The 72,089-nt window shown below is 42.8% G+C and overlaps 1 protein-coding gene across 1 annotated transcript; it reads left to right on the top strand.

Annotated features, from left to right (window-relative positions):
- The first annotated feature begins 32,091 nt into the window (after positions 1 to 32,091).
- Positions 32,092 to 55,557, top strand: LOC140196996 (extracellular calcium-sensing receptor-like). Its single transcript, XM_072256928.1, has 5 exons — positions 32,092 to 32,379; positions 36,292 to 37,122; positions 43,148 to 43,375; positions 51,663 to 51,786; positions 54,644 to 55,557. The coding sequence occupies exons 1-5, from the start codon at positions 32,122 to 32,124 to the stop codon at positions 55,555 to 55,557; spliced, it is 2,355 nt and encodes a 784-aa protein (XP_072113029.1). The 5' UTR covers positions 32,092 to 32,121.
- Positions 55,558 to 72,089: the final 16,532 nt, after the last annotated feature.

Below are 72,089 nucleotides of genomic sequence, written 5' to 3' on the forward strand. Positions count from 1 at the left end.
CATGGGCATGGTTTTGGGTGCAGAAAGGGTTGTTTGGGGACAAGTAAGTGTTTAAGGACAGGAATGTGGGTGAGTTCGAGGTCAGGATGGTCTCTGATCCACATTGAAAGGCCAGCAATGTGTGGATACCTGTGGTTGGATGTTGGGCCAAGGGAACAGCATGGGCAAGGGATGGTGGCCCCCGAGGTCATTGAGTTATCAGTGTGTTCCAGAATCAGTGGTCAATGCAAGCAGGAGGAATAAGAGCCAAGGACACCCTGAGTTCATGTAATGTTGAGACTGGAGTTCAAGAGCTAGTGATCAGGCTTCCATCATCAGATATTCCAGAGTCCCAGACTTGGTGTTTGGTGACTGGCATGTCTTGGGGTTGATGGCAAATATTGAAGCCAAAAATGTTGATTGGAAGCCCAAAATTCGAGGCCTGATAGCCGGAGCCCCAATTATGCAAACTCTGTGAGACCACTGTGGAAATTGAAGGTCCCTGAGTCGAAGTCCTCTGGACACTGAAAATTTCCTGTTTTGGTGGTTGTGAGGGAGTTAAAGGTGTTTTATTCTTGCTGTTTTGTCACCTGTTGCATACTGTTTTGGTGAGTTTGTGTTGTTCTATCAAGCATGTTGGGCATTTTGTCACTGGAATGTGTGGCAACTCTTGTGGGCTGCCCCAGTACATCCTTGGGTGTGTTGGTTGTTAACACTAAAGAGGCATTTCCCTGTATGTTTCAATGAAAACTGGAGAAAGAATCTGAATTTTGAATCTTCAATCAGAAGTCTGAACAAGTTAATGATATGTAAATGCCAGCAATGTCAACAATCATTTCAAGAGGACTAGAATATAACAGCAAGGATCAAATGCTGAGGCTTTATGAGACATTGGTTAGACCATATCTGGAGTATTGTGAACAGTTTTGGGCCCCTTTTCCAAAAAAGTATGTGTTTGCTTTGGAGAGGGTCCAAAGGAGGACCACAAAAATTATTTCGAGAATGAAAGGGTTAATATAAGCGGAATGTTTGATGGCTGTGCACCTGTACACACTGAGGTTTAGAAGAATGGGGGGTGAGGTGTGGGAGACTTCATTGAAACCAATTGAATATTGAAAGTCTTAGGTAGAGTGGACATGGAATGGAATCAGAATCAAGTTTATTACCACCAGCAGTTTGGTGCACTACATAATATGGAAGAGAAAAATTAATAATAATAAATAAGATAAAAATAATAATAATAAATAAACAAGAAAATCAATTACAGTATATATACACTGAATAGATTTTTTTTTAAAAACGTACAAAAACTGTATGTTAAAAAAAAGTGAGTTAGTTTCCAAGGATTCAATATCCATTTAGGACTTGGATGGCAGAGGGGAAGCAGCTGTTCCTGAATCATTGTACCTCCTACCTGATGGTAACAGTGAGAAAAGGGCATGCCCTGGGTGCTGGAGGTTCTTAATAATGGACGCTGCCTTTCTGAGACACTGCTCCCTGAAGATGTCCTGGGTACTTTGTAGGCTAGTGTCTAAGATGGAGCTGACTAGATTTACAAACATCTGCAGCTTCTTTCGGTCCTGTGCAGTAGCCCTCTCCACCCCCCATATCAGACAGTTTTGCAGCCTGTCAGAATACTCTCCACAGTACAACTATAGAAGTGTTTCCAGTGTATTTACTGACATGACAAATCTCTTCAAACTCCTCATAAAGCATAGCCGCTGTCTTGCCTTCTTTATAACTACATCGATATGTTGTGACCAGGTTAGGTCCTCAGAGGTCTTGACACCAAGGAACTTGAAACTGTTCACTCTCTCCACTTCTGATCCCTCTGTGAGGATTGGTAGGTGTTTTTTCATCTTACCCTTCCTGAAGTCCACAATCAGCTCTTTCGTCTTACTGTCTTTGAATGCCAGGTTGTTGCTGCGACACCACTCCACTGGTTGGCATATCTCACTCCTGTACACCCTCTCATCACCACCTGAGATTCTACCAACAATGGATGTATGATCAGCAAATTTATAGATGGTATTTGAGCTGTGCCTAGCCACAGTGTCATCTGTATATAGAGAGTAGAGCAGTGGGCTAAGCACACACCCCTGATGTGCGGCAATGTTGATCGTCAGCGAGGAAGATATCACCAATCCATACAGATTGTGCTCTTCCAGTTAGGAAGTTGAGGATCCAATTGCAGAGGGAGGTACAGATGGCCAGGTTCTGCAACTTCGCAATCAGGATTCTGGGAATGATGGTATTAAATGCTGAGCTATAGTCAATGAACAGCATCCGGACATAGGTATTTGTGTTGTCCAGGTGCTCTAAAGCTGTGTGGAGAGCTATTGAGATTGTGTCTGCCATTGACCTATTGTGGCGATAGGCAAATTGCAATGGGTCCAGGTCCTTGCTGAGGCATTTCCTGTAATGGAAGAGTCTAAGAACAGAGGGTGCAGCCTCAAAATAGAAGGAAGTCACTTTAGAGATAAGGAGGAGTTTCCTTATACACTGGTTGGTGAAGCTGTGGTATTCATTACCGCAGATGGTTGTGGTGGCCGTCACTGGGTATATTTAAAGTGGAGATTGTGAAGCTTCCCTGGGGTGAAACAACCAGGAAGGTGGATAGAAAGGGAAACCTGGGAATAGGGATGAGGTTGGCTATACAGCTTCAAGCTCATGTGCCAAACAATTTCAGCCCTTTCCAAGAGGCCCTACCACTGGGGCTCATATACCTTCCCTCAGTCTGCCTGCTCAAGGAACTCAGATAGCTCTTATTGTGGAGCTATTGAGACTAGTTTTGAGTTGGCCCACAGTGTTAAGGGTGGAAAAACAGGTCTCAAAAAGAACAGTCAAGCCTCATGACTGTCCTTACAAAAGTGGAAGTCATCCATAACACAGGTGCCTCTGAGATGGGGTGGGGACCAAGAAAGCTTTTCCTCGAAATGAGCTGGTACCAACTGAAGTCCAGGGTCCTGAGGTTGGGTTAATGTCACCAGAGTGCATGATGTGTTTGCCTAATGAAGGACTCACCAACAGTAGCTGGCAGGGCTTAGGGAAACCAGCCTGATTCTAGTTCCAGTGAGCACAGATTCCTGTGAACCACCTGGTTCCAGATAAGGACCCTTCCTCTTACTTGGGTGGTCTCTGTACTAGTGTTTACCAATAGCATAGTCAGGGAGGGCAGTGATTGATTAACAAGTGCCCTCCCACTTGGCACCACTGGTGGGGGGGGGGGAGAGAACAACTAGGGAATCCTCTGAGACTCTTTGTTGGCTCAATATCAAGTTCAAGGCCCCAGCACCACTAGCTGGAATTAACCACATGTACTGGGCCCCTTCAGTTCCGGTGTGGTAACCCCAATCAATGCTGAGCTGAACTTGCAGTTGGAACAGGGTCAGACCCTGATGCCACTGCAAGGATACAGACACTGGATATCAAGGTCCAACCCAGCAAAGAACTAGTCTTCAAATTTCACAAAATAATGACCGTCCAAGGAACTTTAGACAAAACTGGTTGGGTGACAAATACCAATTAACATTCATTTCAAAGAATCACTTTGATTACAATCAGAATATGCTGTCTGTCTCAAGCTTGTATGGTGGACTGGTTAGTCACAGTTTCAGTCACTGGCTCAGGCAGTTAAAGTGTCAATTTCCTTGTGCTTATCTAGATACCGCCATTTATGGCAGCCATAAACCTCTGGGAGAAGAAAGAGCAGGTATAAATTCATCAAGAATGAAACAAGCTAATCTATATCTGATGGTGACCTTAGGCAAACTCACGCTGTTCACCACACAAGAATTCTGATGTCATCCACAAGCTCAGGATGAAAGGTCTCGCATGAAACACTGACATTCCTTTCCCTCCTGACCAGCAAAATTCCTTGAGCATTTGTGTGTGTTGCTCAAGATTTCCAGCAACTGTAGAATCTTTCGTGCCATCAGTTTTGATGTCATCCACAGACTCATCTGGATTCTGCTATAAATTGTTAAAATGTATAACAAAACAACAGGTTCACACTTCCAGATTTTGACGGAGGTTAAAACACTGCCTTGAGTATCAAAGGCAGCAGGTTGCCTGGTCTTTGGTTGAACAACAGTGCCATCTCTAGACAAGTCTGAGCATTGCACCTGACATCAGTAAATGACTCTTGTTGACAATTCCCCGGCTGAATAAGCTCGGAGTACCTTCTTAGCAACGGTCCAGTATAAGCAAGAACAGTGACACTGAAGAAGTAATTATTAATGTTTATCCTAATCAGAGCTACAAATCACAAGAACTTGTCTATCGTCCATCCCAAACCCTCACCTAAAGGAATTGGTATTTTTTCTCATGACTGCTGGAGTTCTCTCTTTTGGGGAGTCAGTCTATCTTGAGTAGGTTTGTTCATCCCTTCAGATGTGTCCACATATTCTCCAAGTCTGTCTCTCTTCTCTTCCTCCTTTCTAAGAGGTTTCTCCCATGGAGAGTCTTTTCTCCTCTCCTACACCCAGCTTCAAATCTTCAATGTGAAAGATTTATTGCCAGAAAGTCGGTCAAGATCGGAATGAAATTCCTGCAAGAACCAGGATCTTGAATTGGCAGAGGAGGCCTTTTAACTCATCAGTACTGTCACAGTGAACTCTCCATAGATCCACCATGCTCCTTCTCTATCCTGTTTCTCACCAACTCCTGCTCCTTCTCTCTCAAACTTCACCCCCTGAACAATATCTATCTCTGCTCCATTCTCCTGGGTTTATTCATTCCAGAGCCAGATTTCCAACATGGAATATCTCATTCAGGAAAATTAGTCAAGGCAAGAATGAAATGCCAGTGAGATGAAGAAAACTGGAATCCTGGAGGACATCCTTCAGCCCATTGTAGGTTGCTAGTTCCGGGCTTACATTCACTAATTCTCAACTCAATGCATGCCCCTCCATCGGCAATGTCAGTAATCAGGAAGGTCCAAGGATGAGCACAGAAGGCAGCTGTTCAGTCTATTGTGTCCAATCCAGTCTCCAGATGAACAATTAGTCAATCCTCCAGGCAAGCGGGCGTAGACTGTTCTGCCTCTGTCTTCAGGAGACCAGGGTTGTAACCCTGTTGTGATGCTGCATGTCACAGTGGCTTTCTGATGTCAGAGCTTTGACATCTCCATGTTGGTTTGCTAAGCTCATTCCATTTACCTGCATTTGGCCCCCATCTGTTATTGCCTTTCCCTCATACAACCTGAGTATACTGATTGATGAAATGATATGTTTGACAGCATGCAAAACATTTTCATTGACTGTATGTTGGTACATGTGACAACAGTAAACAAATTTGTTATCAATTTATGCCTTTCTAAAGCTTTTTTATACAAGCAACTGCCCAACTTTCTGTTAAACATTCTAATTGCACTCACAGTTACCAGTTCAGTTCATACATCGATCATTTTCTGTGTAAAGAAATCGTATCTCTCAGATCCATTATACACCTTTGCTTTCTCACCATAAACTTCTAATGAAAGGCTGAGCGAGCTGGGGCTTTTCTGTTTGAGTTGAAGTAGTGTGAGAGGTGTATACAAATGTAGAAGATGATAAGTGGCATAGACAGAGTGGACAGCCAGCACCTTCAACCTGAGGAAGAAATGGCTAGTATGAGGAGGCATAATTTTAAGCTGATTGGAGGAAGTCTAGGAGGGATGTCAGAGGTCGTATTTTTACATAGGAAGTGGTACGTACTGCCAGGGGTGGTGGTACAGGCAGATACATTGGGAACATCTAAGAAATTGTTAGATAGGCACATGGATTATTGAGAGATAGAGAGCTACATGGGAGGGAAAGGTTACATGGATCTTGGAATAGGTGTCTAAGGTTGGCTCAACATCATGAGATGAAGGATCTGTACTGTGCTGTAACATTCTGTGCCTTATTCCTTTTAGTATTAGACTCTCCTACTGTTGGACAGCAACCATTATCAAGGACACCCACCGTCCAGCCCATGCTCTACTCTCGCTGCTACCATTGGGCAGGTGGTACGGGCGCCTTACATCCCACACCAGCAGGTTCAGGAATAGTAATTGTTCGACAGTCCTCTGGCTGCTGAACCAATGTGGACAAGTTCACTCACCTCAGCGCTAAACTCACTCCACAACCTATAGAATTACTTTCAAGGACTCTACAACTCCTGTTCTCAGCATTATTCACTTATTATTTTTATTATTTGCACAATCTGTCATCTTTTGCACATTGGTTGATTGTCAAACTTTGCTAATGTATCATTTTTCTGTGTTTCTTTGTTTTCCTGTAAATGTTTGCAAGAAAATGAATCTCAGGAGTAGACTTGAAAGGTAAGGGGAGGGGAGAGAGAAAAACACCAGGCGATATGTGAAACTTGGAGGGGGAGGGTTGATGCAAAGAGCTAGGAAGTTGATTTGTGAAAGAGACAGAAGGCCATGGAAGAAAGAAGATAGGGGTGGGGGAAGATCACCAGAGGGAGGCGAAGGGCAGGCGAGGAGATAACATGAGAGAAGAACAAGAGGATGGGAAATAGTGAAGGGAGGGGCAGGATAGTGGAAGCATTACCGGAAGTTTAAGAAATTGATGTCCATGCCATCAGGTTGGAGGCTGTACAAATGGAATATAAGGTGTAGTTCCTCCACCTAAGTGTGGCCTTATCCCGACAGTGGAGGAGGATGTGGATAGACATATCAGAATGGGAATGGGAAGTGAAATTAAAATGGACAACCACTGGAAAATCCTGCTTGTTCTGGTGGATGGAGCGCAGATGCTCAGCAAAGCGGTCTCCCAATCTATGTCGGGTCTCCCTCCTGGCAAGTATGCTTGCAAGCGGAACAAGTGCTTCACCTGACCCTACACCTTCTCCATCATTACCACTCAGGGCACCAAACAGTCCTTACTGGTGAGGTAACACTTCACCTGTGAGTCTGCTGGGGTCATATACTGTGTTCGGTGCTCCCGTGTGGCCTCTTGTATATTGGTGAGACCTGATGTAGATTGTGAGACAGCTTCGCTGAGCATCTATGCTCCGTCCACCAGAATAAGCAGGATCTCCCAGTGGCCACCCGTATTAGTCCACTTCCCATTCCCATTCTGATATGTCCATCCATACCCTCCCCCACTGTTGGGAAAAGGCCACATCAAAGTTGGAGGAACATTACCTTATATTCCATTTGGGTAGCCTCCAACCCAATGGCATGAACATCGGTTTCTCAAACTTCCAATAATGACTCCCCCCCTCACCATTTCCCATCCCCCTGTCCCTCTCTCATGCTATCTCCTTGCCCACCCATCGCCTCCCTCTGTTGCTCCCCTCAACGGCCCCGCCATTCTTCTTTCTTCCCTGGCCTTCTGTCTCTTTCACCAATGAACTTTGCTTCATCCCTCTCTCTCCAAGTTTGACCTATCACCTGGCGTTTCTCTTTCCCTCCCTCCACCTTTCAAACCTACCTCTCAGCCATTTTTCCTCCAGTCTTGCCGAAGGTTCTCAGCCTTAAACATTGACTCTACTTTTTCCCATAGATACTGCCTGGCCTTCTGAGTTTCTCCAACATTTTGTGTGTGTTGCTCAGAATTCCAGCAGCTGCAGATTTTCTCTTGTTTATGATTTGACTACCTCACGGTCCATCAGTTTTGGTGTCATCCAGAAGCACACCAAACATGCCATCTGCATTCTCATCCAAATACTTTAATCTGATTTTTGTTCATTTAGAGATACAGCATAGTAATAGGCCTTTGCAGCCCTTTGAGTTCACACCTCCCAGTTATACCCATGATCAATTAACTCACTCACCCATACACCTTTGGAATGTGGGAAGTAAGCAGAGCACTAGGCGGAAATCATACAGTCACAGGGAGATTATACAAACTCCTTACAGACAGCGGCAGGAATTGAACACCGTTTGCTGGTGCTGTAATACCGTTATGCTAACCGCAAGGCTATCATGCCTTCTGTTCAGCTTATTCCTCTGCAACGAGAAGCTGTGCTCCCAGAGTGAGTTATTCTGAGAGAACACGCCAAAGTGATGTTCATTCCAGATGCCTCCATTAATTAGTCATCATAGTGTAATACAGCAAGGAAAGAGAACTTGTAGACCTATTCAACTGTGGTGCCATCAAAACTAATTTTATTTGCTGGCATTTTGCCCATATCTCTCTAAACCCCTACTGTCTATGTGTCTGGTGGTCCCAATGCAGCCTTCTCTTCATTGGTGAGACCCATTGTAAATTGGGGGATCGCTTCGTCAAGATCCTCCACACCAGCCATCACAAACAGGACTTGTTGGTGGCCAAACATTTTAATTCCTACTCCCTTTCCTGTTCCGATGGGTTCGTTCATGGCTTCATCAGGAGGAGGAGCTAACCTGAATGCATGAATAGGGATTTCTCCTTCCAATGAATACATTTTCCTCCTTCACCCTTCCACCTTCCTCTATTCCCCACTCTGGATTTTAACTTCTTCACACCTGCCTATTACTTCCCCCTGTGGCCCCTCTTCCTTCCCTTTCTCCTATTGTCCACTCTCCTCTCATATCAGATTCTTTATTTTCCAGCCCTTGACCTTTCCCACCTACCTGTTTTCACCTAACACCTTCCAGCGGCCTCTTTCCTCTCCCCTCACCTTTTAATTCAGACTACCTCTCCCTTCCTCTTCAGTCCTGATGAAGGCTCTCGGCCCGAAATGTTGGCATTTTACTTTTTTTCTTAGATGCTGCCTGACCTGCTGAGTTCCTCTAACATATCGTGTGTGTTGCTCTGGATTTCTAGCATCAGCAGACTTTCTCCTATCTATGTACATATCCAAATATCTTTTAAAAGCAGTCAATGACTTCGATGTAATAATTTTATTCTTTAAACATTGTCAGAAATAAAACAATGAATTTTAAATGTGTACTTCTAAATGGATGGATTTTAAGGATGAATTTCACAAAGTGAGATTAATTTCTGTCACACTGGTTGTTTGCATACAAGTCCCATGTTGTAGTTTGTCTTATATAGTGATAATTAAATTTTGTGGTTTCTGCTTGAACAATTATGTATCGCTGTGAGAATAGCAAAGCCTCAGGTGCAAAAGGACAAACACTTAATAAAATCTGAGTATATCACCATCATTTAACATCTGCGTCATTCCCAAGACGAATCTTAGAACTTGGTTATAATTTTGCTAATTTGTCAGGAACATTCCGCTCGATAAAAATGCATGATTAATATCAACTAATTATGTTGAGATGTTCACAGTATTTACTCGAGAATCCTTTATGTTCTGTCGTTTATAAAACCCATCTCACAAAGCTAATTCCCTATGACGCACATTGGTAAAGCTCATAACACAGTGTAGACCATGATCTCAGACATATGGGAAAGTCAGTGCTCACTGGTGCCCACTAAAACAAACAGTTTCTGCCAGAGTTGCTGCCTTCATCTTCCAGCATCAACTCCTCAATCGACCAAAAAGCGCTGCTGGTGAACTGAAGGTGATGATAAAAATCATCCATGTTCTCCTTCCCTGAGAGGTAGCTCTCAAAAGAGGGGAAGTGTTCCACATTTGTCAGGTTCATGACATCATCCCTTAGGGTCTGACAAAAATATTTTACAATGGGACAAGTTGAAAGAAGACAATTTATCTTCTTTTGCACATTGTTTGCCTGTCAGTCTTTGATTAGACCATAAGACCATATGAGACCACACCTGGAGTATTGTGTGCAGTTTTGGTCCCCTAATCTGAGGAAAGACATCCTTGCCATAGAGGGAGTACAAAGAAGGTTCACCAGATTGATTCCTGGGATGGCAGAACTTTCATATGATGGAAGACTGGACCGACTAGGCTTATACTCGTTGGAATTTAAAAGATTGAGGGGGGATCTGATTGAAACGTATAAAATCCTAAAGGGATTGGACAGGCTAGATGCAGAAAGATTGTGCCCGATGTTGGGGAAGTCCAGAACGAGGGGTCACAGTTTGAGAATAAAGGGGAAGCCTTTTAGGACCGAGATTAGGAAAAACTTCTTCACACAGAGAGTGGTGAATCTGTGGAATTCTCTGCCACAGGAAACAGTTGAGGCCAGTTCATTGGCTATATTTAAGAGGGAGTTAGATATGGCCCTTGTGGCTAAAGGGATCAGGGGGTATGGAGGGAAGGCTGGTACAAGGTTCTGAGTTGGATGATCAGCCATGATCATACTGAATGGCGGTGCAGGCTCGAAGGGCCGAATAGCCTACTCCTGCACCTATTTTCTATGTTTCTATGACATAGGAGCAGAATTAAGCCGTTTGTCCCATCAACTCTGCTCCGCCATTTCATCAGGAGGGCTGATAATCTCTCCCTCCTCTCAAGCCCACTCACCTACTTTTTCCCCGTAATCCACGTGGAGCTGTGCTTAATGGATCATCCAGATCAATTAGCTCTGAATCTCACTTTCATTCCTTTTGATGCTTTCCGAATACCTTGGAAGTTTCAGAACTATGGTGTTCTGATGCTTAGTGTTGACCATGGATTTTGTGTCCGAGCTGTTAGAATCAACAGTACATGAGCCAGAGCAGTACGATATGGAGTGCAAACTGTTTCCCATGTATCAGGCTGTCCCTCGCCACACAGCTGATGTACGGCAGAGACTGATACAGTTTGGCATAAGTGGCATCGTAGGAGTTGCCAGTCAATGTTGAACCCAACGTAGAACAACCTTAGGACTCCAGCTCTGGATTTTTTTTTTTCAGTGTTTACTCCTGAAGCCTTCCCCATGAGTGGGTATCGCCATAATGCAGACAAGGTTTGAGATCAGAGTTTTCTTTCTCCTAGATGAGCGGCTAGCCATGACTGATAAGGCCCATCTGTCTAAAGCGACTGGTTTTAAGACATCAGTAGCCTGCCTTTGCCCCTTCTTCTGTCTGTAGAAACAGTTCCATCAGGCTTAGTAGCTGAGCCGCACCCGAAGACCAGGAACTGGACTTGATTGTCAGAGGCTAGTTGAGATGCACGCTTTTGGGAACATTTAATAGGTAGTGTGAGCTTATCCCCTTTTCCACCCACCCCCAGCTATGATAACTGTAAAGAACCTTTTGGAATACTTTCTAGTTATCCGTTGAAATAAAAGTTGAAGTTTAATTGTCATTCAGTCATACACCTTATACAGCTAAACAGAACAATGTTCCACCAGGACCAAGGTGAAAAACACAATGCATACAGTCATAAAAAAAATATTAGCACAAGTCCCTGAGTGGAATGGCCTGAAGATTGATGGTGAATGGGATGTTGTCCTGGAGCTACGTTTCTGCAAGAACAAGTAGATGGGGTTCTCTATTATAGCCATCAGGAGAGGGAAACCAGAGATCCATGAGCCAGAACTCATCGGAGGAACGAAGATGGAAAAGGTCAGCAACTTTAAATTCCTCTGTATTACTATTTCAGAGAATCTGTCCTGGAACCAGTTCATCAGTACAACTGTGAAGAAAGCATGGCAGTGCCTCTACTTCCTCAGGGATCTGCAGAGATTCAACATGACATCTAAGGAGGGAGGAGAAGATGGCAGCGTGACGCTGTGCGCGCGGCCGTTCCGAATGATATCGTATCCATGAGTAGGATGCCGTTCACAATCCTGATTTGATAGAGACAGATGTGAAGAAGCACGGAGGAACATCTGGGAAAACTTCTGAAATGCCTGCTTCGCTGCCGCTGCTACTGTGCGAACGAGAATCTCTGGAGGGAAGGCCCCGAATCCTTGACCTTGCCCATTGCCGGGGCTGGAGTCGAAGCGCTGGGCAGAGATGGTGCTCGGTGCTCAGTGTCGGAGAGCTGGTCAGAGGCTCAGAGATTTCAGACGGACTCGGAGTCGGACTGTGGTCGGATGCTTCCGGGATGCTGCATCGGCAAGTTTCCGGCGCTGGAGGTTGACCGTCTATGTGAGATGATGGGACTTTCGAGACATTTTGAGATTTTACCGTGCCATGGTCTGCTCTTATCAAATTACGGTATTGCTTTGTACTGTTGTAACTATATGTTATAATTATGTGGTTTTTGTCAGTTTTTCACTATTGGTTTGTCATGTGTTTTCTGTGATATCATTCTGGAAAAACATTGTATCATTTCTTAATGCATGCATTACCAAATGACAATAAAAGAGGACTGCGTGTCCTCATAATCTAATCTAATCTAAAACTTTAACAAATTTCTATCAATCTGCAGTGAAGAGTGCCTGGGATGGAAACACCAAAAACCTTTGAATGGAAAATCCTACGAAAGGTAGTGGATTCAGCCCAGTATATCACAGGTAAAGCCCTCTCAACCTCTGAGCACATATGATACACTGTCTTTGGAAAGCAGCACCCATCATCATATATCCCCACCTCCCAGGCCATGCTCTCTTCTCGCTGCTGCTATCAGGTTGAAGGTACAAGAGCCTCAGGACTCACACCACTGGGTGTAAGAACAGTTACTACCCCTCAGCCATCCGGCTCTTGAATAAATGGGGATAACTACACTCACTTGCCCCATCTGTAAAGGTTCCCACAACCAGTTATCACACTTTAAGCACTCTTTATCTCATGTTCCCATTATTTATTGTGATTGAGTTATGCTTGCATTTAAACAGTTTGTTGTCTTCTACACTCTGGTTGATCTTTCATTGATTCTGTTTTAGTTAGTACTCTATAAATTCACTGAGTACGCTCACAGGGAAATAAATCTCAGAGTTGTATATTGTGGCATGTATGTACTTTGATAATGAATTTAATTTGATCTTTCATCTTGTGCTGGTTCATACAGATGAAGTCAAATCAGTTTGTCTCATGTTGGATCAGCCGCAGGCAATCCAGCTTGCCTTCAACAGTGCAGACACTGGACAGCAACACTGAAGGGATGGGCCTTCCCCAAGCCAGCACTAATTCCAGTGAAATTCCTCAGTAAAGCTAAAGGCAGACTTAGCCTTCAAATGTAAAAACATTTTACAGATGTCATCCATAGGATGTACTCCTTCATTGCACGTAGTGGTATGCTTGAAAAGGACAGCATTTATATCCCATCCCTAATTGTCCATTCTGAGTCAATCACTTTAACATGGGTTTGAAGCCATATTACATATGGATAAAGGCATCCGTTAGTCTTGCGAGACGAGATTATGGATCTGCGCCTGGAAAGTCTTCACTCCAGGCCTGGGCAAGGTTGTATGGAAGACCAGCAGTTGCCCATGCTGCAAGTCTCCCCTCTCCACGACACCAATGTTGTCCAAAGGAAGGGCATTAGGACCCATACAGCTTGGCACCGGTGTCATCGCAGAGCAATGTGTGATTAAGTGCCTTGCTCAAGGACACAACACACGCTGCCTCGGCTGGGGCTTGAACTCACGACCTTCAGGTCGCTAGTCCAATGCCTTAACCACTTGGCCACGTGCCCACGCATATGGCATACATATGGCCTATTGGTAGAAGCAACAGTGGTCTTTAAGTTTAGCAGTTTCAGTGAAGCAGTTGGCTTTTCAGGACAAGCTGGTCGCATAGTCATCAATACTGCATTTATTTTTATAATTCCAGATTTTTTTTTGATTAATAGGATTTTAATTCCTCTGTGGCTGTGCTGGGATTTGAACTTGCACCTTTAGATCATCAGCAGGGGTATCTAACTTCTGTGCTACCACCGCATGGATTTTTAATGGAACAATGTTTGGAGAAAATAGAATTGCATTATACACTCAGTTGCCACTTTATTATGTACCTCCTGTACCTAATAAAACAGCAATTGAGAGTATGCTTGTGGTTTTCTGCCACTGTAACCCATCCACTTCAAGATTCGAAGTGTTGTACATTCAGAGATACCCACCATCGTAGTGCATGGTCATCTGAGTTACTGCCTCCTTCCTTCCAGTATCCTCTGACCTCTGTCATTAACAAAGCATTTTCGCCAACAGAACTACCGCTCACTGGATGTTTTGTTTTAATCCATTCTCTGTAAATTCTAGAGACAGTTGTCAGACCACCCTGTCTGCCACGAACAATCATTTCATGGCCAAAGTCACTTCAAACATACTTTTCCCATTCTGATGTTTGGTCTGAACAGTAACTGAACCTCTGGACTATGTGTGTATGCTTTAATGCATTGAGTTGCTGCCACAAGATTGGGTGATTAGATATTTGCATTAATGAGCAGGTGTACAGGTGTATCTAATGAAGTAGCCACTGTCACCCTGAGATTCATTTTCATGCAGGCATTCACAGTAGAGCAAAAAAATGCAATAGAATCAATGAAAAGCTACACACAAAGAACAAATGTGCAAATGAAGACAAACTGCCTTTCTACGTGCCTGGCCCAGGACAAGTCATCTGAGATGTTAATGGCAAGGAATTTGAAGCTGCTGTCTCTTTACACATCCAATCCATCAGTGAAAACTGCTGTGTGGTCTCCTGACTTTTTCCTTCTGAAAATCAATGATTAGCTCTTTGATTTTGTTCATGCTAAGCAGTGACTGACCTGTTGCTTGCTTCTGGAAAATGGACTCCTTGCCAGGAAACATTGCCACAACACTGCCTTACCACTGTCATTTCTTTGGATCAGGCTGTCAACTGAACTTTAGGTTCTGCACCACCTGGTTCAAAAAATCAGTTTTTACCCTTCAACCAGGCTCCTGAGCCAATATGGATAACTTCATTCAACTCAACACTGAACAGTTTCCACAACCTATGGACTCACTTCCAAGGACTCAACAACTCATGTTCTCATTGTTATATACAGAATATGTACTTACTACTATTATTATTCTCTGCAGACAAAGGAGGTTCACAAAAACAATTCCAGGATTGAATAGCTTGTCAAATGAAGAGCATTTGATGGCTCTGGGCCTGCATTCAGAAGAATGAGGGGTGACCTGATTGAAATCTATCGAATGATGAAAGGCTTTGATAGAGTGGATATGGAGAGGATGTTTCCTATGGTGGGAGAGTCTAGGACGAAAGGACACAGCCTCAGAATAAGAAGGGTGCCATGTTAGAACTGAGGTGAGAAAGAATTTCTTTAGCCAGAGAATGGTGAATCTGTGGAATTTGTTGCCACAGGCTGCTGTGGAGGCCAAGTCTTTATGTATACTTAGACCATAAGACCATAAGAATTAGGAGCAGAAGTAGGCCATTCGGACCATCGAGTCCGGTACACCATTCAATCATGGGCTGATCCAATTCTTCCAATTTAGGCAGAGGTTGATAAATTCTTGATTGTTCAGGGCGTAAAGTGATACATGGAGTAGACTGGGGCTGAGAGAAAAATTGATGAAATGGCGGAGCAGGCACGATGAGCCAAATGAACTAATTCTGCTCCTATATCTTATGGTCTTATGGACACTCACCAACTCTTATTGAATCAAAATAGAACATATTCTGTCTGGATGCTTCACAGCTTGGTATGACAACTGCTCTACCCAACATCACAAGAAGCTGCAGGAAGTTGTGGACACAACTCAGTATATCACGGAAACCAACCACCGCGCCCCCCCCCCATCCATGGACTTCTTCAGGCCAATTTTGATGTTATTTGTGAAGTGTTTCCTTTGCCCATCAGGGGCTTGCTGATCTTCATTCAACTGGGAGTAATGGATACTGAGGCTATTGAGGTCATACAAGGTAAAACAATATCGATGCAGAATAAAATGTAATGTTATTAGCTCATGTCCAATTAATTCAAATGTCATAATGGACTATGCTCACATCATCATCTACCTGAAAATTATATCTTTTCATCCATTTGTTCCAGCAATTTGCAAAGTTAATGGTTGATGAATCAGTTCTGTGATTTGGGCAAAGGCAGTTGGCTGGAATTCATTATAACCTAATCAATGACATGACTTATTCATCAGAATTGATTTCTTCTTTAATAGAACCCTCCTGACATTCAGCCTCATTGATTGCATTAGCACTGGGTATTGGGAATGCTGGATACCTGGGAAAATCACTTCAGCTTACTGCCTCTCCAAAAGTCAGATTTCAGCCCTTCAGCTGCCTCAGGCTTTACAAACCTCTGAAATCAACCATTCCTTTGCAGTGTAAAATCAAAGGAACAGAAGACCATAAGACACAGGAACAGAATTCAGCAATTTGGCACATCTGGTCTCTTTTGCCAATCTATCGTAATTTATATCCGTCTCAACTCCATTCTCCTGCTTTCTCCCTGTAACCTTTGATGGCCTAACTAATCAAGAACCTGTCAACCTCCGCTTTAAATATACCCAATGACTTGGCTTCCAAAGCAGCCTGCAGCAATGAATTCCACGGATTCACTACCCTCTGGCTAAAGAAATTCTTCTTCATCTCTGTTCTAAGTGGATGCTCCTCTATCCTGAGGTTGTGCCCACTGGTCCAGGACTCCGTCACTGTAAGAAACACCCTCTCCACATTCACTCTATCTTGGCCTCTCAATGATGTTCCGCCACCACACACACACACACACTCTTCTAAACTCCAGCAAGTTCAGGACCAGAACAATCAAACATTCCTCATATATTAACACTTCCATTCCTGGGGTTATTCTCATGAACTTCCTTTGGACCATGTCCAATCTCTTCTCAGATAAGGGGCCCAAAACTGCTCACAATACCCCAAGTGTGGTCTGACCAATGTCTTATAAAGTCTCAGCATTGCATCAAATTCTGCTCATTTAAGTGGAAAAGTTTTGCTGCACAGGGTGACTTCCCACGCACTTGATCTGATGTTGTTCATTGTAAAGTAATAGCAGGCATCATAATAACAGTATTTTAGGTGCCGTGTGGTGCAATTAAGGAACTGTTACTCACAACTGCCCCAGGCTTTTTATAATGAATCAATTATCTTCCTATTGACTCTAAACACATAGAGCAGTGCTACTTAATTGCCCAAAGAATTATTTTGATTGAACTGTATTACAAGTTTAGAACACAAATGTAAGATTTTTATCAACACATAAGCTTAATCTAATAATAAAGTTGTTCCAGTCACGGGTTCAATTTTGACCATTTTTCTGAAGCAACACATAAAATGTTGGAAGAATTAGAGTCATAGAGTCATACAAAACTATAGCTCAGAAACAGGCTATTCGGCCCATCTAGTCCATGTCAAACTATTAATCTGCCTAGACCAGATTGAGAGTCAAGTTTAATATCACTGACATATGTTGTGAAATTTGCTGTTTTGCATCAGTTGTGTGTTGTCAGACAAAATCAATAAAACCCTATAAATTACAATAAGAAATGTATTTAAAATATTAAATTAAATAAGTAGAACAACAAGAGTGCAAAAAATAAATACTAGGTGATGTACATGTGTTCAGTGTCCCATCGACCTGCACCCAGATCACATCCCTCCGTATCCCACCCATCCATGTACCTATCCAAACTTCTCTTAAATAGTGCACTCGAACCCGCATCCCCCACTTCCACTGGCATCTCGTTCCTCACTCTCACCATCCTCTGAGTGCAGAAGTCCCCCCTCATGTTCCTCTTAAACATTTCACCTTTCACCCTTAACCCCTGACCTCTAGTTCTACTCTCTGTGGAAAATGCCTGCTTACATTTACCCTATCTATACCACTCATCATTTTGTATACATCTTTGAAATCTCCCCTCATTCTCCACAGTCTAGGCAATAAAGGCCTAACCTATTCACCATTTCCCTATAACACAGGTCATCAAGTCCTGTCAACAGTTCTGTAATTTTTCTCTGCATTCTTTCAATCTTATTGGCACCTTTTCTTTCATGTGTGCAGAATTCATGGGGGGCAGGATGCATCAGTGGAAGAAATTGGACAGTTCAGGTTACAGGTTGAGGTTATTAAACTCTACTAGACTGTTACAGTTACCAGGAAAATGCAGTGTATGTTGACAGCAAAGAATAAGGCCATAATGAGTGTGCATTGCTTTGTACTAGGGAACCATTCAATAGCCTTATAGGAATGAGGGTAGAAGAGATATTTTTCAGGATTATGAAATGTACACTAAAAAATGTTATTTTCTGTGAGCTTGTGTCTGATTAGACACACTATTACACTCAGAAGTAAATACTAAGTTTATCTACTTTGGATAACCAACCATTTCCATGGCTGTCTGAAAGGAGTTCATACGTTTTCCATGTTATCCATGGATTTTCTCCCGCTGCAGTGGTTTCCTTCCACATTCCAAGCACATACGGGTTTTGGTGACTCTTTGCAACTCTCACAACACGCTGGAGGAACTGAGCAGGTCGGGCAGCATCCGTGGAAAAGATCAGTCAACGTTTCAGGCCGGAACCCTTCGTCAGGACTGTAGAGGGAAGGGGCAGGGGCCCTGACGAAGGGTTCCGGCCTGAAACGTCGGCCGATCTTTTCCACGGATGCTGCCCGACCTGCTGAGTTCCTCCAGCGTGTTGTGAGTGTTGCTTTGACCCCAGCATCTGCAGATTATTTTGTGTTTTGGTGACTCTTTTGTGGGCATGCTATGTTGGCACCACTTGTGCATCCTCAGACTGTGTTGGTCATTGAAGAAAATGATAATTTCATTATCAGTTTTGATGTACATGTGACAAATAAAGCTAATCTTTATAGATGATTTCCAGTGTAGGTGGCAAAATGAAATACAGTAAGTCCCCACCCAGGTTAAAACAACACTCTGGTCCTGAGAACTGTCTGTAAATAAAATAGTTTGTAAGCTGGAAATTAAGATAAGCAGTGTGTGAGGAGAGGGCCAGTAAGCAGAGGCTGGCAGCCAGCCTCACTGCCTCAGGTGTGTCTCAGAGCTCCCAGTTCTACTCGTCTCCACCCTGTTCCAGGCTGCTGTGGTTCGCGTTGGTCATTGCGGAGAGAAGGCATGTGGAAATGCCGCATTCCCACCCAGCAAATGATCTCTGCAGCCCCACAGAAGCCCAAAATCCACCCCATCACGCAGATCTCTCAAAACAATCATTCTTACAACATAGAACATAGACCAATACAGCACAGGAACAAACCATTTGGTCCAGAATGTTGTGCCAAACCAGCTATAAATCGAACCAAAAACACCCAAACGCTAATCCCTCCTACCTACACAATATCTACATCCCTCCATCTTCCTACATCCAAACTTCTTTTAACAGTCTCTAATGTATTTGCTTCTACCATCATACCCGGCAGCACATTCCAGGCATGCACAACGCTCTGAGTGAAATACTTACCCCTCACATTCCCTTGAACCTAACCCTTCTCACCTTCAATGCAGGCCCTCTGTTATTAGACACTTCAACCCTGGGAAACAGATACTCTCTGTCCACCTTATCAATACCTCTCATAATCTTATAAATGTCTATCAGATCTCCCTTTAGCCTCTACTGCTACAGAGAAAACAACTCAAGTTTGTCCAGCCTCTCATGATAGCCCATGCCCTCTAAACCAAGCAGCATCCTGGTAAACCTGTTCCCACGTACACAGAGTTAATAAGACTGGTGTTTGTAACCCAGAGAGAATGGTAGCTATAAATTAAATTAGTTGGATTAGTTACAGTGTATGTAGAAACATTGTGTATCTGTGCAATTGTGTATTCACTGTACTTTCTATTGTGGTGCTGTACCTGATCTGAACAGAATATATACTTTTCAGTTATGTGACCTTGTTGTCACTCATGAGGAATGACACCAGGGAACATTGGACCCAGAAGAAAATAATTATCAATTGTCATTAGTAACACATACACAATGCTGGAGGAACTCAGCCGGCCAAATTCCTTCCCTATGGAAAGGAGTAAACAGTCAACATTTCAGATTGAGACCCTTCATCAGGTCTGGAAAGGAAATAGCTTCAATTCTCATTAATTGTTTTTCCCCAGATGTGATTTGTTGTTATGTCTTAACGTAGATATGATTACAGGGTTTCAACCTGAAATGGTGACAGTTCCTTTTCCCCGTCCCATAGATACCACTTGACCTGCTGAGGCTCCTCCAGCAGAATGTTTGCGGCTGTCTTTAAGTTTTGTGTTCTTTCTTTTCTGAATAATTATTCTCAGGAGTGATGAGGGTCATATTTCCCTCCCCTGGCTTTGGGGAAATGCCGCAGCTTTTTAAAAAAAATCCTTTGTTGCTGTATAAATTATGTACACATCCCTCCACAGAAGGCTAGAGGCAAGATGACGATGTTTTTGTTTCCTGCATTGTTTGTCTTAACGCCCACTCTTTCAGCAGCAGAAGATCCCATCTGCAAACTTCGAGCAAAGTTTAACATCAGCACTGCCTCCGATGATGGAGACGTGATCCTGGCTGGTTTGTTTCCCATTCATTATCGGATAGTTCAACCGGATTCCTCCTTCCGAGAAGAAGCGGTGACACCGAATTGTGAGGGGTAAGTCTACACTTGACCGTCTATGAACAAGCAGACTTTCTCTCATTGTAAAACTAACTTCTTCCTGGATTTCCAATTATCTTCAGTTAAGTCATTTTATAAACATTTGCAATTATGTTTAATCAAGAAATTTAGTTAATAATTTGCTATTCATCTTATGCTATTTTATAGCATAATATCTAAAACTTGGACAAAGTTCAATAGATCTCCAGTGGGGAGTATATTGACTGGCAGTATCACAGCCTGGTATGGAAACACTAATGCCCTTGAACAGGAAATCCTACAAAAAAGTAGTAGGTATGACCCAGTCCATCATAGGTACCGGCTTCCTCCCCAATGAGCATATCTACATGAAACCTGTCACAGGAAAGCAGCATCCATAATCAAGGGTCCGCACCATCCAGGCCATGCTCTCTTCTCACTATGGCGATTGAGTTGGAGGTACAGGAGCCTCAGGTCCCACACTACCAGGTCCAGGAACAGTTATTAGCCTTCAATCATCAGGCTTCTGAACCAGTGTGGATAACTTCACCCACCCCCAACATTGAACTGACTTCACAACTTATAGACTCACTTTTAAGGATTCTGCAACTCGTGTTCTCAATATTTTTTTTCCTTATTAATTTTCTATAGTCAATTCTTTCATTTTGTATTTGCGGAATTTGTTATCTTATGCACATTGGTTGTCTGTCCAAACGTGTTTGTGTGGACTTTGTCGTTGATCCCGTTGGGTTATTCTCTACCTACTGTGAGTCCCTGCAAAAAAATGAATCTCAGAGTATATATAGTAACATACATGTACTTTGATAATAAATTTACTTTGCACCTTGAGTTTGTTAAAAATCTATTTTTCTTGCTGTTTGTCATATGATTATTGTTGTCTTATGTACTGAGGTACAGTGAGAAATGTATTTGGCAAGGAAAGGGTTAACTTTGATTCCTCATTGGTATATACTAAAATGTGTAACACAAAATGGAAGTTTGGCAGCCAGCATGGTGTCAGTTTGGCACATGGTGATAGCCTGAAGATGCGCATTGACGCATGTTCTTGAGATTAGACACTGGTGAAGAATTGAAGAATGTTCTCTTCCTTGCAAACCAACTATCTATGCTTCTACATTATGTGCCTAGGCCAAAGGTCGCAAGCAATAAAATCATACAGAATGATCCCACAAGGGGATGGAAAAGTGCTGCGTTGAAGTTATGTTAGATCTTTGAAGACTATAATGGCATTACAGTAGCATAGTGGTCACTGTAACATTGAAATGTTTCTACAACATATAGATTCACTTTCAAAGACTTATCATCTCATGTTGATATTTGTTGCTTATTTATTAATTATTATTATTTCTTTCTTTTTGTATTTGCACGGGTTGTGCTTTTGTACACTGGTTAAAAGCCTATTTCGATGTGGCCTTTCATTGATTCTATTATGGTTGTTATTTTATTATGAATTTATTGAGTATGCCTGCAAGGAAATAAATCTCAGGGCTCTATATGGTGACATATATGTACTTTGATAACAAATTTATTTTGAACTTTGAATCATTTCGGCACCAGGGACCCGAGTGCAATTCCTGCCGCTCTCTGTAAGGAGTTTGTACATTCTCCCCGTGACCACTTACGATTCCTGCTGGTGCTCCAGTGTCATACACACTCCAAAGTCATATGAGTTAGTAGGACAATTGGTCACGTGGATGTAATTGAGCAGAGTGGGTTTGTTGGGCTTGAAGGGCCTGTTACTGTGCGGTATTTCAAAAAAAAAGCAATTTGCAATCATCCCTGTGATGAGTGCTAAGAGACAGAGAGAAGGCTGAGACAATGGCTGTTGGACACCGGAGGTTCCCTCCAACATTATGTAGATTGGTTCACTGACTGGTTGTTAAGTATTATTTTGCTTCTTTCTGTAGGTTGTTAAGAATCCTTCTTTGTTTCTATATTTTATCCTTTATGAAGTCAAATAAATTTTATTTAGGCATCCGTTAGTCTCGTGAGACCATGGATTTGCACCTTGGAAGGTTTCCAGGGTGCAGGCCTGGGCAAGGTTGTATGGAAGACCAGCAGTTGCCCATGCTGCAAGTCTCCGCTCTCCATGCCACCAATGTTGTCCAAGGGAAGGGCATTAGGACCCATACAGCTTGGCACCGGTGTCACTGCAGAGCAATGTGTGGTTAAGTGCCTTGCTCAAAGACACAACATGCCAAAGCCAAAGCTCGAACTAGTGACCTTCAGATCACTAGACCAACGCCTTAGCCACTTTGCCACATACCAACAAATAAAATACTTCCAATAGCCTTAACACATGTACAATTCCAACATTGTTTGTGGATAACTCTTGCTGCTGAATCAGAAAACAACAAGGATAGTTTATTAATTTGTATTCATTTCAGTTTATCAATTGATTCTTAAGAAATGGGGATTACTGACAGGGCAGCAATTATTGTCATTCACACAAGAGGTTCTGCAGATGCTATCAGTCCACAGCAACACATACAACATGCTGGGGGAACTCAGCAGGTCAGGCAGCATCTATGGAAATTAATAAAGAATCGATATTTCAGGCTGAAGTCCTGTTGAAAGGTGTCAGCCCATATCCTCAACACTTTATTCCATTCCCCAGATGCTGCCTGACCTGCTCAGTTCCTCCGTCATTTTGTGTGTGTGTGTGTGGAACAGTGAACTAGTTAGGGTTTTGCAACAGTTTGCCTACCTCACGGTTACTGTCTCTGACACTAACCATTCATTAGAATCACAGAGTCATACAGAAGTACAGCACAGAAACAGGCCCTTTGGCCTATCTAGTACATGCCAAATCCACTTAAACTGTCTACTCCCAGCGACCTGCACCAGGACCATAGCCCTCCATATCCCTACTATCCAGGTACCTATGTAAACTTCTCTTAAATGTTGAAATTGAGCTTGCATGGACAACTTGTGCTAGCAGCTCATTCCACAATCTCATGACCTTTGAGTGAAGAAGTTCCCCTCATGCTCCCTTAACTTCTCACCTTTTATCCTTAAGCCATGACCTCTAGGTCCCACCCAACCTTAGTGGAAAAAGCCTACTTGCATTTACCTTGTCTATACCCCTCATACTTTTGTATACCTCATTCTGAATTTATTTAATTTGCTGAAGTCAAAACCTCCAGCTGCAGTAACAGAGTTGACACATCACCTTAGCATGAGTTTAGTTATTTAAACAACTTGCTATCCAATTCACTTGAAATGAACAAAGAGTTAAATTCCAGTGAGACAGCTCAGGGATTACTTGATGCACAAGGACAGCATCACTAGATGATACAAAATTATATGAGTTAAATTTAGCATTAAATCTGTGAAAGGGCAAATTAAATATTCATAGAATAGGGCCAATTGACCTACTGTAATTTTTATAATTGATTTTAAAGTTCTCTTACTTTTTTAAAAAGACCTTAATGGTCTGGGACGGGGGTATATCACTGTCATTTTATAATACTGCTTGAGGTCTCAGGTCTTCTGCAGGTGTCTGAAATTTAAGTCCTTCAAAAGACTTTTGATAGGTCAGCTTTCTTGAACTATTCTCCTATACTGTGCAATTCAAAATTGTAAGGGACGCAGACTCAGTTGACACTTTTAAACACCAGCTCAAAACCTGTTAATCTAAACTTGCTTTTAGCTCGCATCTTCTGGTCTTTTATTTTCATTTTTATTTTTATTTATTTTATTTTCATGTTTTCACTTTATTCCATTTCAAAGCACTTTGAACTACATACAGTTATCTGTATGAAAAATGCCCATTAGTAAGTTATTATTAATTGGAATTACATAGAACAGTACAGCATATAACAGGCCCTTTGGACCACAGTGTTGTGCAGAATCAATTAAATTAGAAACATAGAAAATCTACAGCACAACACGGGCCCTTTGGCCCACAAATCTGTGCTGAACTTGTCCTTACCAAGTAATCAAATAGCAAACAAAAATAATCCCTTCTGGCTACAAAATGTCCACATCCTTGCACTTTCCTCACATTCCTGTGTCTATCTAAATGTTTCTATTTGGAAGTTGCTAATGTATCTGTAAAAGATCGGAATCAATGCCTCCTCCTCGCTGACAATCAACACTGGCGCAGTACAGGAGTGTGGGCTGAGTCCACTGCTCTACTCTCTCTACACCATGAAGGTGTGGCTAGGCACAGCTCAAATGCCATCTGTAAATTTGCAAATGGCAGAAATTAAAATGGTGATGAGAAGATGTATAGGAGCGAGATAGATCAGCTGGTTGAATGGTGTCACAGCATCAACCTTGCACTCAATGTCAGTAAGACCAAAGAATTGATTGAAAGGGAAGATGAGGGAACTTACACTAGTCCTCATCGAGGGGTCAGTAATGGAAAGGTTGGACAGTTTCAAGTACCTGGGTGTCAGCAGCTCTGAGGATCTATCCTGGGCCCCAATATATTGATACAATTACAAAGAAGGCATGACAGCGGCTATATTTTGTTAGGAGTTTGATGACAATTGGAATGTCACCAAAGATGTTCACTATTTTGTACAGTTGTACTCTGGAGAGCATTCTAACACAATCTAGTATGAAGGAGCCACTGCACAGGATTGAAATAAGCTGCAGAGCATTGTAAAATCAGCCAGCTCCATCACTGACACTGGCCTCCCCAGCATTGAGGACACCTTCAAAAGAAGCTGCTTCAAAAAGGAAGCATCCATTATTAAAGATCCCCAACACTCAGGACATGCCCTATTTTCATTGCTATCATCAAGCAGGAGGTACACAAGCCTGAAGACATGTACTCAATAATTCAGGAACAGCTTCTTACCCTCTGCCATCAGATTTCTGAATGGACATTGAACTTATGAACACTACCTCAGTATTCTTTTCTCTCTTTCACACTACTTATTTAATTTAGTTTATATATATATATTTTTTGTAATTTGTAGTTTTATTATTATATATTTTAATGTATGGCTGACACAAACCAACTAATTTCATGACATACAGTATACAGATGATATTCCAAATGGGAAGAAATTTTCAAATGGAAGAAGGACACTACTGTGGCTGACAAGTGAAGTCAGGGCCAAAGTAAAATCAAAAGAGAGGGCATACAAGGAAACCAGAGCTAGTGGGAAGATAGAGGATTGTGGAGCTTTTAAACACTTGCAGAAGGAAACTAAGAAGTTCATTCAGAAAGAAAAGATGAGTTATGAGAAGCTGACAACTAATATCAAAGAAGCTAGTAAAAGCTTTTTTTAACTATATAAAGGGTAAAAATGAAAGTCAAGGGTAAATATACGACCAATATAAAATGACGCTGGAGGTACTGTAATGAGAGATGCAGAGATGGCAGAGGAAATGAATGTGTATTTTGCATCAGTCTTCACAGTGGAAGAAATCTGCAGTATACCGGACATTCAAGAGTGTAAGGGGAGTGAAGTTTGTGCAGTGAACTTTACGACTGAGAAGGTGCTCAGGAAGCTTAATGGTCTGAGGGTGGATAAATCTCCTGGACCTGATGGAATGCACCCTTGGGTTCTGAAGGAAGTAGCTGGAGAGATTGCAGAGGCATTAATGATGACCTTTCAAGAATCAATAGATTCTGGCATTGTACTGGATGACTTGAAAATTGCAAATGTTACTCTGCTATTTAAGAAGGGTGGGAGGCAGCAGAAAGGAAAGCATAGACTTGCTAGCCTAACATCAGTGGTTGGGAAATTGTTGGAATCAACTGTTAGGGATGAGATTAAGGAGTACCTGAAGGTACATGACAAGATAGGTGAAAGCCAGCATGGTTTCCTGAAAGGAAAATCCTGCCTGACAAGCCTACTGCAATTCTCTGAGGAAATTACAAGCAGAGTAGACAAAGGAGATGCAATAGATTAGATTAGATTAGATTATGAGGACACACAGTCCTCGTTTATTGTCATTTTTTAATGCATGCATTAAGAAATGATACAATGTTCCTCCGGTGTGATATCACAGAAACACAAGACAGACCAAGACTGAAAAACTGACAAAAAACACATAATTATAACATATAGTTACAACAGTGCAAGCAATACCATAACTTGATGAAAAACAGGCCATGGGCACGGTAAAAAAAAGTTCAAAGTCTCTCGAAAGTCCCATCATCTCACACAGATGGGAGAAGGAAGAAAACTCACTTCCTGCCAAGAGCTACCAGTGCCGCAAACTTGCCAATGCAGCATCCTGGAAGCACCCGACCACAGTCTGACTCTGAGTCGTCCGAAAACTTCGAGCCTCTGACCAGCCCTCCGACACCGAGCACCGAGCATCATCTCTGCCGAGCGCTTTGACCCCAGCCCCGGCCGCAAGCAACAGGAAAAGCCAAGGATTTGGGGCCTTCCCTCCGGAGATTCCTGATCGCACAGTAGCAGCGGCAGCGAACTGGGCATTTCAGAAGTTTCTCCAGATGTTCCTCTGTGCTTCTCACGTCTGTCTCCATCAAATCAGAATTGTGCACGGCCCCCATTTAACAAATACAATATCATTTCATTGGAGGGGCCGCACGCGCTGCGTCGTGCTGCGATCTTCTCCTCCCGCCATTGATTACAATAGATGCGGTATACTTTGATTTTCAGAAGGCCTTTGACAAGGTGCTGCACGTGAGACTGCTTAGCAAGATAAAGGTAATCTTGCACAAGGACTCACAAGTTCCTTTGCATCTCTACATTTTGAATTCTCTCCCCATCTAAATAATAGTCTGCCATTTATTTCTTCCACCAAAGTGCATGACCATACACTTTCCAACATTGTATTTCATTTGCCATTTCTTTGCCCATTCCCTTAAACTATATAAGTCTCTCTGCAGGCTCTCTGCTTCCTCAACACTACCTGCTCCTCCACCTACCTTTGTATCATCGGCAAACTTAGCCACAAATCCATTAATATCGTAGTCCAAATCATTGAGATACATCATAAAAAGCAATGGTCCCAACACCAACCCCTGTGGAACTCCATTGGTAACCGGCAGGCAACCAGAATAGAATCCCTTTATTCACACTCTCTGTTTTCTGCCAACCAGCCAATGCTCCACCCATGTTAGTAACTTCCCTGCAATTCCATGGGCTCTTATCTTGCCAAGCAGCCTCATGTGCGGCACCTTGTCAAAAGCCTTCTGAAAGTCAAGTGCACCACGCCTATTGCATCTACTTTGTCTACCTTGCTTGTAATTTCCTCAGAGAATTGCAGTAGGTTTTGTCAGGCAGGATTCTCCTTTCAGGAAACCATGCTGGCATTGGCCTATCTTGTCATGTGCCCCCAGGTACTCCAGAATCTCATCACCAACAATCGATTCCAACACCTTCCCACCCACTGATGTCTGGCTAACAGGTCTATAGTTTCCTCTCTGCTGACTCCCACCCTTCTTAAATAGCAGAGTAACATTTGCAATTTTCAAGTCATCCAGTACAATGCCAGAATCTATTGATTCTTGAAAGGTCATCATTAATGCCTCTGCAATCTTTCCAGCTGCTTCTTTCTGAACCCAAGGGTACATTCCACCAGGTCCAGGAGATTTATCCATCCTCAGACCATTAAGCTTCCTGAGCACCTTCTCGGTCGTAATTTTCACTGCACAAACGTCACTTCCCTGACACTCTTGAATGTTTGGTATACTGCTGATGTCTTCCACTGTGAAGACTGATGCAAAATATGCATTCAGTTTCTCTGCCATTTCTGTGTCTCTCATTAAAATATCTCCAGCATCTCCGGCATATTGGTCCTATATCTACCCTCAACTCTCTTCTTTACCCTTTATATACTTAAAAAAGCTTTTGGTATCTTCTTTGATATTAGTCACCAACTTCCTCTCATAACTCATATTTTCCTTCTGAATGAACTTCTTAGTTTCCTTCTGCAAGTGTTTAAAAGCTCCGCAATCCTCTATCTTTCCACTAGCTCTGACTTCCTTGTATGCCCTCTCTTTTGGTTTTACTTTGGCTCTGACTTCACTTGTCAGCCACGGTGGTGTCTTTCATCCCTTTGAAAATTTCTTTTTATTTGGAATATATCTGTCTTGCACTTCCCTCATTTTTCACAGACACTCCAGCCATTGCTGCTGTGCTGTTGTTCCTCCAAATGTTCCTTTCCAGTTAATGATGGCCAGTTCCCCTCTCATGCCGTTGTAACTCATTTTATTCCACTGAAATACCGACATATTGGATTTTGTTTTTTCTCTCTCAAATTTCAATGTGAACGCATTCGTATTTTGATCACTGTTCCCAAGTGTTCCTTAACCCTAAGCTCTCTTATCACGTCCAGATCATTGAACAACACCCAACCGAGCACAGGCAATCCCCCAATGCGAACAACAACAAGCTGTTCTAAAAAGCCATCCCTTAGACATTCTACAAATTCTCTCTGTTGAGGTTAAGTGTTGACCTGGTTTTCCCAATTCACTTTCATGTTAAAATCCCCAACAATTATCATGTCATTGTCTTTCTGACATGCCTTTTCTATCTCATAGAAACATAGAAACATAGAAAACCTACAGCACAATACAGGCCCTTCCACTTACAAAGCTGTGCCGAACATGTCCTTACCTTAGAAATTACCTGGGGTTACCCATAGTCCTCTGTTTTTTCTGAGCTCCATGTACCTGTACAGGAGTCTTTTAAAAGACCCTATCGTATCCGCCTCCACCACCGTCATCGGCAGCCCATTCTACGCACTCACCACTCTCTGCGTAAAAAACTTACCCCTGACATCTCCTCTGTATCTACTTCCAAGAAACTTAAAACTGTGGCCTCTCATGTGGGCCATTTCAGCCCTAGGAAAAAGCTTCTGATTATCCACACAATCAATGCCTCTCATCATCTTATACACCTCTATTGGGTCACCTCTCATCCTCCGTCACTCCAAGGAGAAAAGGCCGAGTTCACTCAACCTGTTTTCATAAGGCATGCTCCCCAATCCAAGCAGCATCCTTGTAAATCTCCTCTGCACCCTTTCTGTGGTTTCCACATCCTTCCTGTAGTGAGGCGACCAGATCTGAGCACAGTACTCCAAGTAGGGACTGACCAGGGACAAATATAACTGCAACATTACTTCTTGGCTCTGAAACTCAATCCCATGATTGATGAAGGCCAATTCACTGTATGCTTTCTTAACCATAGAGTCAACCTGCACAGCATCTTTGAGACCCGGACCCCAAGTTCCCTCTGATCCTCGACACTGCCAAGAGTCTTACCATTAATACTATATTCTGCCATCATATTTGACCTACCAAAATGAACCATCTCACGCTTATCTGAGTTCAACTCCATTTGCCACCTCTCAGCCCAGTTTTGCATCCTATCGATGTCCCACTGTAACCTCTGACAGCCCTCCACCCTATCCACAACACTCCCAGCCGTTGTGTCATCAGCAAATTTACTAACCCATCCCTCCACTTCCTCATCCAGGTCATTTATAAAAATCACGAAGAGTAGGGGTTTCAGAACAGATCCCTGGGGCACACCACTGGTCATCAGCCTCCATGCAGAATATGACCCGTCTACAACCATTCTTTGTCTTCTGTGGGCAAGCCAATTCTGGATCCACAAAGCAATGTCCCCTTGGATCCCATGCCTCCTTACTTTGTCAATAAGCCTTGCATGGGGTACCTTGTCAAACGCCTTGCTGAAATCCATATACACGACATCTACGGCTCTACCTTCATCAATGTGTTTAGTCACATCCTCAAAAAATTCAATCAGGCCCATAAGGCACAACCTGCCTTTCACAAAGTCATGTTGACTATTCCTAATCATATTATGCCTCTCCAAATGTCCATAACTCCTGCCTCTCAGGATATTCTCCATCAACTTACCAACCACTGAAGTAAGACTCACTGGTCTATAATTTTCTGGGCTATCTCTACTGCCTTTCTTGAATAATGGAACAACATCTGCAACCCTCCAATCCTCCAGAACCTCTCCGGTCCCCATCGACGATGCAAAGATCATCACCAGAGGCTCAGTAATCTCCTCCTTCACTTCTCACAGTAGCCTGGGATACATCCCGTCTGGTCCAGGTGACTTATCCTACTTGATGCTTTCCAAAGACTCCAGCACATCCTCTTTCTTAATATCTACATGCTCAAGCTTTTCAGTCCACTGTAAGTCATATCTACAATCACCAAGATCTTTTTCCGTAGGGAATACTGAAGCAAAGTACTCACTAAGTACCTCTGCTATTTCCTCTGCTTCCATACACACTTTTCCACTGTCACACTTGATTGGTCCTATTCTTTCACGTCTTATCCTCTTGCTCTTCACATTCTTGTAGAATACCTTGGGGTTTTCTCTAATCCTGTCCGCCAAGGCCTTCTCATGGCCCCTTCTGGCTCTCCTAATTTCTTTCGTAATCGCCTTCCTGCGAGCCTTATAATCTTCCAGGTCTCTATCATTACCTAGTTTTTGAACCTTTCGTAAGCTCTTCTTTTCTTCTTGACGAGATTTACAACAGCCTTTGTACATTACAGTTCCTGTACCCTACTACCTTTTCCCTGTCTCTTTGGAGTGTACCTATGCAGAACTCCATGCAAATAACCCCTGAATATTTGCCACATTTCTTCCGTACATTTTTCTGAGAACATCTGTTCCCAATTTATGCTTCCAAGTTCCTGCCTGATAGCCTCATATTTCCCCTTGCTCCAATTAAACACTTTCCTAACTTGTCTGTTCCTGCCTCTCTCCCATGCTATGGTAAAAGAGATAGAATTGTGATCACTATCTCCAAAATGCTCTCCCACTGAGAGATCTGACACCTGACCAGGTTCATTTCCCAACAGCAGTTCAAGTACAGCCTCTCCTCTTGTAGGCTTCTCTATATATTGTGTCAGGAAACCTTCTTGAACACACCTAACAAACTCCACCCTATCTAAACCCCTCGCTCTAGGGACATGCCAATTGATATTTGGGAAATCTTTCAGCACAACAACACTGTTATTATTATCTCCTGCTGTAATTTGTAATCCACATATCGGCTGCTGTTTGGAAGCCTGTATACAACTACCATTAGGGTCCTTTTACCCTTGCCATTTCTTAGTTCAGCCCATAGAGATACTACACCTTCCAATCCTATATCATCTCTTTCCAATGAATTAATATTATTTCTTATACACAGAGCTACACCACCTCCTCTGCCTACTAACTGATCTTTCCGATACACCGTATATCCTTGGACATTCGGCTCCCAATGACAGCCATCCTTTAGCCAGGTTTCAATATCATATTTGCCAATCTGTAGCTGAATTTCAAGATTGTCCATTTTATTTCTTATGCTACGTGCATTCAAATACAACACTCTCAGTCCAGTATTTGTCGCTTTCTGTTTTAACTGCACCATGTCTCTATTGCCCTGTACCTCATGCCAATGGCTCTGATTAAGCCTCATCTCCTGCCTGTTCTTTCTATAATCTCTGTTGAACACTACCTTTGAATTATTTCTGTTTTCCCCTTCCTCAGCCCTATCACTCTGGTTCCCACCCCGCTGCCAAATTAGTTTAAACCCTCCCTAACAGCTCTTTTAAATGTCCCCACTAGGACATTTGGGTTCGCGTACAAACTGCCCTTTTTGTACAGGTCGTACCTCCCCCAGAACAAGGTGATGCAGGATGCAAGTGACACCCTTAATTGCATGGTTCGGTGTACATGTGACAAACAAAGCTAATCTTTAATCCTTTGGAGGTGATAGGCAGGTGAGGTCAGGTGGGAGGAAGACAGAGGGTGGAAATGATAGGTAGAACCAAATAAAGGAGGGGTGATGGGCAGGTGAACCACATAAGAGAGATATTGGTTCCTGGCCTGAATCTCCACCTGATCTGTAATTCTCAGTAACTCTCTCTGCAGATTTGACTTCAGGAGCTTCCGTTGGGTACAGACGATGATCTTTGCTATTCGGGAAATAAACAAAGACAGCACTCTCCTTCCGCACGTGAGGCTGGGCTATCGGATATATGACACTTGCGCCACACACACCCAGTCTCTTCGAGCAGCCCTGGCATCGACGAGTGGAAGAATGGACGTGGTGTCCCGCCAGGACTGTGAAGGATCTGCCTTCATTCCTGTGATAGTCGGTGACTCGGGTTCAACACAGTCCATGATCATACAACGCACTCTGGGTCCCTTCAGAGTTCCAATGGTAGGTTGTGCTCAAGTGAGGTTGAGAGGTGTAAGTATTGAATGATGTGGGATTTTTCATTATTCCATGCACAAAAGGTGCTCATTTATCTCAAGTTCAAATTTATTATCATTTGACCATGCACATGTACATAGAGCAAAATGAAACATTGTTCTGCTGGGGCCAGGGTGCAAAGCATGGTGTATATATAGTCACACACAGCACCTGTCATTATGATCTAGCACATAGAATCACTAAATAATATTAGCACGTGTTCCTGTGTGACATGGCCTGAAGATTGACAGGTTGACTTCAAGTGTGAGGTGCATGTTTACATAAGACAGTATAATGTTGCTGACACTATTATAATAAAATAAAGTCACATAACTATGTGAGACAACAGCAATAAAAAAAATGAGAAATGAGCAGTGCAGTGTGAGAGTGTGTCTGTGAGTTGCAGACTGCGGGCGGAGGGGGTTGGTGTCAGGGCATTCAGACAAGGTGTACAGGGTGGCAGCAGGCTGCCAGGAAGTCTTGTCAGCCTGGGGGTGGGGTTAGAGCTGTTACCCCGCCTGACAGTTCTAGTTAACATGCTATGATACCTTTTGCCTGAGGTCCAAGGGTTTGTGGGAAGGATGGGACGGGTCTTTCGTAATGCTGGAGGCACTGCACTTGTCATGCTTCTGATATACGTCCTGAGTGGTGGGATGAAGGAAGAGAAACCCTAATGGCGTTTTCCACAGTCTTTACCATCTGTTGCAGTGTCTTGTGATCTCAAGATCATGTGTGGAATCTTTGTCACATGGTTAAGGGTGCTGGATAAGCAACTTCCCTAAATGAGATACATAAATTCAAGATGGCCATTGTGATGCCTTTCCCAATGTTTCTCTAATGACAGGTGTAGAAGCCACAAACGGTCTGCTGGATGAACTTAGTTAGTTGAGCAGCATATATGGTGGTGGGGGAAGGGGGGTAGAGAAGGAACTGTTTCTGATTGAAAGCCTGAATGAAGATCGAGTGTGGAGATGGACATCGCCAATATAATGTGGAAAGAGGAGTGGTGAGACAGGAGCCCAAGGTAATTCTCCCCATGCCTGCCATAGATGTTGCTTGACACACTGAGTAGTCGAGTCATAGAGTGTGCAAATTTGCCCTACTGCCCAAATTAGACACAGAATGCAGGGGAACTCAGCAGGTCAGGCAGTGCTTTGAGCTATGAAGGTTCTTGGCATGAAACATTTATTTCTCTCCATAGTCGCTGCCTGACCTGTCAATTTCCTCCTCTATTGTAGTGTGGGTTCCTCAAGATTTACAGCATCTGCAGAATCCATTGTGTCTGAGAAAATATATATGTTGTTTGAAATCATATGTGGTTAATGGAGAGAACTGATTGAAGGATATAAAACTATGAAAGAGTTTCAAGGTGAAGTGGAATAAACTGTTACAGGGCTACTTCCGTCCCATTTCCGGACCTGCACTGCATACATTCACCAGAAACAGAATGAGGTTTAATATCACTGACAGGAGTCACAAAAGTTGTTGTTTTGCAGCAGCAGTACAGTACAATGCATAAAAAATATAAGTTACAATAAAATTACTGGACTGTGCTTATGGGCACTTAAGACTTCGTACAGTACTGTAGTAATTTTATGTATTATGCTGTACTGCTGCAACAAAAAAAAAATCATGAAATATATGAGTGATGATAAACCCGATTCTGATAAGAGTCACCATTGTGAATTGAGAGTTGGAAGGGGGCAGGGAGAGGGGATCATGGTTGGAAAAGTGGGAAGGGAGAGGGGAGGGTGGAGGAAGCACCAGAGTGCCATTCTGTAATGATCAATAAACCGATTGTTTGGAATCAGATGACCTTGCCTGATATCTCAGGGTTGGGTGTGCCGATGTCTTAACTCTTGTACTCAATAGCTGAAGGAACAAAGGTAGTGGATTTATTAAGGTTAATCAGAAGGAAATTGGGGAAAAAAACAACTAAAAAGGTGCAAGCTACAGAGCTACAAGATAAAAGTTGCAATGTGGGTCTCATTGCACAGTTCTTTCGAAAGTGCACGAGTGAATTCACACCGTTGCAAAATCTGAATAAGGCCCATCATCACCAACATCAGAATCAGAATCAGGTTTATTATCACCGGCACGTGACGTGAAGTCTGCTAACTTAGCAGCAGCAGTTCAATGCAATACATAATCTAGCAGAGAGAGAAAATAATAATATTAATAATAAATAAAATAAAACATAATAATAAATAAACAAGTAAATCAATTGCATATATTGAATAGATTTTTAAAAATGTGCAAAAGCAGAAATACTGTATATTAAAAAATATGATGTAGTGTCCAAAGCTTCAATGTCCATTTAGGAATCAGATGGCAGAGGGGAAGAAGCTGTTCCTGAATCACTGAGTGTGTGCCTTCAGGGTTCTGTACCTCCGACCTGATGAAAACAGTGAGAAAAGGGCATGCCCTGGATGCTGGAGGTCCTTAATAATGGTCGCTGCCTTTCTGAGACACTGCTCCCTAAAGATGTCCTGGGTACTTTGTATGCTAGTGTCCAAGATAGAGCTGACTAGATTTACAACCTTCTGCAGCTTCTTTCGGTCCTGTGCAGTAGCCCCTCCATACCAGACAGTGATGCAGCCTGTCAGAATGCTCTCCACAGTACAACTATAGAAGAAATTTGTTGTTTTGTGGCAACAGGTTAGTACAAGGTACTTAGTTATTCACAGATGTTATTATTACATCACGCTGGAGGAACTCAGCAGGTCGGGCAGCATCAGTGGAAATGATGAGTCGACGTTTCGGGCCGGAACCCTTCGTCAGGACTGAAGAGGGAAGGGGCAGAGGCCCTATAAAGAAGGTGGGGGGAGGGTGGGAAGGAGAAGGCTGGTAGGTTCCAGGTGAAAAACCAGTAAGGGGAAAGATAAAGGGGTGGGGAGGGGAAGCAGGGAGGTGATAGGCAGGAAAGGTGAAGAAAGAATAAGGGAAAACACAACCGGTGGTGGAAGGAGGCGGAACCATGAGGGAGGGGATAGGCAGCTGGGGGAGGGGGCAGAGTGAAATAGGGATAGAGGAAGGGAGAGGGAGGGAAAAGGTAACTCCCTCTCCCTCCCTTCCTCTATCCCTATTTCACTCTGCCCCCTCCCCCAGCTGCCTATCCCCTCCCTCATGGTTCCGCCTCCTTCTACTACTTGTTGTGTTTTCCCCTATTCTTTCTTCACCTTTCCTGCCCATCACCTCCCTGCTTCCCCTCCCCCACCCCTTTATCTTTCCCCTTACTGGTTTTTCACCTGGAACCTACCAGCCTTCTCCTTCCCACCCTCCCCCACCTTCTTTATAGGGCCTCTGCCCCTTCCCTCTTCAGTCGTGACGAAGGGTTCCGGCCTGAAATGTCCACCGATCTTTTCCACGGATGCTGCCCGACCTGCTGAGTTCCTCCAGCGTTTTGTGAGTGTTGCTTTGATCCCAGCATCTGCAGATTATTTTGTGCTATTATTACATATTACCTTGTACTGCTGCCACAGAAACAACAAATTTCACAATATATGCCTGTGAATTTAAACCTAATTCTTATTCTGAAGCACTGTTCATGGGTTCATGGACTGTTCAACAATTTTAAATTGCAGGTGGGGAACATTGTCACAGATCTTTCTGGAGGCCAAGTTATTGGGTATATTTTAAGTGGATGTTGATAAGGTTCTTGATTGGTCAGGCTGTCACAGTTTATGGATTGGTCAGGCTGTCACAGTTTATGGAGAGAAGGCAGAAGAATGGGATTGAGAGGGACAATAAATCAGCCACGATGGAATGGTGGAGCAGACTCGATGATGCAAATACCTGCTTCTGTTCCACTGTCTGAAGGTCTCATATGACAAAGCTGTTCATTTGGTAAGCTTTGCATGACTTTTTCTTTCTCTCCAGGTCAGCTACTTTGCATCCTGTGCATGCCTGAGTCACAGGAATAAATTCCCGGCCTTTTTCCGAACCATGCCAAGTGATGCCTATCAAGCCCAAGGTGTGGCCCGGCTGGTGCACCGGTTTGGCTGGACATGGGTGGGTTCAGTGGCCGGCGACGATGACTACGGCCGCAATGGCATTCAAGCGTTCAGTGATGAAGTCAGAAGGCTGGGAGTGTGCATCGCCTTTGCTGAGATAATTCCAAAAATGTACACCAGGCAAAAGATCCTTCAAATTGCAGAGACGATTAAAGCATCGACCGCCAGGGTCATCGTCATGTTTGCCATTGAGGGAGATGCGTATCCTTTAATCCAAGAAATCGTGAGACAAAATATCACTGGAAAGCAATGGATAGCGAGTGAGGCCTGGGTCACCTCTGCATTGATAGCAGCCAGAGAGAATCTCGCCTCTCTGTCCGGGACAATAGGGTTCGCAATTCGCAGAGCTGAGATTCCGGGTCTAAGGAATTTCCTGCTTGAAGCCCATCCATTCAAAACTCCGAACAATCTCTTCGTGAACGAATTGTGGGAGACAATATTTAAGTGTTCTCTAAATGTATCCAGTAGCATCGCAGGAAAGAACATTTGGAGTTCCACTCAGAACCAATGCACTGGGTCAGAGGACTTAAACAGCATGTACAATATATATTCAGATGTGTCCCAGCTGAGGGTTTCTTACAATGTCTACAAGGCCATATATGCAATAGCTCATGCCCTTCACAACTTAAATGCTTGCAAAACTGGTATTGAACCAAATAATACCTGTGCAAATATCTTCAACTTCAAACCATGGCAGGTAAGTGCTTGAAGATTTTGGGTAATGTTGACAATATCTTAGTTGGAGATATGTCTGCGTAGTTCTGTAAATGATGGGCACTCAACATCGTCTTGTATTCTAGTTGTCTGATTAGCCCACTCCTCTCTTGCTTGCTTGGTGGGTGCTGCTTATTTGCTGATAAGATTAGTTTTATTTGCCACATGTAGATCAAAACATCGAAGCATATGTGAAATACATCATTTTCCATCACAACCAACACAACCCGAGGATGTGCTGGTTGGATCCAGCAAGTGTCGCCATTTTTCCGGTGCCCACAAGTTACTGACCCTCTCCCATATGTTTTTGGATTGTGGGAGGAAACAGGAGCACTCAGAGGAAGTCCACGTGGTCACAGGGAGAACCTACAAACTCCTTACAGACAGCAGTGGGAATCGAACCCATGTCGCTGACACTGTAATGGTGTTATCCAAACACCTATACGGCCATACTGCCCCCAATTGATGCCAAGTTCCAATTCACTTGTGTTGGCCAAGTTAATCTCACTTGTGAAGGCAAGGGTCAGTTCAGGCTGCATTATGGAACAACCTTCTTTTCATTACTACATCAGGGTTGAGGCACAGGAGCCTGAAGACACACATTCACCATTTTAGGAACAGTTTGCTCTCCTCAATAGTCAATGAACTGCTTCAGTCTTTGTGTTTTCATTTTGCACTACTTACTTAAAGGCAGGAGAATGAGCTTGAGAGGGATAATAAATTAGCCATGATGGAATAGAGGAAAAGTCTCACTGGGCTGGATAGCCTAATGCAGCTCCTATGCCTTATGGCTTAATAATCAAGAAAAGTTTACTGGTGTTGCATGAGGGATTAACTACAGTTGCAGAGGAATAAAAACCAGAGCGGATAGTGGAGTGGTTGTGAGAAGAGGTGTTCTTTAGATTAATTACAATTACGACTGAAAGATTAAACATGGTGGGAAAAATGTTCTGAGTTGTGTATGTTTCTGTGCAAGGAGTACTGTAGGAAAAGCAAATGATCTTAGAGCATGGATCCAGGCATGGAATTATGACATGAGTGAGACTTGGTTGCAGGAGGGGCAGGACAGGCACCTTATTATTTCAAGCCTTCGTTGTTTTAGATGTGAGACAGTAGGAGTGATGAATGGGAGAGGGGTAGCATTACCAGCCAAGGAAAATGTCATGTCAGACCGGACAGCTTGCCTGGAAAAGATGTGTGGGTGGAAACGAGGAATACAAAAGGGATGATTACAAATGGAATTATATTATAGACCACCTAACTGTCAATGGGATTCAGAGGAGCAAATTTGGAGAGAGATTTCAGACTGTTGCAAGAAACATAAGTTTGTGAAAGTAACCATTTCAATTCCTATCTCCATTCCTGTTTTGGCATGTCAGTTCATGGCCTGCTGTTCTGCCATGATGTGGTCACTCTAAGGCGGAGGAGCAAGACCTCATCCTACGTGGATACCATCTGACCTGATGGCATGAACATCAACTTTGACAACTTCTGGTAACTTATTTTCCCACCCTTCCCTTACTACTTATTCAATTCCCCACTCTGTTCTCTTAGCTCTTCTCTTCACCCGCCTACCACCTCCCCCTGGTGAGTCTCCTCTCCAATCAGATTTCTTTTTCCACCTATCACCCCCCAGCTTCTTACTTCTTTCCCCCTCTCCCCACCAATCCAGCTTTACCTATCACCTTCTAGCATGTTCTCCTTCTCCTCCACCACCTTTTTAATTCTGCATCTGCCCCTCCCTTTCCAGTCCTTATGAAGGGACTCTGCCCAAGATGTTGACTGTTCATTCATTTCCATAGATGCTGCCTGACCTGCTGAGTGTCTCTGGCATTTTGTCTGTGCAGCTCTAGATTTCCAGCATCTGCAGAATCTCTTGTGTGTATAGGTTGTGGTAGGAGGTGATTTTAAATGTGTACATATTGACTAGTACTCGAATACTGTAAAAGGGCTGAGTGGGGTAGTTAGTCAAACGTGTTCAGAAAAGTTTTGCTGATCAGTATATAGAGGCTGTAACTGGAGAAAGTGCAATGTTAGTCTCCTATTAAGGAATGAGACAGGGCAGGTGACAGAAGTTTGTGCAGGGGTTCACTTTGCCTCTTGTGATCAAAATGCTATTAGTTTCAAGATAATTATGGAGAGATTTTGGACTGGTCCTCTTGTTCAGATCCTAAATTGGAGAAAGGCCAATTTTGATAGTATTAGAAAAGAATTAGGACAGGTTCATTTCTGGCAAAGGTGTATTTGGCAAGTGGGAAGTCTCCAAAGGTGAAATTTTGAGAGTACAGAGTTTGTATGTTTTCATCAGAATAAAAGACATTGATAACAGGTTTAGGAAACCTTGGATGTTATCTACATGGACTTTAGCCAAGATATTTGACAAGGTGGTTGCATGGGAGGTTGGTCAAAAAGGTTTAGTAACTTGGTATTTAATTTGAGGTTGTAAATTGGATTAGATATAGGCTTCTCGGAAGAAGTCAGATAATGGTTGCAGAAGGTTGCATTAATGACACGTGGGGTCTTGCTGGGATCAGTGCTGGGTCCGTTGTTTTTCATCTATATCAACGATCAGGACAATAATGTAGTAAACTGGATCAGAAAATTTGCAGATGTCACCAAGATTGGAGGTGCAGTGGACAATGAGGACGACTATCAAAGCTTGCAGTGGAATCTGCACCTACTGGGAAAATGGGCTGAAATATGACAAATAGAATTTAATGCAGACAAGTGTGTGTGAAGGGAGGACAGACCCGGGTTGGAATTAAACGGTAAGAGTTAGGCTGCTGAGGTGTGCAGTAGAACAGAGGGATCTGGGAATGCAGATCTATAATCTCTACTCCTTGTGTCACAGGTAAATAGAGTGATAAAGAAAGCTTTTAGCACATTGGCCTTCACAAATCAAAGTATTTAGTACAGGAGTTATGATGTATTGTTGAAATTGTATAAGACAGTGGCAAGGTCTAATGTGGGTTATAGTGTGCAGTTTTAGTTACCTACCTACCTGAAAGATGTCAATAAGATTGAGAGTGCAGAGAAAATTTACAAGGATGTTGACAGGACATTAAGTCTTGAGTTATAAAGCAAATTTGAATAAGTTTGGTCCTTTATTCCCTCAAGTGTAGAGGAATGAGGGAAGATTTGACATAGCTATACAAATTTATGAGGGGTATAGATAGGGGAATGAAAGCAGTCTTTTTCCATTGTGGTTGGGTAAGACTAGTACTGAAGATCATGTTAAAGGTGAAAGGTGAATTGTTTAAGGTGAACATGAGGGGGATCTTCTTTACTCAGATGGTGGTAAGAGTGTGGAATGAGCTGCCAGAGAAAATGGTGGATGCAGGTTTGATTTCAACACTTAAGAAAAATTTGGATAGATACATGGATTGAAGGCATATGGAGCTATGGTCTGAGTGCAGGTCAATGGGACTAGGCAGATTAATAGTTTGGAACAGACTAGATGAACTACAGGGCTTGTATCTGTGCTGTAGTGTTCTAAGACACCATGACTATAAACCTGATTCTGATTCTGAGAAGTACTCAACTGGTGTTTTAGTATTACAGGCAGAGAAAGGGAGAGAGGGTGGTGGCTGATAACATTTGAATATGGCCCTGTTTTGTGTTGGCCCATTTGGCTAACTCAGCCTCACTGAACCTGAAGGATATTATGGGATAGATCTTCAAATTCATTCCTTGGCTGTTAAATAATGATATCTCTGATTGAACCTACTTAATCAGGTATATTCCACAAAGGTATGTTACATGATATTCAATAAAGAAATAATTTCAGACTCAGATACATCATCACTGACTTGCTTTGTGGCTGCAGTACGGTGCAAATATACAAAATTACCATAAGTTACTAAAAAAAAGTTCCAAATAAATGGATAAACATGAGAGATTCAGTTGATGTTGGAAATCCAGAGCAACACACACAAAATGTTGGAGGAACTCAACAGTTCAGGCGGCATCTATGGAAATGAATAAGGTGTTGATGTTTCGAGCTGAGAAAAGGAGTAACTCCACCATGGACACTGCCTGGTGTGCTGAGTTCCTCCAGCATTTTGTATGTGGGTGCATAAAGAGGCAGAATGCTCCAAGGTAGTGTAGTGGTTAATGCGATGCTCTGATAGCGTGAAGTGTTCCATTGTTTGGTGCTCAATTCCAGCGCTTGTATATTCTCCCTGTGAAGAGCCAGGGTTTCCTCCCATAATCCAATGACGTAACGGTTTGTAGGTTAATTGGTCATTGCAATTTTTCCTCTGATTTAGCTGGTGTTAAATACATGGGTTGTTGGGTGGTGCGACTCGTTGGACCTGCTCCGTGCTGAATCTATAAATAAAATAAATAACAAGGTAGTGTTCATGGACTTTTCAGAAATCTGATGGTGGAGGGAAAGAAGCTGTTCCTAAATCACTGAGTCTTTTGGCTCCATTACTTCGTTCCAGATGGTAGAAGTGACAAGAGAACATGTTTTCAATGCTGAGAATCCTTTGTGATGGATGCTTCCTTCTTGAGGCACTGCTTCTTGAAGATGTCCTCAAAGGTGGGGGTGGTTGTGCCTTTGATTGAACTGGCTACAAGCCTCTGCAGACTCTTATGATCATTTGCTTTGGACCCTCCGTACCAGACCGTGGTGCCACCAGTCTAGATGCTCTCTATCATGCATCTACTGAAATCTTTGAGTCTTTGTTGACATACCAAATCTCAAACTCCAAACGAACTAAAGAAATTTGTGTGCCTTTTTCATGACTGCAGTAATGTATTGGGCCCAGATAGATCCTCCAGATATTGACCCTCCCCGGGACCATTAGGAGTTACCAGTGCCTGTGAGTGCTTGATCACATATATGGTTTGAAAGAGTACAGAGAAAATTTACAAGGATTTTGCTGGGTCTTGAGGACCCGAGTTACAGGGAAAGCTAGAACAGGTTGGGACTTTATTCCCTGGAGTGTAGGGGAATGAGAAGAGATTTGATGGAGGTATATAATATTAAGACTGGTATAGATAGGGTAAATACAAGCAGGCTTTTTTTCCACTGAGGTTAGGTGAGACTAGAACTAGAAGTAACAGGTTAAGGGTGAAAGGTGAAATACTTACGGGGAACATGATGGGTTACTTCTTCACTCAGAAGGTGCTGAAACTGTAGAGTGAGCTGCCAGTGGATATGATGGATCCATGTTTGATTTCAACATTTAAGAGAATAGGGAGGTGGTCTTGGGCCCGGTGGACCACTATTTTAGGAACAGCACCTTCTCCTCTGCCATTGATTTCTTAACGGTCCATGAACCCATGAAAACTACTTCACTATTCCTCTTCTGCATTATTTATTAATGCTTTTCATTGTGACCTATCGTAATTTTGTGTCTTTCACGGTACTGCTGTCACAAATCAACAAATTTCATGACATGCCAGTGATAATAAACCTGATTCTAATTTTCACATAAAAAAATATGTAGTTATCTGGTATGCCAGAGGAGCAGAGCAGTTTGCACAACGCTATTGCACTTCAGACATTGGAGCTCGGAAATCGATTCTGGTGCGTCTGGAAGAAGTTTCTCCCCATAAACTTGTAGGTTTCCTTTAGGTGCTCCAGTTTCCTCGCACAATCCAAAGACATTCGGGATAGTAGATTAATTGGTTTTCGTAAGTTGCCCAGTAATTAGGCTGGGGTTAAAGAGGTGGGTTGCTGGGTGGTGCGTCTCATTGGGCTGGAGGAGCCTGTTCCACGCTATATCTCTAATCAGGTAAATAAAGTTAAATCACAGAAATTGTAAATATAAACAACAGGAATCCTGCAGATGCTGGAAATTCAAGCAACACACATCAAAGTTGCTGGAGAACGCAACAGGCCAGGCAGCATCTCTAGGAAGAGGTACAGTTGACGTTTCAGGCGGAAACCCTTTGTCAGGACTAACTGAGGGAAGAGTGAGTAAGGGATTTGAAAGTTGGAGGGAAAATTGTAAATATAGTTTCATGAGTTCTGCTCTTTATTTAAATTTTTTTCAAAGCTGCTCCATTACCTGAAGGAGGTGAGTTACACAACTAAGTTGGGGGAGACGGTTTCCTTCGATGAGAATGGAGACCCGCTTGCCTCCTACGACATCATCAACTGGCAAGAAGAAGCAGACGGGTCCGTTAAGTACGTTCATGTTGGCAGGTTCGACGCAGCTTCAGATTTGGAACATGACCTGCAGATAAAGGAAGAAAATATCATTTGGAATGGCAAACAAACCTCGGTAAGATGGTTACTGTGGTATCGACATCTAAGCAGCATATTTTATAAGACCATAAGACATGGGAGCAGAAATAGGCCATTTAGCCCATCACGTCTGCTCTGTCATTCTATCATGGCTGACTTACTTTTGCTCTCCTGCCTTCTCCCTGTAATCTTTGACATCCATTCATATTAAGAACCTCTTAATCAATCTCCACTTTAAACATCGGCAATGACTTGGCCTCCTCAGCCACCTATAGCAATGAATTCCACAGATTCTCCATCCTCTAGCTAAAGAAATTTCTCATGTCAGAATAAGACCATAAGACAAGACAAAGGAGCAGAAGTCGGCCATTTGGCCCATCGAGTCTGTTTCGCCATTTTATCATGAGCTGATCCATTCTCCCATTTAGTCCCATTCCCCCGCCTTCTCACCATAACCTTTGATACCCCGGCTACTCAGATACCTATCAATCTCTGCCTTAAATACACCCAATGACTTGCCCTCCACTGCTGCCCGTGGCAACAAATTCCATAGATTCACCACCCTCTGACTAAAATATAGAAATAGAAAATAGAAGAGCCATCCTTGTATTCTGAGACTGTGCCCTCTGATCCTAGATTCCCCCACTGTCAGAAACATCTTCTCCACATCCACTCTATCTAGGCCTTTCAATATTTGATAGGTTTCAATGAGAAGTGTCCACTCATTTTTCTAAACATGGCCTGTTTACGCCTGAATACTATTTCAAAGCAGTGGGGCTGATTTCCATGAGCTAATTTTGCAGGAACTTGTGTTGGAGTCATATCTCCATTAACAAAAAATGCTCGGCCGAGGATGTACTTCTTGTGACAGTTGGTATAAGTCCACCTTCCCCAAAACATACAGCAATTCTACACTGCCATTATAGAGAGCATCCTCACATCAGCCATTACTGTTTAGTTTGGTGCAGCTTCCTCTCACAATAAACGAAAACTATAGAAAACTGTCCGTCCAGCCAAAAAGCCCATTGGCTGCAGTCTACCATCACTTCAGGACTTGTTTGTATCCAGGACAAAGAAGCGGGCAGGAAAAATCATTGTGATACCTACACTGGAAACTACCTTTCCTAAAGTTCCCTTCTGTAGGGCTATTAAAACAAAAAAAAAGAAATCGTGCCATCTTACAAGTTTCTTCCCCTAGGCGGTAAATTTAATCTACCACTCTGGTTCACCACACCACCTCTTCTACCTGTTACCTCAGTCACTGCACTGTAAACACTTTAAACGCTTGCTGTAATGTGGTTCAATTGAAATACATGCTGGAATGTATGTATTTATGCACATTTTATTCCAAATCTGTCCTTTAACCACTAACTTTATTTTTATATAATACTTTATAATTGTTAAATGTTGCTGTTTATCTGTTACATGTCTTGCCCTGACCAACACTCCACATTTAAATGTGATAGTGAATAAAGTTGATCCTTGATCCTAATAAGTTTCTCAGACTCTCTGAGAACGACAATAAATATGGCAATGTATCCATTTACACAGCAACTACAATGTAATGGAATGGTCCACAAGTGGTTCAAGGAAATTAAAGTTTGAAACCGCGGAGCATTGTAGGATGCGACCAAAAACTTGGTGAAAAATGTCATTGTGAAGTACAGCAAGGAAACAGACCCTTAAGCCCATCAGAATCATGCTGTCCATCGTTCCTACTTCTATTTGAGTAAGCTAGGGCTTTTCTCTTTGGAGAAAGGAGGGTGAGACTCGACTTGATAGAGGTGTATAAGATTATAGGAGAAATAGGTAAAGTGGCACAGTAGCATAGTGGTTAGAGTAATAGTGCGTTAATTGTGAGGCTGTCTGTAATGAGTTTGAATGTTCTCCCCTTGACCATGTTGGTTTCCTTCGGATGCTCCAATTTCCTCTCACATTCCAAATACATACTGATCAGCAAGTTAATAAGTCACAAAAGTGTTATTGGGTACCGTATAGTATCCCTAAATAGAGTAGACAGCGAGTGTCTTTTCCCTACAGCAGTGTTTCCCAACAATTTTTTAGCCCAATGCCCCCGACAAAGCAGTTTCATACTTGTCAACTGCCCTGTTAGGCACAATATGCTTTCCTTAATGTAAAAATATGTCTGCCATATGCTAACGTGAGAAACATGATTCTGCTTTAAATTTTTATTTGTCTTTAAACCTAACTTTCACAGTACCCGTGCGCTGTGCTGTAGCCTTGATATCAATGTGATCCTTGAGCTTGATGGTTTTTAGCAAGGGTTGAAATATCTGGTTCAAGTTGCGGCAGCCAAGCCTTATGTTGCCACGTGTAACAATGTCCAAGCAATTTCTGTTTTTTTGTGAGAATGTGGTTCACTGCACAGAAGCCTCTTTCAACAAGGTAGGAGGATCAAAATGTAATAAAGTGCAGCTTGGCTCTTCTCCAAAGACCAGGAAAAATGGTATTACGGTCTAGGCACATACCACAAAAGCCAACATTTTTGCTTCTCCATCATTATGAATTTCGATAATTTCTTTTTACAAATTCTCTTTCTGTTCTTCTTTGCAAAGAAGTGGATTAATTACCCAGTCAGGAAATTCCAGATTGGTCTAAATTCTGAAAATCCTTCTTCAGTGGCTACAGGTATCAGCAGTACTCTTGCAAATTACCGTCTGTGAAAGAGAGTGTCATACTCTTCATGCAGGGAAACTGTGAGAACATTCTTCTCCTGATGTTTGGTTATATATTTCCAATTTTCCAATAAAAGAGAACATTAGACTTTTTGCCTTGATTAAATTGTAATCCTCACCCTGCAGTTCCATATTTAGAATGTTCATTTCATCATACAGATCAGCTAGATATGCCATATCTCCGCATAGAAATTCAATCTTGTTCCCAAGCTTGTGTTGATCTTGAGCAAAAATTCAAAGCAGTGTCAAAAAGATCAAAGAAACATTTTAAGTAGCGGTATTTTGACAGCCAATGCACTTCAGTGTGAAGAAGCCAGTGTTCAAACTCTTCGTTGTTACCTTGGCATAACTAATGAAATATTCTGCTATTTAATGAATGAGATTTAATTCTGTCAATAGCAGATATTACAAGAGTCATGCTTGAAAAACTTTATAAAAGAGAATCCCTTCATACACTTTTCCATAGTCGATAAACCATATATATGCAATTAGAATGCCCTCATCACAAACAAGAGAAAATCTGCAGATGCTGGAAATACCTTGCGTCATCATCTTGCATAGTTGACTCGTCAAGTTGTATCCCAAATTCTGTGTATTGTAGTTCTGTGCATAGTTGATACTCAGTGTCTTCAGTCATTTCATCAATACGACCAGCTACAGAGTTACCACTCAGAGGAATTGATTTTAGAATACTGGTATCCATTTTTAGAACAGTGCTGAGCACTTCTAACCTTAGGCATTAGTAATCTTTCACCAATTGTATGAGATTTTCCACACTTAGCTATCATTTTGGAAATGTTATAAGATTACTTATAACTTATTACTTATAACAATGACCATTAAGGTCATTTTTAGCTTTCTTGGCAAATGACTCGAGTGTGTACAATTTTCAAATGCTTCTTTTATCTTCTGGAACTGAGTAATACCACAAGTAACTTTTGCAGGGTGTCCTTTATAAAGAGTTCTTGCAATCTTGATGCTTCATTAGGCAGTACAGCATTACAAATAGGACACATGGGACATTACTGATTTGAAGGGAATGTTATACTCCAGGTAGATAACATTGTGCTTTCAATAGTTTATATTTCGTAGCATGATTAGAATTCAAGGTTTCACCGTTTTGAAATTCATAAAGATTTTTCTTCATATATTTATCCATCTTTAAGTGGGCTAAATTAAAATGAAAATTTAAAACAAACTGGGAATGCATATCAGATGTTGACAACAACAGCAAGTTGACACAGTTGGCCAGGTCTCATGCCTCAACTTAGGGTGCCACTTAACACTTCCCCCCTCCCCTCCCAAAAATCATGAACACCCCCCGGTGACTTCTATTTCCACTAATGCCCCCTGAGGACACATAGCTGCTCCTGTTGTGAGTCACTGTCCTAGAGCAACAATGGCCAACACCATATGGCATCCTTTTAAGGTGAGTGGAGAAAGGCTTAGGAGGGATGTTTACCTGGACAGTAGTGGGTGCCTGACCTTCACTGCAGGGGGTGGTGATTGAGTCTGATATATTAAAGGACTCTTACATAGGTACATGAATGAAAGTAAACTTGGAGGGCAATGTGAGAGTGAGGGGTTAGATTGGTAATGGAATAGCTTAAAAGGTCAGTAGAGCATTGTTGGCTGAAATGCCTTGTTGGGCTGTACAGTTGTATGTTCCACACAGCCTATCCTATTTCATTTTATTCTCCCCACACCTCCACCAACTCCCCTGCCTCCCAGATCCTACCACTCACCTACAAATTACGGACTGCTTGCAATGGTCAACTGGCCTGCCATCCTGCACATTTAGGTTGTGGGAGGAAACTGGAGAACCCAGGGGAAACACACGGGGTCTAAGGGGGAATGCGCAAACCCCACCCTGACAGCCCAGCTTCCGACAAACTCTTGCTGCAGTCTCATCTCAGTCCACTGGGATTACTGGCAAAGTTCACAGTCCATCACTGCCAAAACCCTCCCGACTATTGAGCACATTTACAGGAAGAGTTGCCACAAAAAACAGCATTCCTTATCAGGCCTGTATTGTGCTGTACTCTTCTATGTTCTATGCTCTCTAGTTTTAGACTCCCATACTGTTGAACAGTATCCATAATCAAAGACCATCCAGACTATGCTTTCTTCTCACTGCCACCATTGGGTAGGAGGTAAAGAGCCCTAAGTCCCACACCACCAGGTGTGTGTTATTACCCTATAACCATCAGGCTTCTGAATCAGCATGAATAACTTCACTCAGCTCAGTGCTGAACTGACTTCATAGCCTGTATACTCATTGTCAAGGGCTCTGCAGTTTAGTATTACATATTTCTGTATTAGCATAACTTGTCCTCGTTTGCATATTGTTTGTTCGTCAGGTTTGCTTATGTATAGTTTTTCATAAATTCTATTGTTCTTTCTTAATTTTCCTGTAAGTCCATGCAAGAAAGTGAATATCAAGGTGGTATATAGTGACTATACTGTACGTGCTTTCATTAGAACTTTATTTTGAGCTTTGAACAAAGTGAAAGGTTAGGTTAAAAGAAAACAAGGAAGCATAGGTGGCGGGGAAGGAATTTCTGTCTTGGACTTGAGAGGTTAAAGCGTTCACTGTCAGCAACAGTGCGATTAAAATAAGGGATGAAGAAGAGCGCAGAGTTGAAGGAGAGATTGTGAAGGATATCAAGGCTGGAGGAGGTTCCTGATGGGAGGGGCCTTAGTGGGATTTGTCTTTGGCTTATTATTGGCAGAGGTATTGAGAAATAGTCAAAAAGCTTTTGCTTACATACCATCCAGAAGCATTTGTTTCAAGAGAACCAGTGTATAAAAGCAAGGATGTGAAGCTGAGGCTTTATAAGGCATTGATCAGACTGCACTTGGAGTATTGTGAACAGGTTTGGGCCTTTACCTAAGAAAGGATCTGCTGGTATAGGAGATGGACAAGAGGAGGTTCATGTGAATGATCCTGGGAATGAAAGGGTTTATGTATGAGGAGCACTTGATGGCTCTAGGCCTGTAATTGCTGGAGTTTAAAAGAATGAGGAGGGAGTCTCATTGAAACCTATCAACTGAGTGGTGAATCTGTGGAATTCATTGCCATTGACAGTGTGTGTGTGTGTGTGTGTGTGTGTGTGTGTGTGTGTGTGTATTTCCTATTAAAAGTATTCACCTCCTTGAAAGTTTATTATTTTACAACATTGAATCACAGTGGATTTATTTTGGCTTTTTTGACATTGGTCAACAGAAAAAAAACTCTTTGGTGTCAAAGTGAAAACAGATCTCTCCAAAGTGATCTTTATTAAACACAAATATTAAAACATAAAGTAATTAGTATTCACCCCTTTTAATATGACACACCAAATCATCACTGTTGCAGCCAACTGGTTTTGAAAGTCACATAATTAGTTAAATGGAGATCTGTTTTTGGAGACCTGTGTGCAGTGAAGGTGTTTCAACTGATTGTAGTAAAATACACCTGTATCTGGAAGGTCCAACTGCTGGTGAGTCAGTATCATAGCAAAAACTACACCATGAAGACAAAAGAACACACCAAGCAACTCCACAAAAAGGTTATTGAAAATCACAAGTCAGGAAAAGGATACAAGAAAATTTACAATTCACTGAATATCCCTTGGAGTACAGTTAAGTCCATCAACAAGAAATGGAAAGAATATGGCACAGCTGTAAATTTGCCTACAACAGGCCATCCTCAAAAACTGAGTGACCATGCAAGAAGGGGACTAGTGAGGGAGGCCACCAAGAGACCTATGACAACTTTGGAGGAGTTACAAGCTTTAGTGGCTGAGATGGGAGAGGTGGTGCATACAACAATTGTTGCCTGGCTGCTTCACTAGTAGCAGTTTTATGGGAGAGTGGCAAACAGTATTTTTCTGTCGATCAGTGTCAAAAAAGTCAAGTTAAATCCACTGTGATTCAATGTTATAAAACAATAAGACATGAAAACTTCCGAAGGGGATGACACTGTATATCGTGTAATTTATATTTTTGTATCCACTGCAATGTTCTGCTACCGCAAAACAATAAGTTTTGCAACATTTTCCAGTGATATTAAACCTGATTCTGATTCTGATGGTGCCAAGAAGGACAACACTGACAAGGGTCATTCACCCATCATCATCTGGTTCTCAATCAGCACAAGGGTTTTAAGGTACTTAATCCAAGTGGAACATGGTGTGAGGAGATATCTATGCAAACAGACACAAGGTGTGAGCTCAGAATGGGTGGACCAGTGACTCTGTAGTTTGTAACAGATGACAAAATTTTGAGTTGAGAAACCTGACCCTTGCTGGGATGAACCATGAGGATCAAGGACAGTTTCAATGCCAGTTGATGCCAATTGATCAATTTGTGAACTCTGAACTTTCAATCTACGTTTCTGTGAACTATGTACTTTGATTATTTACCTGCATCACAATTTACAGTATCTGTAACTAGTACACAACTTTCTGCAATGTTTTACTCTTTTAAGACCTTGATGTACTTATGTATGGCATGATCTCTCTGGATGCAATACAAACAAAAGCTTTTGACTGTATAAAACATAAAATGAAGAGATTCTGCAGAAGCTGCAAATTCAGAGTAAGATGCTTGTGACGCGTTGAGTTCCTCTAGCATTTTGTGTGTGCTGACTGTATATGACATAGCAGCAGAATTAGTTCATTTGGCCCACTGAGTTTGCTTTGCCTCTGTATCATAGTTGATTTAAGACCAGAAGACATACGAGCTGAATTAGTCCATTCAGCCCATCGAGTCCACTGCACCATTCCGTCATGGCTGATTTATTACCCGCTCAACCAGCTTCTCCTGCCTTTTCCACATAATTCTTGACACACTTTCTAATCAAGAACCTATCAACCTCTGCTTAAGTACCCCAGTGAGTTGGCCTCCACAGCCATCGTGCGACCGAATTCCACAGAGTCACCAACTTGTCTAAAGAAATTTGTCCTCATCTCTGTTCTAAAGGAACTTCCTTCTATTCCGAGGCCATACACTCTAGTCCTAGGCTCCCCCACTACAGGAAACATCCTCTCCATATCCACTCTATCTAGGCCATTCAATATTCAATAGAAAATCTCATCTACCCACACCTTTTCCAGCGCCATCCATACCCTTTATGTCCAGTTTGCTATCCAAACTTCTCTTCAATGTTGAAATTGAACCCACATTCACCATTTCCACTGGCAGTTTGTTCCATACTCTTGCCACCCTCCAAGTGAGGAAATTTTCCCTCATGTTACCTTTAAACTTTTCATCTTTCACCCTTAACTCATGACCTCTGGTTCTAGTCTCACCCTACCTCAGTGGAAAATGCCTGCTTGTATTTAATCTATCTATACCCCTCATAATTTTACACGTCTCTATTAAATTGCCTCTCATTCTCCTTTCCTTTAGATAGGTGACTAGAACTGTACACAGTACTGTAGATTACGCCTCACCAATGTCTTACACAACCTTCACTTTATTGTATTCATTATTTCAATGTACACAGTGTTCACTGTGAGCTTCACACGAACAAGGTAGTTCATTGCACCTTGGTGTAACTGACAATAAACTAATCTGGCTGGATTTATTCCCAAGCTGCTGAGAGTCAACTATAGTGAAGTAACCTCTATGTTTGTGCTTCAGGTCCCTCAGTCAGTGTGCACAGAGAGCTGTCCTCCAGGTACTCGGAAAGCAGTTCTGAAAGGACTGCCAGTTTGTTGCTCAAAGTGCTTGCTGTGCCCAGATGGAGAGATCAGTAACACCACAGGTAGATCATTTACCTTCATAAAAACCCATAGTTGGATTATACTGTCAGCTCAGCGATGGCATACAGCAGATCTGTGGCTGGTTTATTATCCCTCTCAACACTATTCACCTACCTTCTCCCCATGACCTTTGACACTTTGATATCCTGATCAAGAACCTATCAATCTCTGCTTTAAATATACCCCATGACTAAATAAATTCCTCCTCATCTCTGTTCGAAAAGGACGTTCTTCTAATCTGAGGCTGTTCCCTTTAGTCCTAGACTCCTCCGCTATAGGAAACGTCCTCTCCATGTCTACTCTGTCGAGGCCTTTCAATATTCAATGGATTTCATTGACATTTCACACCCGCCCCCGCCCCGCCACCATTCTTCTAAACTCCAGATCATTCATTAACTCCAATAACTCAACCATTCACTCATGCAGGTACAGTCACTGTTACCAATGCGCAGAGCATAAACAACAACAGAGTTGTATGATTAAAGGTTTTTTACTAACTCATGGTAGTGACGGTACACACTGGGAAACTTACAGTGCGGAATATGATGAACCAGGCCCACCAAGATGAAATGCATGCACACTCGAAAACCTACTTGTAATGAGAGAGCTCGGTGTGTAGAGGGCCCAATGAATTCATTGCACTATTAACTGGCCACATGTATGCTTGCTGCCTTCTCACAATCAACCTGATATGACTCAGTAACTTTAATTACAGCGTAGCTAAGATCACATCACCAATAAACATTCTTAAGAAGGGTGCATGCACATTATCACTATTATAAATATATTATAATTGAACATAGAACACAGAAAAGCACAGCACAAGTACATGCCCTTTAGCACACAATATTTTCCCAAAGTAATTAAGCTGATTAAAATAATTCTTCTGCGGAACATGATCCATATCCTTCCATAATTTGCATATTTATGCATAACTCAAAGCCTCTTTAACATCTGCTATCGTATCTGCCTCCACCACCTCCCCATTGCAGGCACTCACCTCTCCCTGAGTAGAAAAAGCTTGCCCCAAACATCCTTCTTAAGCTATCCCGTCTCACCTTAAAGTAATCTATGTACTCATTAAACCTATCACCCCTACTGGTGGATAGGCCACTGCCAGAAGCTCGCCAGAATCCTCCTCCTGGGCCAGTCGTTCAAGTTGTCCCCATTGACGGTCTTTCCTCTGCCAGGGATGAGGTCTTTGGAGCTTCTGTTGGTGTTTCTTTAGCTCAGGGTTTTTATAGGATGGGGTTACTTGCTGCATGCCTAACCATTCTTTCACAGCCGGGCTTGGGACATTGCGTTGTTACCTTAAAGATTACCATTAATATTTGCTATTTCCCTCTTGTCAAAAGGTCTCTGGCTGTCCACTCTGTCTAATTTCTTATCATATTATGAACCTGTATCAAGTCACCTCTCATCCTCCATTGCTCCAAAGAGAAAAGTCTTATCTCACTGCACCTTTCATCATAAGACATGCCCTCTAGTCCAGGTAGAATCCTGGTAAATCTCCTCTGTACCCTCTCTAATGGTTCCACAACCTTAATGAGGCAGCCAGCACTGAACACAATACTCCAGCTGTGATCTAACCATAGTTTTTTTTTAGACTTACAGCACATTTTGGAGTTTGATTCCCACCACTGTCTGCAAGGAGTTTGTATGTTTTCCCCGTTATCACGCCGATTTTCCCTGGATTCCACATTTCAAAGACGTACAGGTTAGGGTTAGTGAGTTGTAGGCATGCTGTGTTGGTGCCGGACGTGTTCCACAATCTCCCCCAGCACATCGTAAACAATGACACAAATGACGCCTTTCACTGTATGTTTCAATATTTCAATATAAATGTGACAAATAAAGCTTATCTTTTAACTTTACATAGTTCCAGGAAAGTGGTGTGACATATGGGTTGAGTAGCGAGGAAAGCTGGCCTTTACGTGACAGGGCAATGAGCATAGGACATTATGCTGCAGTTGTACAAGATGTTGGTGAGGCCGCACTTGGAGTATTGTGCGCAGTTTCGGTCACGCAGTCATTAGAAAGACATCATTAAACTGGAAAAAGTGCAGGGAAGATTTATGAGGATGCTGCCAGAACTTGAGGGTCTGCATTTCCAGGGGAGATTGGACAGGCTATGGCTTTATTCCTTGAAGGGTACGAGACTGAGGAGACATAGAGGTGGATAAAATCATCATGGGGTGAAGGCACACAATGTCTTCCCCATTGAAAGGGAACCAGAAAACTAGAGGGCATAGGGTTAAGGCGAGAAGGGAAAGATTTAAAACTGACCTGTGGGCAATGCTTCCAAAGAGGGCACTGTGTGTTTAGGGAACTAGCTGTCAGAGGAAGGTCGTTGAGGCAAATGCAATTAAAACATTTAAAAGATATTAGGAAAAGTACATAGATAGGCAAGGTTTAGACAGGTGGCCACACACAGGCAAATGGGACTAGCTCGTTCAGTATGGATGAGTTGGGCGGGAAGGCCTGTTTGTGTACTGTATGCATATAAATTTTGATGGTTTTGAACTCTATAGACATCTTCATTTATTTTTAAGAATAAGATCACCTTTATTTGTCACATGTGGATAGGAATATTAAAAAATACAGAAAAATGACCAATGAGTCTGGGTTTGTGCTGGGGATAGGCTGCTCACAATTTACTAGCTCTAACCCATATGTCTCTTTTGAATGTGGGAGGAAACTGGGTTATCCGCAGGAAGCCCACGAGGCCATGGGGAGAACATATAGGCTCCTGATTGGCAGGACTGGAATTGAACCTCAGGAGGTACCTAATAAAGTGGTCTCTGGGTGTATGTTATAAAATATCCAAGTTATTTTTGTTTATTTTCCTGCTGCCCTCAGATTCGGTCAACTGTATTGCGTGCGCACCAGAAGATTGGCCCAACCCAATGAGGAATGAGTGTATCCCAAAACATCTGGAGTTCCTGTCATTTGATGGTACCATGGGGATCAGCTTGACAACTGTGTCCCTGTTGGGAGAGGCCAGCACGATGGGCGTGGCGGGAGTGATCTGGTACTACAGGAAAACCCCCATCGTCCGAGCCAACAACTCCGAGCTCAGCTTCTTGCTCCTCTTCTCGCTGGCTCTGTGTTTCCTCTGCTCGTTGACCTATATCGGGCAGCCTTCAGTCTGGTCTTGCGCGCTTAGACACACGTTGTTTGGCATCAGCTTCGTTCTCTGCATCTCCTGTGTACTGGCCAAGACCCTGGTAGTGCTGATAGCATTTAAGGCAACTCTCCCCGGCAGCAACATGATGAAATGGTTCGGGACCCTGCAGCAAATCCTGGGGGTCTTGCTCTGTACAGCAGTCCAGCTGGTGACCTGCCTGGTGTGGCTGCTCTTCGCCGCCCCATTCCCAGTGAAGCAGACCAAGTACTATAAGGAGAAGATTATCTTTGAGTGTGATTTAGGCTCCGTGGCTGCCTTCTGCTGTGTTCTGGGTTACATTGGCTTTCTGTCATGCCTCAGCTTTGTCCTCGCGTTCTTGGCTCGGAAACTCCCCGATAATTTCAACGAAGCCAAGTTCATCACCTTCAGCATGCTGATCTTCTGTGCAGTGTGGCTGGCCTTCATACCGGCCTATACCAGCTCTCCCGGGAAGTACGCCGTGGCCGTCGAGATCTTTGCCATTTTGGCCTCAAGCTTTGGCCTGCTCATCTGCATATTTGTTCCCAAATGTTACATCATCCTGCTAAAACCAGAGCAGAACACCAAGAAATATCTCATGGGAAAAACAAGCCAACCAAAGGCTTAATGTGTACCATCCCAACGATAAACATCTGCATACTTGGAACATACAGTGGAACAGAGAACATAGAACACTACAGCATAGGAGTGGGCATTTCAGCCCGCACTGTTGTCCTAAATAAATAAAATTAGTAAACAAATGTGACACAGTCCCGACTGTTAATTCCCCATTTTCTCCTAATTCCCTTTGATTGTGCCACAGTTCCAACCATTAATTCCCCATTTTTTCCTAATTCCCTTGGGTGACGACACACCTGATTCTCATCAAGACCTGCAGCATAAGAACCCCAGCTTTGCACCCACTAGTTGCCAGATCGTTGGTTTTGCCAGTGTGGTAATTAACGCTTCTCAGCCACTTAGGATTGTGTGTCCTATGGTTTGCTTCAGTACTGAGATTTATCTGTGAAACCCAGTCTCCCCATGTCAAGATAAATTCTGCCTGTCTCCTGCCTTCCTGCTCTCCCTCCTGTTTGCCGTTCAATTCTCATGCCTGCGTCTGCATCCTAACTAAATCTCTGTGCCTGTGTCCTGCACTTAGGTTCGCCTCATTCATTGCAACAAAATGGCCAACTACACTAACCTCTTCTACCTACACAATGTCAATCTCCTTCCATTTTCCTCACATTCATGTGCCTATCTAAATGTCTACATATAAGCTCCAAGGAAAAGTGCAGTTGTCCATCCAGTTGCTAAATTGAGCCTCAGGACCCACACCGCCAGGTTCAGGATCATAAGATGTAAGAGCAGAATTAAGGCATTCTTCCCATTGAATTTGCTCCACTATTGCTTAATTATTTTTCCTCTCAACCCCATTCTCCTGCTTTACCCCGTACCATTTGATCAATGAATTCCACAGAGTCATCACCCTCCAGCTAAAGAAAATCTGTCTCATCTCTGTTATAAAGAGATGACGTTCTATTCAGAGGCTGTGACCTCTGGTCCTAGACTTTCGCACTATTAGAAACATCCTCCTATGTCCACTCTATCTAGGTCTTTAAATATTTGTTAGTTTCAATAAGATACCCCCCCCCCATTCTTCTAAAGGAGTCGAGTCCCAAAACCAACAAACACTGCTCATACATTGACCGTTTCATTTGTGGGCTCACTCTCTTAAACTTGCTCAGGACCCTTTCCAATTCTAGGACAACTTTCCTTGGTTAAGGGTGCCAAAACAGTTCATGATACTTTAAATAGTGACTGGTCCCTTTGAAAGTCTCAGCATTACATCCTTGCTTTCATATTCTAGTGCTCTCAAAATGAATGCTAACACTGCATTTTCCTTCCTTACTATCGACTCACCTGCAAGTTAATCTTCAGGGAATCCTTTACCAGGACTCCCAAGTCCCTTTGCACTTCGATTTCTGAATTCACTCCCCATTTAGAAAATAATCTGATAAGGTTGTCGGCCCAAATCATCGGATATTTATTTCCATCCATAGATGCTGCTTGACCTGCTGAGCTCCTTCAGCACATTGTGTGTATCGCTTCAGATTTCCTGCATCTGCAGTGTCTAGAAAATAGTCAGTGCCTTTTTTATGTGAAGGAGCTTTGATTTGTGAACTGTACCATATATTAAACTTAAATTGCTGTCCTGTCTACCAAAAAATTGTCTTCTAAATAAAGGTATGGTGGCAAGCATTTGGTCCATAATGGCAGACGAGGAAGCTCTTTAACTCAACAACCTTTTTTTTTCCAAAAATACTTTATTCAGAAATATTACAAAATAAAATTAATTACATACAGGAAAAGAAAACCATTCGTTGACTGTGAGTCCTTATTCAATACAGTTATTAACAATAAAAATTTTGCGTTGACTCTCTGTTCATTTACAAATGAAAGATGTTTACAGTAAATCATGCGTTTACTCTCAACCCTTGGTCAAGAGTTAAGACTTATTAACAATCAAAATTTTCAACAATTAAGGCAGGCAATGGCTCTAATACTTTCCCAAATTAACAATTCCACCCACTCCTTGGGCACCATGTTGATTATCTGTCCACACCGCTGATGAGGGTAGGTCTCCTCCCCAACCAACCTCTACCCCTCCTACGGGTGATGAACGTTAAACTGTGGTCCTTCCCCACCGGGCCTTCGCGGTGGCCGCACCAAGCTTGAGTGCATCCCTGAGCACCTACTCCTGCAGACGAGAGTGAGCCAGTCGGCAGCATTCAGTCACAGACATCTCCATGTGCTAGCAGACCACCAAGTTTCGGGCAGACCAAAGAGCGTATTTCACCGAGTTGATGATCTGCCAAAAGCACCGGATGTTTGTCTCTGTGTGCATCCCCGGGAACAGCCCGTAGATCACGGAGTCCTCGGTAACGCAACTGCTGGGCGTGAATCTTAGTACTGTCCCTTCCATTCTCTTCCACACCTTCTTTGCGAACCCACAGTGTGCAAAGAGGTGAGCCACTGACTCCACCCCATCACAGTCGTCCCGTGGCCAGTGGGGTGTGGAGAAACCGTTCCGGGCATACAGGAGGGATCTAGGAGGGATCTGACTGGGAGGGCCCCTCAACCATTTTCAAAACAGACCGGGCACCCTGACCCGGAGAGTGAACCCAACCAGTCTCACACTGACGGGGAAGGTGATCATCACACACCCCGGTTAGGGTGACCGACAAATACACAAGCAAATAACTATATAACCCAAGCTAAAATCTAACAATAAACAAACTGGAACTTCCCACCATAATCCCACAAAAGCATTCCAACACAAGAACAATAAACAGTACTACTCATTAGAAATGCAGGGGCAGGTTGTTGACCACACCCCCACCCTTAACGTCACAGTATAAATAAGTGTTTATGTTCACAAAAAGCTGGTAAAAATGCTGTAAGAGCCAGAAAGTGTAGATTTGGTGGTCTATTGCGCCACCAAAAGGGTAGTTTGGTAACTGCAAGTAACCAAGTAGATCGTGGACAGACCCAACCTCCTGAAATACTTACAGCACGAGCAGCTCCTGCTGAGAGTGAAACGTTTTGCCTATGACTGAACTGAGATATGCTTGAGACTTAAGACAAGATATTAAGTTGAAGAGACCATGTGCATATGAGTGGCTGGTAATACTTGTAACATTGTGAGCAGTTTCGGGCCCCTTACCTAAGAAAGGATGTGCTGGCAATAGAGAAGGTCCAGAGGAGGTTCACAAGAATGATCCAGGAATGAAAGGGTTATATATGAGGAATTTTTGATGGCTCTTGGCCTGTACTTGTTGGAGTTTTGAAGAATGAGTGGGGTGGATTAAAAATACCTGGGGATACGAATTGACAATACTGTAGACTGGACTGGTCAAAGAACATTGAGGCTGTCTACAAGAAGGGTCAGAGCTGTCTCTATTTCCTGGGGAGACTGAGGTCCTTTAACATCTGCCGGACGTTGCTGAGGATGTTCTACGAGTCTGTGGTGGCCAGTGCGATCATGTTTGCTGGTGTGTGCTGGGGCAGCAGGCTGAGGGTAGCAGACACCAACAGAATCAACAAACTCATTCGTAAGGCCAGTGATGTTGTGGGGATGGAACTGGACTCTCTGACGGTGGTGTCTGAAAAGAGGATGCTGTCCAAGTTGCATGCCATCTTGGACAATGTCTCCCATCCACTACATAATGGACTGGTTGGGCACAGGAGTACATTCAGCCAGAGACTCATTCCACTGAGATGCAACACAGAGCGTCATAGGAAGTCATTCCTGCCTGTGGCCATCAAACTTTACAACTCCTCCCTTGGAGGGTCAGACACCCTGAGCCAATAGGCTGGTCCTGGACTTATTTCCATCTGGCATAATTTACATTTATTATTTAATTATTTTTGATTTTATATTGCTATATTTATACTCTGTTCTCGGTTGGTGCAACTGTAACGAAATGCAGTTTCCCTCAGGATCAATAAAGTATGACTATGAATCTCATTGAAACCTAACAAACATTGAAAGGCCTACACAGAGTGGACATGGTTACTGAAAGGTCCAGGTAAGATTGGACACAGAGTGGATGTTTCCTAAGGTGGGGTAATCTAGCAAAAGGAAAGGGACAGCCTAAGGATGTCCTTTTATAACAGAGATGAGGAGGTATTTCTTCAGCCAGAGGGCAGTGAATCTGTGGAATTCGTTGAGAAAGATGGATGTGGAGGCCAAACCATTGGGTATACTTGAAGCAGAGATTGATAAGCTCTTGATTGCTAATGGTGTCAAAAGTTAAAGGGAAAAGTCTGGAGAATGGAGTTGAGTGGGAAAATAAATCATTCATACTGGGATGACAGAGCTGACTTGATGGGCCAAATGGGCTGATTCTGTTCTTATGTCTTATAGCCTAACAGAGAGCAGAAGGGATGGACTGTGATGATGGTATCTGGACAGCACAGTATCATAGTGGGGTTAGCGTAATGCCAGTACAGTGCCAGCACCCCCTGCTGTTTGTAAGGGGTAGGTACAGTGGCATGCAGAAGTTCGGGCACCCCGGTCAAAATTCCTGTTACTGTGAATAGCTAAGCGAGTAAAAGATGAACTGATTTCCAAAAGGCATAAAGTTAAAGATGACACATTTCTTTAATATTTTAAACAAGAAAACTTTTTTTATTTCCATCTTTTACAGTTTCAAAATAACAAAAAAGGAAAAGGGCCTGAAACAAAAGTTTGGGCACCCTGCATGGCAGTACTTAGTAACACCCCCTTTGGCAAGTATCACAGCTTGTAAACGCTTTTTGTAGCCAGCTAAGAGTCTTTCAATTCTTGTTTGAGGGATTTTTGCCCAATCTTCCTTGCAAAAGGCTTCTAGTTCTGTGAGATTCTTGGGTCGTCTTCCATGCACTGCTTTTTTGAGGTCTATCTACAGATTCTCAATGATGTTTAGGTCAGGGGACTGTGAAGGCCATGGCAAAACCTTCAGCTTGTGCCTCTTGATGTAGTCCATCGTGGATTCTGAGGTATGCTTAGGATCATCATCCTGTTGTAGAAGCCATCCTCTTTTCATCCTCAGCTTTTTTACAGATGGTGTGAAGTTTGCTTCCAGAATTTGATGGTATTCAATTGAATTCGTTCTGCCCTCTACCAGTAAATGTTCCCCATGCCACTGGCTGCAACACAAGCCCAAAGCATAATCGATCCACCCCTGTGCTTAACAGTTGGAGAGGTGTTCTTTTCATGAAATATTACACCCTTTTTTTCCCAAACCTACCTTTGCTCATTGCGGCCAAAAACTTGTATTTTAACTTCATCAGTCCACAGGACTTGTTTTCAAAATTCATCAGGGTTGTTTAGATGTTCCTTTGAACTTTTTGAATAGAACTAAAAAAGTTTTCTTGCTTAAAATATTAAAGAAATGTGTCATCTTTAACTTCATGCTTTTTGGAAATCAGTTTCTCTTTTACTCGCTTAGCTATTCATAGTAACAGAAATTTTGACCAGGTGTGCCCAAACTTTTGCACACCACTGTATGTTTTCTCCACGACTGTGTCAGTTTTCTCTGAGTGCTCCAGTTTCGCCTCTCATTCCGAAGATGGGAGGGTTAATTGCAATGTTCCCTCTAATTTTTTTTTACAGCTCTGTTGACCAACCATTCTTCGAAGCAGGAGTTTTTTATATACAGACTGTAAACTGGGCACACTTTTATAAAAAGTTATGTAAAATTAAATTCCAGCTGCACAGCAACAAAGACTATGTGCACAGGAGCATTTCAGTTACTGTGCAGCCAGGCACCCATGCAGATTAGACAGAACAGTGGATCATAGGTTAATTAGTCGCATGGGTGTAACAACATGATGCGGTCTCAATGGGCCAGAAGCATCTGTTAACCTGGCGTATCTCTAAATAAATTTATTAATTCCAAAAGAATTATTGGTCTCGGAAAGTGTTACCCATTCCTTCAGGGTTTGATTCCCAATTACAGTTGGGGTATTTATTGATTGTTCACATTGGACCATCAGTAAACTTAAACTTGTAGCTGTCCATATGACTCAGAAGAGCATAGAGATGAAGAGGACTCCTGTGTTGATAGGAGATTCCTTAGTCAGAGGAAGAAAGATGAGGTTCTGTTGGCGTGATAGAGACAACCAGATGGCATGTTACATCCCTGTGCCAGGATCACGGATGTCTCGGTTCAGATCCATGGCATTCTCAAGGGCGAGGGTGATCAGCCTTAGTACATATTGGCACCAATGACATAGAGGTGAGCTTCTGAAGAAAGATCACAGGGAGCTAGATAGAAAGTTGAGAAACAGGACCTCCCAGGTAGTAATCTCTGGATTGCTGCCTGTGCCACACGCCAGTGAGAGTAAGAATAGGATGATTTGGCAGGTGAATGCGTGGTTGAGGAGCTGGTGCAGGGGCCAGAGGTTCAGATTTATGGATTATTACGATCTCTTCTGGGGAATGAACAATCTATGCAAAAGGGATGGGTACACCTGAACCAGAAGGGGTCCAAAATGCTTGTGGGCATGTTGGCTAGAGTTGTTCAGGTGGGTTTAAGCTAATTTGGCAGGGGGATGGGAACCAGACTGATAATGCTGAAGATGAGGTAGTTGGCTTACAAACAGAGGCAATGAGACTCCTAGCAAGGAGAGGCTGATGATGAGGCAAAATTACAGTCAACAGGATGAGTTGCAAACTAAAGTGCAGACAAAATTGAGAAGGGTGAATACAGGACTTACATTTGAATGTGTGCAACATAGAGAATAAGGTATGAACTAACAGCACAGTTACGAATCGGCGGGTATGATGTCGTAGATATCCCTGAATAATGGCTGAAAGAAGATTATAGCTAGGCACCTAACGTCCAAGGATACACAATGTATTGAATGGACAGGCAGGAAGGCTAAGGGGGTGGTGTTGCTCTGTTGATGAAAAATAGAATGAAACCATTAGAAAGTATGACATAGGTTCAGAAGGTGTTGCATCATTATAGATAGAGCAAAGGAACTGCAAGGCAAAGAAGACCCTGATGGGAGTTATATACAGACCCCCCGAACAGAATGTGGGTGGTCTATAAATTACAACGTGAGATAGAAAATACATGGAAAAAGGGCAATATTACAATAGTCATGGGGGATTTCAATATGTAGGTAGATTGGGAAAATCAGGCTGGAGCTGGATTCCAAGAGAGGAAATTTCTAGAATGTCTACGAGGTGGCTTTTTAGAGCAGCTTGTGGTTGAGCCCACTAAGATATCGGTTATTCTGGAATGGGTGTTATGCAATGAACTGGAATTGATTAGAGAGCTTAAGGTAAAAGAACCCTTAGGGGAAAGCATTCATAATATGATCAAATTCACTGTGAAATTTGAGAAAGAGGAGCTGAAGTCAGATGTATCAGTATTACAGTGGAGTAAACGGAATTACAATGGCTTGAGAGAGCAGCTGGTCAGAATTGATTGGAAAAGAAGACTGGCAGGGATAACAGCAGAGCAGCAATGCCTGGAATTTTTGGAAGCAATCCAGAATGTACAGGATATCTACATTATCTACATCCCAAAGAAGAAGAAGTATTTTAAAGGCAAGATGACACAATTGTGGCTAACATGAGAAGTCAAAGCCAACATAAAAGCCAAAGGAAGAGCATATAATGGAGCAAAAATTAGTGGGAAGTTAGAGGATTGGAAAGCAAGAAAGTAAAGGTGGAATAGGAAAGTAAGATAACCTACAGTATTAAAGAAGATACCAAAACTTTCTTCAGATACTTCAAGTGTAAAAGAGAGGTAAGAGTGGATATCAGACCACGGGAAAATTACACTGCAGAGGTCATAATAGAACTGACGAATGAGACTTTACATCAGACTTCACGGTGGAGGACAGTAGCAGGATGGTGAAAGATCCAGGTGTCTAGGGTCATGAAGTGTGTGAAGTTACTAGTACTAGGGAGAAGGTTCCTGGGAAACCGAAAGGTCTGAAGGTAGATAAGTCACATGGACCAGATGGTGAACATCCCAATGTTCTGGAAGAGGTGGCCGAAAATATTGTGGAGGCATTAGTAATGATCTTTCAAGAATCACTAGATTCTGGAATGGTTCTGTAAGACTGGAAAATTGCAAATGTCACTCCACTCTTCAAGAAGGGAGGGAAGCAGAAGAAAGGTAATTATAGGCCAGTTAGTCTACCCTTGCTGGTAGAGAAGATGTTGGAGTCGATTGTTCATGGTGTAGTTTCAGGGTACATGGAAGCATATTATAAAATGAGCTGTAATCATCATGGGAAAATCTTGTCCCACAATCTGTTGGAATTCTTTGAAGGAATAAGGAGCAGGATCGACAAAGGAGAATCAATGGATGTTGTGTACTTGGATTTTCAGATTGCCTTTGACAAGGTGCTGCATATGAGACTATTTAACAAGCTAAGACCTCATGGTATCACAGGAGATATATTAGCATGTATCGAATATCGGCTGATTGGTAGGAGGCAAAGAGTGGGAATAAAGGAAGCCTTTTCTGGTTAGCTGCCGGTGACTAGTGGAGTTCCACAGGAGTCTGTGTTGGGACCAATTCTTTTTACATTCTATGATTTGGATGACGGAATTGATGGCTTTGTTACAAAGTTTGCAGATGATATGAAAATAGATGGAGGGGCAGGTAGTTTCAAGAAATAGAGAGCTTACAGAAGTACTTAGATTAAGATAATGGGCAAAAAAGTGGTAGGTGGAATATAGTTTTGGGAAGTGTTTGATCATGCACTTTGGTAGAAGAAATGAAAGAGTTGACTATTTTCTAAATGGAGAGAAAATATGAAAATCTGAGCTAGAGAAGGTCTTGTGAGTCCTTGTGCCAAGTACCTTAAAGGTTAATTTGCAGGGTCAAGCTTGTGGTTAAGAAAGTAGATGCGATATCAGCATTTATTTCAAGAGGACTAGAATATAAAAGAAAGGATGTCATGTAGAGACTTCATAAAGCACTGGTGTTGCCTCATGGAGTACCGTGAGCAGTTTTGGGAGCCTTATCTTAACCAGGATGTGCTGAGACTGGAGAGGGTTCAAAGAAGGTTCACGAAAATGGTTCTGGGATCGAACAGGTTGAAATATGAAGAGTGTTTGATGGCTCTGGGCCTGTGTCCACTGGAATTCAGAAGAATGAGGGATGACCGCAAAATCTATCGAATGGTGAAAGATCTTGATAGAATGGATGTGGAGAGGATTTCTCCTACTGTGGAAGAGTCTAAGACCAGAGGACACAGCCTCAGAATAGACAGGAGTTCCCTTAGAACAGAGATGTGGAGAAATTTCTTTAGCCGGAAAGTGGTGAATCAATTGAATTTGATGCCACAAACAGCTGTGGAGGCCAAGTCTGTATGTCTATTTAAGGCAGACGTTGATAAATTGATAGATTCATGAAGGGATCCTGAGGAAATGCATGAGATTGGGGATGAGAGGAAAATGAATCAGCCATGATGAAATGGTGGAGCAGACTCAATGGGCCAAATGGCCTAATTCTGCTCCTATATCTTATGGTTTAATGGTCTATATTGTAAAACCAACTGAGGTTCAATAATCCATCACTCTGACCTACATAAGCACCTGCTTCAATTTTGGATTAATATTCGAATTAGAATTAGTTTATTATTGTCACATGTACTAAGATACATGTGGCAATGTCGAGATATTGTCTTGCGTACAATTCATTACAGATCAGATCATTGCTAATGAAAAAGAAGTACAATACTGAATAAAATGTAACTATTCAGATTTCAAATTTTGAAGTAAATTTTATTATCAAAGTACATAGGAGGGATGATTGATAAGTTTGTGGCCTAAGGTAGAAGGGGTCAATTTTAGAAAACCTAGCACATTTATTTTTCCTACATTTACACACTTAGTCCGGCGGTCGTGGAGCATACGGATCCCTTCTTTGTAGAAGTCAGTGTCTTGGACCTCCAGAAAATGGTCCACAGCAGGGGTGATTGATAAGTTTGTGGCCTAAAATAGAAGGAGATGAGTTATTAACTTCAAACTTTCTGCATTTTCACTCAAAGAGTTGAAATACACATGCATATAATGAGAGTGGTATAAACTCATCTCCTTCTACCTTAGGCCACTAACTTATCAATCACCCCTGCTGGGGACCACCTGGAGGTCCAAAATGCTTTCATTACATGTATGTGCAGTTCAACTCTTTGAGTGATAATGCAGAAAGTTTGAAGTTAATAACTCATGTCCTTCTGCCTTAGGCCGCAAACTTATCAAACACCCCTGCCGTGAACCACTTCTACAAAGAAGCGATCCGTATGCTCCACGAACACTGGACTAAGTGTCTACATGTGGGAGGGGACTATGTTGAAAAATAAATGTGCTAGGTTTTCTAAAATTGACTCCTTCTACTTTAGACTACAGACTTATCAATCACCCCTCGTATGTGTCACCATATACAACTCTGTGAATCATTTTCTTGTGGGCATTCACAGCAAGTCAATGGAATAGTAACTAGGGATTAACCAGAGTTCAGAAGACAACAAAGTGTGCAAATGCAAATATAAGTAAATTGTAATGCATTACAAGAACATGAGATAAAGAGTCTTTAAAGTGAGATCATTGGTTGTAGGAAAATTTCAGTGATGGAGCAGGTGAAGCTCAGTGTCGTTTTCCCCCTTTTATTCAAGAGCCTGAAGGTTGGAGAGTAGTCACTGATCTTGAACCTGGTGATGCAAGTCCTGAGGTTCTCGTACCTTCTACCAGATAGCAGCAGTGAGAAGAGAACATTATCTGGGTGGTGGGGATTCTGATGATAGATGCTGCTTTCCTATGACACTGTTTCATGTAGATATTGTCAGTGTTTGAAGGGCTTTACACATGATGTACTGTGCTGAATCCACTACCTTGTGTATGATTTTCATTTCAAAGGCATTGGTGTTTCCATACCAGCCTGTGATGCAGCCAGTCAATATACTCTCCACCACACAGAAGTTTGTCAAAATTTTAGATGTCGTGCTATATCTCCTCAAACTCCTGAGGAAGTAGAGGCAGTACCATGCTTTCTTTGTAATTGCACTTACCTGTTGGGTCCAGGACTTTAAAGCTGCTAACCCTCCACCTCTGATCCTCCGATGAGGACTGTCTCATGGACCTCTAGTTTCCCTCTCCTGAAGTCTATAATCAGTTCCTTGGTCTTGCTGACATTAAGAGGTTGTTGATATGACACCACTCAGCCAGATTTTTAATCTCCCTCCTGTATACTAATTCACTCTTCACCACAATTACTCAGAAAGGGTCATGCAGGTAAACAATAAGGTGCAAGATCTTAACAAGGTAGTTTTTGAGGTCAAGAGTCCAGTGTGCTCCAACATTGCACATGAGACTGTTTCATGATATTGGGCCTTTTTTTTCATTTTCTTTACTAACCATAGAAACCATAGAAACTACAGCACAGAAACAGGCCTTTTGGCCCTTCTTGGCTGTGCCGAACCATTTTCTGCCTAGTCCAACTGACCTGCACACGGACCATATCCCTCCATACACCTCCCATCCATGTCCAATTTATTCTTAAATGTTAAAAAAGAACACGCATTTACCACCTCATCTGGCAGCTCATTCCACACTCCCACCACTCTCTGTGTGAAGAAGCCCCCCCCAATGTTCCCTTTAAACTTTCCCCCCCTCACCCTTAACCCATGTCCTCTGGTTTTTTTCTCCCCTTGCCTCAGTGGAAAAAGCCTGCTTGCATTCACTCTATCTATACCCATCATAATTTACGACCCTATCTACTTCTGACGCCACTTTTAGGGAATTTTGTATCTGTATTCCCAGATCCGTCTGTTCTACTGCACTCCTCAGTGCCTTACCATTAACCCTGTATGTTCTACCTTGGTTTGTCCTTCCAACGTGCAATACCTCACACTTGTCTGTATTAAACTCCATCTGCCATTTTTCAGCCCATGTTTCCAGCTGGTCCAAGTCCCTCTGCAGGCTCTGAAAACCTTCCTCACTGTCTACTACACCTCCAATCTTTGTATCATCAGCAAATTTGCTGATCCAATTTACCACATTATCATCCAGATCATTGATATAGATGACAAATAACAATGGACCCAGCACTGATCCCTGTGGCACACCACTAGTCACAGGCCTCCACTCAAAGAAGTAATTCTCTACCACCACTCTTTGGCATCTTCCATCGAGCCAATGTCTAATCCAATTTACCACCTCTCCATGTATACCTAGCGACTGAATTTTCCTAACTAACCTCCCATGCGGGACCTTGTCAAAGGCCTTACTGAAATCCATGTAGACAATATCCACTGCCTTCCCTTCATCCACTTTCCTGGTAACTTCCTCGAAAAACTCCAATAGATTGGTCAAACATGACCTACCACGCACAAAGCCATGTTTACTCTCCCTAATAAGTCCCTGTCTACCCAAATGCTTGCAGATTCTGTCTCTTCGTACTCCCTCCAATAATTTACCTACTACCGATGTTAAACTCACTGGCCTATAATTTCCCAGATTACTTTTCGATCCTTTTTTAAACAACAGAACAACATGAGCCACTCTCCAATCCTCCGGTACCTTAGCCGTAGACGGCGACATTTTAAATATTTCTGCCAGGGCCCGCGCAATTTCAACACTAATCTCCTTCAAGGTCCGAGGGAACACTCTGTCAGGTCCTGGGGATTTATCCACTTTAATTTTCCTCAAGACAGCAAAGGACCTCCTCCTTTTCAATCTGTACAATTTCTATGATCTCACTACTTGATTCCCTCAATTCCATAGACTTCATGCCAGTTTTCTTAGTAAATACAGACACAAAAAAACCATTTAAGATCTCTCCCATTTCCTTTGGTTCCGCACATAGCGGACCACTCTGATCTTCAAGAGGACCAATTTTATCCCTTACAATCCTTTTGCTCTTAATGTACCTGTAAAAGCTCTTTGGATTATCCTTCACTTTGACTGCCAAGGCAACCTCATGTCTTCTTTTAGCCCTCCTGATTACTTTGTTAAGTATTTTCTTGCACTTCTTATACTCCTCAAGCACCTGATTTACTCCCTGTTTCTTATACATTTCATACAACTCCCTCTTCTTCTTTATCAGAGTTGCAATATCCCTTGAGAACCAAGCTTCCTTATTCCTATTCAATTTGCCTTTAATCCTGACAGGAACATACAAACTCTGCACTCTCAAAATTTCCCCTTTGAAGGCTTCCCACCTACCAATTACATCTTTGCCAGAGAACAACCTGTCCCAATCTATGCTTTTTAGATCCTTTCTCATTTCTTCAAATTTGGCCTTCTCCCAGTTCAGAACCTCAACCCTAGGACCAGATCTATCCTTGTCCATGATCAAATTGAAACTAATGGTGTTATGATCACTGGAACCAAAGTGCTCCCCTACACAGACTTCCGTCACTTGTCCTAACTCGTTTCCTAACAGGAGATCCAATATTGCATCCCCTCTAGTTGGTCCCTCTATATATTGATTTAGAAAACTTTCCTGAACACATTTTACAAACTCTAAACCATCTAGACCCCTAACAGTATGGGAGTCCCAATCAATGTATGGAAAATTAAAATCCCCTACCACCACAACTTTATGTTTCCTGCAGTTGCCTGCTATCTCTCTGCAGATTTGCTCTTCCAAGTCTCGTTGACTATTGGGTGGTCTGTAATACAATCCCACTAATGTGGCCATACCTTTCCTGTTTCTCAGCTCCACCCATAAGGACTCAGTAGACAAGCCCTCTAATCTGTCCTGCCTGAGCACTGCTGTAATATTTTCCCTAACAAGCAATGCTACTCCCCCACCTTTCATTCCTGTGCCTCGATCACATCTGAAACATTGGAACCCTGGAATATTAAGCTGCCAGTCCTGCCCCTCCTGTAGCCAAGTTTCACTAATTGTTATAACGTCATAATTCCACGTGTCAATCCATGCCCTCAACTCATCCGCCTTCCCCGCAATACTCCTAGCATTGAAATATATACACCTCATAATTAACCATATAATCAAATTAAGAATTATAAAGCTTAATTGTTTAATCGCATATTGTGTACTGTTTTTTATTTCGCGGTACTGATTTGTAACAGGGGACACATTGCGCAGCATCCATCCAGATGAGATTGCTAAAGTTTGGCCTGGCCGGGGGTGCTATCGTCCCTTTTATTAAACCGCTAGCTGAAGGGGGAGTTACAGTTGTGGGGGCTCGTCTGGGATGATGCTCCAGTGTGTCACTATGGATAGAGGGTGTTTATGCCAAAGCTATACTCGACACCGGGTCATAGGTCACATTGTTGTACCTTTTGTTTTACAACTGGTATCTGAAGCATTTACCCTTGACCCCATTCAGGGCACTGGAGATCTGGGAGCTTAGTGCTAGTGATTATCCATACGACGGTTATTTGTCAGTGAAGTTAGAGTTCTCAGAGGCCAATGTGGGAGGGTCTGAGGTCCTTGATACATTAGTGCTGGTTTGTCCGGACCCCATTGAGAAGGGCAGCATTTGAATTCTGGTGGGGACCATCACCCCTCTTGTGAGGAGGCTCATGGGGGCCTGCAAGGAGAAGGTTGGCGAGAGCTTTCTGGAAACATTATCTGTGCAGCCGGTGTTTTGAGCTGCTTTTGAGGAAGTGTGTGGCTGCATTAGGCTGGATACCGAATTGAGATGAGGGACTGTGTGATTCAGCCAGTCGAAGTCAATGGTAGTATAGTCCGGGGAAGTAGCGAGAGTGATGGGGACACCCAACTCTCCCTAAATGCCTGAGGATGAGGCCCCCTTAGTAGACAAGGGGGAGTCGGAATTTCCTGCTGGGGTACTTGTGAGGCCCGAATTGCAGAAGCATTCAGTTGTACAGGCAAGCAGGATGGCAGTGATTGTCAGGAACATTACAAAGAGGGAGTTCACCTTCAAGCGGGGGATGCTCCAAGCGCATTTGTTCCCAATGATGGTAATGTCTAGTGTCCCTGTGAGACAAGCCGGGGAGAAACTATTGGACAAAGGGGGAAAGTTGACTGCTGAGTCATTCAACTTCGGGGTCTCCCCTGTTCCTGCAGGTTGGAAGAGGACGTTGGTAGAGAAGATGTTGAAGCTGGAAGGTGTCCTTTCCACTGACGAGTTTGAGGTGGGTTGTTCCAAGAGCACGCATCACACCATCCAGGTGACTGAGGATACTCCATTCAGAGAAAGGTCACGGCGAACAGCCCCTGAAAAGGTGGAGGATGTTCAGCAGCACTTGTGTAAGTTGAAGGAAGCTGGGATCACACGAAACCCCCATGTGTCCCCAATAGTAATGGTCTGAAAGAATAATGGGAAAGTACGGATGTGTGTGGGCTATAGGACCCTGAACAGGCATACCATCCCCGACCAGTATACTGTCCTGAGGATTGAAGACGCACTGGCCTGCCTGAGTGGTGCGAAGTGGTTCAGTGTGCTGGACTTGAGGAGTGGATATTACCAGATCCCCATGAGTGAGGCCAACAAGGAGAAAACAACATTTATTTGTCCCCTGGGATTTTTCCAATTTGAACGGGTGCCCCAGGGCATATCTGGAGCCCCTGCAACATTCCAGCGGATCATGGAGAAGACGTTGGGGGAATATGAACTTGCTTGAGGTATTGGAGTATCTGGATGACTGCGTAGTATTTGGATCCACCTTGGAAGAACATGAAGCGAAAAGGTGCTGGGTCGCCTGAAAGGGTTAAAACTTTCCCTGGACATGTGCTAGTTCTGCCAAACATCTGTTAGATATGTTGGGCACATAGTCTCATGGGTGGAGTAGCCACAGATCCAGCTAAGATAGAGGTGGTTACCACCTGGCCAAGACCCTAGACTGAGCGCTCTGTGCTTGTTCCTCATGTTCTGTGGTTACTATCAGAGGTTCTTGAAAGGCTATGCAAAAGTGAGTCACCCATTGAATCAGCTTTGTGGGGTTACCCTTCCTTGAGGAAAAAAGGGAGGGGGAAAAAGGACAGGAGGGTGGAGAGTATTTTAGCCTATTGGAGCCCTTTGGGATGCAAAATGTGAGCAGGCCTTTCAGTTGCTGAAGGAGCTGCTGATTCAGGCGCCAGTGCTGGCTTTTGCGGACCCCCGATTGCCGTATGCACTGCACACGGATACCAGCCACGAGGGTTTAGGGGGCATCCTGTGTCGGGATCAGGGCAGCAGGTTGATGCCCATTGTGTTTGTCAGCCAGAGTCTGTCACCCTCCGAGAAAAACTACCCCATGCACAAGTTGGAATTTCTGGTGGATAAGCTGAGTGACTACATCTACGGAGCCAAGTTTGAGGTGAGAACGGACAACAACCTCTTAACCTATATCCTGACCTCAGCGAAACTGGATGCCACAGGACATCGGTGGTTGGCACAATGATTTCAGCCTGAAGTACCTGCCGGGAAGCAGGAACACTGATGCTGATGCTTTGTCCCGACAGGTGCATGATGGATGGCCAGGGACGAGGAGTGGAAGAGCGTTCCTGCCCCAGCGGTGAAGACGATGTGTCAGTTTGTCATTCCTGTGAATGCAGAGGGAAAGGAGGGGCAGGATTGAGCAGTGGATCAATTGGAAGCTTCCCATGACAATATTCCCCAGGTTCACTGTAACCTGATTGCTCTGAGGACAAATCAGCTGTCTGAATTGAG

Source organism: Mobula birostris, chromosome 4, assembly GCF_030028105.1.
Source record: "Mobula birostris isolate sMobBir1 chromosome 4, sMobBir1.hap1, whole genome shotgun sequence".
In the NCBI taxonomy this organism is placed as follows: domain Eukaryota; kingdom Metazoa; phylum Chordata; class Chondrichthyes; order Myliobatiformes; family Myliobatidae; genus Mobula; species Mobula birostris.

Bases quoted from the DNA above. Each gene is read 5' to 3' on its own strand.
- LOC140196996 (XM_072256928.1), top strand. From the start codon at position 32,122: ATGATCTTTGCTATTCGGGAAATAAACAAAGACAGCACTCTCCTTCCG. The intron at 37,123-43,147 runs GTAAGTGCTTGA...TTTTTTTCAAAG, and splicing joins TCAACTTCAAACCATGGCAG to CTGCTCCATTACCTGAAGGA. The intron at 43,376-51,662 runs GTAAGATGGTTA...TTTGTGCTTCAG, and splicing joins GGAATGGCAAACAAACCTCG to GTCCCTCAGTCAGTGTGCAC.